Source organism: Ostrea edulis, chromosome 10 (assembly GCF_947568905.1).
Source record: "Ostrea edulis chromosome 10, xbOstEdul1.1, whole genome shotgun sequence".
Taxonomy (NCBI): domain Eukaryota; kingdom Metazoa; phylum Mollusca; class Bivalvia; order Ostreida; family Ostreidae; genus Ostrea; species Ostrea edulis.
Genome location: NC_079173.1, coordinates 4,885,033 through 4,943,727, shown reverse-complemented (window position 1 = coordinate 4,943,727; position 58,695 = coordinate 4,885,033). Strand labels below are relative to the sequence as shown.

Genomic DNA, 58,695 nt, shown 5'->3' with positions numbered 1-58,695 from the left:
CATTGATGGTACCCGTATTTACAATAGATACAGTACCGTACTAAAACGCTGTCCAAAATATTTATAATTTAAAAAAAAAACCAACAAATATATAGATCATACTTCAAAGAATGATATTAAATCAAAATCATAATCAGAATTTGTTTCACAGGCAGCATCATATATGTCAGACATTAAGCGACTTTTAACACACATCGGTGCCTGGAGTACCCAAGGTACCAAATGACACTGCATACATGCTCGCAACATCCAACAGTACGTGTTCCGCATTTCCATTGACATATTAACATGATGTGAATGCGAAACCTCACATGTTTGTGGAATAGCATTTTCTGTATGGTGCAGTATTAATGCTTTGATTTGGATTCAGATTTTATCCAACAAATGTTTTTGAACAGCACTTACAACCTACTGGTACATTGTACTAGTATACCGAATATAATAAAGGCATCGGTTCTCGCCTCTTTTGGTACAACTCTGAGGCCGGTTTTACAGTTACAGAATGCACATTTGCTGTTAGATTTCCTGTAAATACAAATGGGACAGAAACAGACACTTGATTCGCTTTTTTGTACTGTGTGTTTTAGACAGTCTGCACTGGTTGCATATTTGGCTTTTGTCATGATCTCTTCAAGTAACTTCTTAAGCATTGTTCAAATTTTTCTCTTTAACTTTCCTTTAAGTTGTCGTTTACATAAACAACATCCATACTTCATAGGAGACCCCATACTTGTTAACATTTATTCACTAACTGCATGTTGGAATCAATTAATTGTATTGCCATTAAGACTGCATGCTATGAGTAAAACTTCGCATAAAATGCCAGACAAATAATTATGGGTAGTCTAATAATTTATAAGAAAGAAAAATAGGTTGGAAAAATTGGTATTTGAACAACATATATGCAACCTGAGCCTTTCCAAAACTTCACCGAGACTGTCGCTATACCACCTCGGCTATCCATCCCATGAAGAATGTCGGAATTTCAAGCTATCTAAACTCACCCGTCGTGGAATTCGAAATTTTCTTGATAATACGACAAAAGTTATACTCAAGAAATAAGGTTTTTTTTCATAGAGTGGGTCGAGTCTCCATACTTTTATTTACAAAACATATTACACCTGAACGTGTACTAACATATTTTAATTAGTTCACAATGGAGACTTGGCCCACTCCATATGAAAATCTGCTTGGAAAAGTTAAATTTATTGTTATTTTGAACGTTTCTCGCGTATACGTGATTTTAAGTAGAATTTTTCCAATGTTCCTTTGAAATGGGCACATCGAAAAGGCATTTTTTGAAACTATGGATTGATTGTTTTAACTAGAATGCATTTTTTCCCCGGAGAGTTTAAATTTTAACTTTAAAATTTGTCCTTCTGTGGGTTATTGGCTCGATACAGGCACCCATCTTCTTTGATTAAGGTAAGGTTTGTGACGCTTTTAACATGAAGCCGACTATGTCATGTTGCATAACAGTATGTTCAGTAAGAATTTATCTAAATAAAAAAACTTTTAAAAACAATTACTCATGTCATTTTGTGACCAGATGGGCTTAATTTTATGATTTGTTTTTAACATTTTATGGATCTTTGTACAAGGTCTACGTCAGACAATTTTAACTTTTAACGTATTTGGATAAAGCAAATAAAATGACTGCCAACCAGGCATTGTTATATCCATGGTAACAGATTCAAGAGAATTCTTTCATTTATGCAATCATTAAATGGTCTCCGAAAGATGATGGAACTGAGTACTACTCCGTCACTTAAAAGTCGGTGGAAAGGTCAGTGAAAGGGCAGTTTCCCCGTCAAATATCATCATCCCTCATCACATTCATTATCACATTTATCATTTCTAACAGATTGTCTTTACATAAACAGGGGAATACTTCAAAATATGTGGTCTCCGAGTCATAAACTTTAAAATGATATCTATGTGATAATTGATATAATAAGGGATAAATTGAAAGTCTTGAAAACAAGAATTGCATGTGTGATGTAACTGATCACTTTTCACAACTATGGATCCAATCTTCCTACAGGTGCGCTACCAATCATGTATTTTACGTGTATGTCGGTAAACATTTTTCAAGTAGCAAAAGATTTAGCGAAGCGAGGGACCAAATCGAGTGGCGACAGAAAAGTTCAACAACATTCTTAGAACCTGCTTCACACGAGTAATTAAACTCTTTGCGGTTTCTGATTAACTTATAATATTCATAACCCAGCTGTACATTTAATCCTTTCATCAAATTCATCAGAATTTATCTTGATTGGTGCAATCTTATACTGCCTAATTTTGATAATTAGTACCCCTAGGGAAGCGTATCTGTGTAGCGGTCAGCCGGGTTCGATCGCCGCTGGCCAGTTAGCTCAGTTGGTAGAGCACCTGACTAGAGATTCAGGGGGCACGGGTTCGAATCCCGGCATGGTCCGTTGCATTTTCTCCCTCCCTGTTACATTTGGTACCGTAGACCAGCCTCTGGAACTGACAGGTGAAAATGCCTGCCAGGGGATAAAGATCCTGGGTTGATGTCTTCAGGTGTTAAGACATTTAAGGAGGGAGGAGTGTAGCGGTCAGCCGTGTTCGATCGCCGGTGGCCAGTTAGCTCAGAAGGTAGAGCACCTGACTAGAGATTCAGGGGGCCCGGGTTCGAATCCCGGCCTGGTCCGTTGCATTTCCTCCCTTCCTGTTACATATGTATTCAACAGGTGATGGTCTACGATGAGTAGTTTTCAAGCAATTCAAACAAAGAAGGTATTGCACGTCTCATGTTAAGTTCCCTAAAGGTGTTGCGTGAAAGATTGATAACATTAAGTTATTCAAATATATGATAAAACCAATTGGAATTCATAATGTATATCCCGTTTCAAACATTTTTGAAATTAAGTTTTAAAAAGTGTATTAACAAGAATTAGCCAAAATAATTTGAGTTTTAATCAAGCAATAAGCGACTTTATGTAATTTTTGGCGTTGAAATACCGTAGAGGGGCATCCCCGAATTTCAGAAAAACTGCCACTATGGAACAAAATAAAAGCATGAACATGTTCTTCGGGTTTTCCACTAAACAACTGTCGCTTTGAAATTTAGTTTCACGGGGGCATTATTTTGTAAAATTTAAAAAAACCAATACGTTTTCACTGATATCATTCTCAAATTCGCCTGTACGTTAATTGTTCATGGGGATTTATGGTCTATTGTGTGGTTCAGTGGATAAGGTCGGAGAATTTAATATGTGAAGAAGTTGTCTTTTTTAACAACGGAGTTCGAATCCCTCACGGACACAAGCTTTTTTTCACATTACGTTTTCCATCTATATTTTCCCCCTAATTGAAACACACGTCAAGTCTTTATGAAAGTTTCCTGTCATTGAATGGCGCAAATCATTAATCTGCTGCAAAACACCGTCTTGACCGGAAGCGGTCACCCCCCCCCCCCATTTTTTGCATTTCTGTTTAATTTGTAATAAACTTCCAAGCTGGACACTGTTTAGTTTGTGGATGGAACAAACACGCCGGATAAAGCATGCATCACCTTTTTTTTAAATAGTCAAAACTGCTAACGAGAACTTTTATGTTTTACAGAGTGAAAGGGTTTGACAAGGGCATCATGCCTTTTATGAAAATCTGTTAGGAACTTTGCAAAGCTTTGAAAGAAAGGCCAAACAGGGTTGGATAACTGTTAAACAGTTAGAACGGATAATATGATATGTATTCCAGTCGCAAATTGCAATGGTAAATCAATGTTTTCAGGTGCATGTACTTAGAATTTTGTTGAACTTTGTTAATGCGTATTCAACTTCCCATATTGTGTTTTGTGGTCAGTCATGTACAAATGAATGTAGAAAATAATACATACGCGTATAAAAGCTTTTGGACTGTAGTCGTACAAAATATTAAATAATTGATACACTCGTAACTGCATACATTGAATTGTTTCTGACACTCAGTAAAAATGAAACAATTTGATTTTAACGATTTAAAAAATCATGCTTAGACTATAATGTATTGACACTTAAAATGTTTAGGCTTGCCCTTAGTACTGGAGAACCCTACAGGAAATACGCAATAAGAGTAGACATGGGGATGAAGGTAAGTTCTACGTCACTGTTGTTTAAATACCAGAGACAATACTATCAAATGCACCATTTATTGTGCAAAAACTTCCCTAAAACCTAGTTCTAAATAGAGACAGTTTACTGACAAACAGGTTTATGTTACAGTGTTTCAACAGTCTCGCTTGAAGTCAGCATTTTGCAAATTCTATGGTCGTTATATCGATCTAGTTTGCCTATACAGCCTGTCATTGGATCAAATGCTGTCCGACGTGTTTCATATCGTTTGTTAGACCGTTCTTGGTACACTGATTTCGACTACGGATAACTCCGTTTACCAGATCAAGATAAAGAGATCACGACGGGCGTGACCGGTCGACAGGGGATGCTCAATTCGCCTAAGCACCTGGTCCCACCTCCCATAAATCGTATCATAATGTCCGGACTATGTCGTGTCCGAAATAAATGTCAAACTGAAATAACAATTGATAATAATAATGATAATTGTGTCGGTTGAGAGACATACACAGCATATGCAATGTTAACGTTGGAATATAATGATATGTAATTACTTTGCAATGTTAACGTTGGAATATAATTATGTGTACATGTGTAATTACTTTGCAATGTAATTGACCCCAATCCCAATATATTCACAGAACAAGTATTTCATTGCATCTCACGTAAACATGATCAGTGTTTGAAAAATTTCAGACACGAACATTTTCATTTATGCAAAGAGTTTCTGTTAATCGCAATCGTGCTTGGAATTTTAATGTTTTCTGTAGCCCAATTCTTTAGTTCTCCCTCTGTGTCAGTGACCGATAAACAGATATAAGTACATGTACATTCATGTATTATGCAAAATACCTTCGTGGCAGTAGTATATATACGTACACACGATAAGTATTTCTTTGCATCAATATTACTTTTAGGATGGACGGTAAGTATCTGTTCAGGATTATTTTCAAAAAATTATATATCAAAGATGGGCCGTTTACAGAACCCTTTGTAATTTTTTTTTTTTTTTTTATAATTTCATCATTTATTAGAAAGTATACATATTATTATTTGGGATAAAATATCCTTGGATACTCCTGCATAATTATCATCAATGGTGCCAGGGGCCCATTGGATTGAATGTAAAACTTATACGGTACCAATTTTGATGCACCAGATGCGCATTCCGACAAATAATGTCTCTTCAGTGATGCTCAACCGAAATGTATTTTATTATAATATTATTTTATTTAAGGCATATATATAATTTATATGAAAATACATAATATCACTATATGTATAATAACAAATATTTTTCGAAGTCAAAGAAATATCATATACAACGTTGATGTAGATATATCAACAGTAGAATAACACAGAAATTACTCAAGGAATAATATATAAACAATGTAGTCCTAAGTTGACCGCATAGTTATAATGATAGATATTTAAGGATAGTATATACTGGTCTCTTCACAGTAGTCAAGTTATATTAATTTACAAAGATGTTAAAAAAAATTATCTTCTTTTCCATTTATATACTTCAATACTGGTGTATAGAAACATAATGATTTTTTAACACGATTATACATATTAAAAGTCGTTTTAAGAATCTAATCTACATAACATTTTATGTTTGTATATTCTATAGGCTATATAAGTAAATTTAAGGATTTGGTTTTATCATTTAGTTCTAGAAAAAAATCCAACAACAATGTGTGTCCATTGAACTTTGAAGGATAGATAACTGCTCACAGTGTTCCATATATTTAAAACATTATCACACTCGTAAATCAAATGTTTTGTAGTCTCAACTTGCTTACAATGTATACATTCATTCTCTACATCTTTTTTCCATTTGCTAATATATGCATTATTACATAATATGTTATTCAATAACTTATAACTGAATTCCGCTATTTGTTTGTCTTTCAAATCTTTAGAAATCTGAAGAGACATTATATGTCGAAATGCGCATCTGTTCCATCAAAATTGGTACTGTATAAGTTTTACATTATGACCCCTGGGTCGAGGCCTCTGCTGGTGGACTGTTAGTCCCCGAGGGTCTCTACAGCCCAGTAGCTAAGTACTTCGTTACTAGCTTGAAAATACGGATGTATATTTAATTGCTGTTATAAAATTTAGAAATTCATTTCAAAATTAAGGATTATCTCCCTCATGCATAGCTGTTATCCTTGGATGAATTTGGCTCCACTTTTTTTGGCACGTTGTTTTTGGCTATATTTAGATCTAAAACTTCATAGTTATTTCGGATTTCAAACATTTCGGTTGAGCATCACTGAAGAGACATTATTTGTCGAAATGCGCATCTGGTGCATCAAAATTGGTACTGTATAAGTTTTACATTATGACCCCTGGGTCGAGGCCTCTGCTGGTGGACTGTTAGTCCCCGAGGGTCTCTACAGCCCAGTAGCTAAGTATTTCGTTACTAGCTTGAAAATACGGATGTATATTTAATTGCTGTTATAAAATTTAGAAATTCATTTCAAAATTAAGGATTATCTCCCTCATGCATAGCTCTTATCCTTGGACGAATTTGGCTCCACTTGTTTGGCACGCTGTTTTGGGCTATATTTAGATCTAAAACTTCATAGTTATTTCGGATTTCAAACATTTCGGTTGAGCATCACTGAAGAGACATTATTTGTCGAAATGCGCATCTGGTGCATCAAAATTGGTACCGTATAAGTTTTACATTTATAAATATTTATCCATTTCGAATCACCGAATATTCTGAATTTTTCAGACAGTAATGCCTGACAATTTGTAATTTTCTTACTAAATGGTACACCGTTATCGGATAGATGACAAGAACTCAATTTTCACGACACCGGAAATGACCACGCGAGTACAGTCAGCAGATGTGGACAGTATCTTCCACGACCTTGGGCCCTACGGACCTTACCAGGTGTGTCAATACCTCTACTCGCTACTGATGATGATCCCAGTCACCTACCCCGTCCTTATATACGTATTCATAGGTAAGAACCTCACTACTCCTGATGACCTCAGTCACCTACCCCGTCCTTATCTTTGTATGTATAGGTAAGAACCTCACTACTGCTGATGATCCCAGTCACCTAGTCGAATTATCCTTCAACGTATCCAAGATTCTTTACATGTACAGTCGTCAAATTATCCGTTTCGTGTCTCGTTTGATTAGATGACCCGTGCATATCAATGAGACGTGATCCAATGCAGGTAAATAAAAAGAATGCAAAGTTTCATTGATACATTTTATATGATTCTTTTTCGGAGAAAACTAGTATGCGTTCCGTCTCTAAACGTTTTGTCAAAAACTGTACCTGTAAAACATATGATATTTTGATCAACAGGAATTCATGTATTTGTAATCTCAATGGGCGAAGTTTTAATAACAGAACCTATGTAAAGTTCTAACATTATCTACCTTTTGTGGACTGATATACGCCTAAGAAACTAAGGGGTCACCAAATAAAAGAATATCGGGACATCAGTTTCAATGATATATGTAATTATCTTCTCTATAAACAAGGATCATCACGGCGGTCGTGACCGGTCAAGAGGGGATGCTTACTCCTCCTAGACACCTGATCCCACCTCTGGCATGTCCAGGTGTCACTGTTTGCCCAACTCTTTTCGTATTTCTTATAGGAGTTATGAGATTGATCACTCTTAATTATCTTCACCTTTCATTTTGTCCAGGAGGGTAAGAAATCTGGGGGGGGGGGGATACCATCATATAAGAACCTAACTCTAGCCCTATTCGTTAACTACGAGATCCCAGGATCAAGACAATGGGTATTAATTTTCCACACGGGTGCAACGACAATGTAGAACAGTGGAAAATCCTACAATTCTACATGGATTGATTGATTTTATATTCTTTAACGTCCCACTCGAGAATGTTTTGAAAATTTCACAAGTCCACATGGGACTAATGTTGATATTATGAGACGTTTCCCCGCAATACACAAAGATGTCACCAAAAAATAAAAATGTCCACCAAATATACATCAACAGACAATTTACATCTACATCCTATTGAACTTCTTTAAAGGACACCGGAGTCCTCCACATGCTCCGTACTTAGATATTTTCGTATCATGGGAAGTACGTATAAGTTGAGGTTGTAACATTTAAGGTTCATAATTACTAATTGACGTATCGGTATGAGTGGAATATTATTGTGCGGGACGTTAAACAATATACAATCAATCAATTATCATTAGAAATGTATCTTAAACGAATATAGCTTTCATTCCACATTTGCTAATCCAACTTCAAGTTCCCTATCAAAAGACGAAATTCTTCAGTTTTAAAAACATTTTATACCGATTGTTAGGCTGTTCTTTGCACACTGATTTTGACTACGGATAACTCCTTTTTCCTGATCAGGATATACGGCTCACGGCGAGTGTGACCGGTCGACAGGGGATGCTTACTCCTCCTACGCACCTGATCCCAGCTCTGGGGGGTGTCCAGGGGTCCGTGTTTGCCCAACTATCTACTTTGTATTACTTATAGGAGTTATGAGATTGGTCACTGTTCTTTATCTTCACCTTTGATATCCACACCAATGGGACGAATAAATATGAGTCACCATAATTGTACTGGATTCTAAAACATCAAAAACATTTTTTTACAGAGATACATTGCAAGATCAGGTAGATGTTCTACCAAATCCATATCTTTACTCCTCGCGTCTATATCAACATATCACACTTTTAATTTCCACATGCATTGAATATATTTCACATACTGGTTTTTATTATAGTATTAAACATTATATATGAAAAATGTATCGATATGTATACTCTGGACATTTTACTCACAAACTGAATAAAAGTGTGAATTCTTATAATTCCAATTCGGGGAGTTAGGGTTGCTCTCTAACTTGTTTCATACCGATTGTTAGGCCGTTCTTGGCACACTGATTTTGACTACGGATAACTCAGTTTACCTAATCAAGATATAAGGCTCATGGCGGGTGTGACCAGTGGACAGGGGATGCTTATTCCTCCTAGGCACCTGATCCCACCTCTGGTGTGTCCAAGGGTCCGTGTTTGCCCAATTATCTATTTTGTATTGCTTATAAGAGTTATGAGATTGATCATTTTTCTTTTATTGTAGACAGGTCTATGAACCTCTTCGCTTATTTGTTATATTATTTTCAAAATAATAAAGATCTACATTTTTTTCCAAAGATATACGAATTCCTAACGGATCACAATGAATAGGTCTCCTGATATATGTTTACCAATGTCGTTTGCAGGATATCCCCCGAACTTCCAGTGTCAGAATTTTACCGAGCCGTCCTCGAATCATTCCATCATAACAAATACTACGATAATCACAGAACCGCAGAGCTGTGACGTCACGTTTAGATCTACTTCACTATTGAATGAATCTGAGTCTACAGCTGCCCCCTGTCCATATGGGTACATGTACGAGGGCCCACAAACAGTTGTTACTGAGGTAATTATTTCATACGCATTCAATTCCAAGTAAATTGAACACATTCTTTATTAATTTAAAGGTAATTCTTTTTATTATTAGAAAGAAGATGCATGAATAACAAAAAGTGTAAGTAAGTGTACTTAGGTATATGTTGATGGTTGATTGATTTAGCAATGGATTAGGAATTTACGATGTAGGAAATCATCAGTACCTGAACTTCCTTGCGATTTTCGTTCAATTATCCCACACCTATTATGTATCATAAATGCTTGGTTTCAGAAACTAAAACATGCATTCAACCTGACCAGAGTAAGACATGTTAATCTTCGGTATTTTGATCCCTCCACAAGCAAATTATGACATTGCTTTCTTTGTTTAATTCCCTTCGAAATTTTTCATTTATATTGAGACGTCACCAGTTGTATTTGACGGACAATAAATCTAGATTTACACATGGCGCCCCGGGCCTTAGCAGTTAGGGTGTTTGATAGTATGAAAGCTTGCCACAACCTCCTTTAAAATGACATCAATGAACGCCTGCATTGACACGGGGGGTCGTAATTCTAGCTTCTAAATTCCGCGCAATCACTACTTATACTTACGTCGGTGTAGATTTGACGCGGCCTTGGCACGGGTGCGACTTGATCTCATGATTTCCCGATTAGGAAACGAAAGCTATTAACTACTGAGCCATTGTAACCAGTTACTAAGAATGTTATGTGTTTCTCAATCTTGACCCCAAATGAAACTCGTTTGTGACCTACTATCACAATTTCTCGTCAAAAAACTGCCTGGAAAGTTGACATATTTGACAACTTTCATAGGGAAAAAACACGCAAGTCCCAATTCCATATAGGAACCAGCTATTGGTTGTCTGTAATTGGTGGGGTGGGGTTATATCATTGTGGTTTGAACTATTACAATCTGGAAAGTTGAATACCATTGTAAAGCTAAACACTTTCACATTTGAATAAAAGATTTTAAAAATCCAACTTAACAATGAAGACAATTCCTTAAACCTTAAAGTTTAGTGCGTACAGATATACAGCAGACGGTATTTAAATGCCATTTTCAATCAATGTTTTCCATTGATATTTTTCAATAATGAACACAATTGATATCTTCAGTTATATACATATTTGGATATTTTCTTGAACATAGACATCAACGGCAAACTAACAACCAAAATATCTTCAGTTTCTCCATTGACAACTCTTCATAATCACCTGCATGTGGTGTTTTCTCTTTCAACTGATTCGATACAGGAGGGCACGGTCTGCGTATGATCAATTTTCAAAGCAAGGCAAGCTGTTGACAAAGAAATTAATAGTATGTACAGAGATCTCAACAGTCTGGTAAAGACAACATTTCGCAAATTCTATAGACATTTTAACGATCTAATTTGCAAATGCAAACTTCCACTGAGTTTAAAGCTATCTGATGTGTTTCATACTAATTGTTAGGCCTTCTTAACATGCTGATTTTGTCTACGGATTTTCTCGCTTCCCAGTTTCCCGTTTTTTCTGATACTTTCAAATAGTTATATTTCTTTTTGAAAATTCATTGCGCACTGATTTTCACTACGGATAACTCCGTTTACCTCATCAGGATATAGGGCTCACGGCGGGTGTAACCGGTCGACAGGAGATGCTTACTCCTCCTCGGCACCTGATCCCACCTCTGGTGTGTCCAGGGGTCCGTGTTTGCCCAACTATCTATTTTGTATTGCTTGTACAGTGTAGGAGTTGTGAGATCGATTACCGTTCGTTATCTTCACCTTTCATAATATTGTAATAGCGAACAATATGAAACATCGATTTAAAAAATAGCATTTCATTATGAACTCCAAATATATGCTTAATTCGTAGTTATTGTGTTTTTAAACAGATAATAAAAGTTTAATGGAATAACAAAACATGGCTACCCATGGTTACACGAGATTACTTTCATCTTGTTGTTGTAGTGGGACCTGGTTTGTGACCGCGAAACTTTGGGACAGATGTCCACTGCCATGGTAATGGTGGGTCAAATGTTGGGAGCCGTAGCGTTCTCTATAATGGTGGACAGATATGGTAGACATGGTGTCACGTGTGTCTGTTTCATAGCAATGACTGCCTGTTCTATAGGCCTTTCCGTCACCACTCATTTTGTGTTGTTTGTTATTCTTCGATTGATGATTGGTGCATTTCAGCAGGTAAATTTAATCCAGTAGTAGTTATCGTGGATTTTATTAATTGTAGCTGTTATACGAAAAGAAACATAACTCTCGTAACGACATTGTAGATGTACTTTTAAAAATCGATGATATTCTTCCAATTTTGTTTTAATTTTTAGGGAATCCAAATGGCACAAGGTTCTCTCGTCATTGAAATGTTTCCAACAGAATTCAGAGCCACGTGCACTTTGATAGGTGCACTGATGTGGTCTTTCAGTGTAGCTACACTCTCCCTGTTTGCGTGGCTCTTTCAGAACCATTCTTGGAGGTACCTACAGCTATTAGCGGGTCTTTTAGGGATACATTGTCTTGGTACACACTGGTGAGTGTCAGCTAGATTTCAGAAATTCTTACTCCAAAGAAATGTCTCTTACAAAAAACATACTTCATGCAATTATTTCAGATGAAAAGTCCAATTTTAAAAGCGAATCTTGATGAAATATTACGTGAAGTATTATTTATCATTCTATGAATCACTGTTCCTTATGCAAGGTGAAGATAACGAACAGTGATCAATCTCATAATTCCCACACCTTTTCATGAAAGTTCATTGCGAAACATAGAATGTAGGGTATGATGGTTGAGGGCAAACTCGAAATATGCACACAGTTATCATTGCCTGCCCAGCTGAAGCAGATCCATGATAACCGCTTACTCCTAGACATCTGATCCCACCGCTTGTGTTTCCAGGGATCTGTGTTTGCCCTCGTTTCGATTTGTATTGTTAATATGGTTTATTAGAGTGTTCATCCTTTTCATTCCCATCCTTTTCATTATTACTCTCCGTAACAACATGATATCTATTTTTGTTGCGATAATATTCTGTATGGATTAATTCTGAAACACAAATGATCCTGGAGTTCTATTTAAGAAAGGTATGTCATGACATTGACCAAACAACTTGAGTATAAATACGAATTACCTGTCTCGTTGCAATAGGCATGACGAAAGCTGGCCTCTATATGGTACATGTGTCACCCCAGTATCAAATTAAAGATATGAAAATATTGTTTTGTAAGCTCAGACAGACAAACGCTTTTGATTTGCGATATAAACGGTAAAAAACCCTTCATAGTAACTGTTTACATTCAGGATACAGCACGAATCGTTACGGTGGTTGGTGGCAAACGGGAAAATGGACGAAATAAAAGTATGGATACACAGAGCAGCGAGATGGAATAAAAAGGATCCCGAGAAAATACTCAGCCGCTTTTATTTACCTGAGAGTGAACAACTAATTGTGGGATCGGAACAGACGCCAGATTGTTCCCACGTTCCTGGTGAAGAGAAATACAATATCTTGGATATTGTTCGAAGGAAAAGAATTTTCTTAATTTCTCTTGTCATCTGGTCAGCTTGGTAAGTATTTTAACATCCAAAATAACATGCAATTAGAAATTCATTTCAAAATTAAGGATTACCTTCCTCACGCATAGCTCTTATCCTTAGACGAATTTGAGTCCACTTTTTTTTTTGGGCACACTGCTTTTCCCTATAATAGCTCTAAAACTTCATTGTTATTACGGATTTCCAATATTTCGGTTGAGCATCACTGAAGAGACATTATTCGTTGAAATGCGCATCTGGTGCATCAAAATTGGTACCATATAAGTTTTACATGCAATACATATACTTACTCAATATCAAAATAATGTTCAGATGTACAACAAACATCTAACCAATTCGTACATTAGGCAAAAAAGTTAGAAATCAAGACTGCAATATTTGCAAATGTATATTTCATGGTAGTACATGTGTATATGAATTTATGGGAAAAGTTTTAAATGCCTGTTTTATGAATCAAGTTATAATAGTGTTTGTTAAATTGGTTTCATTTGAATCATGATGTAACGAATATATTTTATACATCCCGATAAATAAAGTGATACTATAGGTGATAAGAAAAAAAAGTTCACTTCCAAGAAAAATGCTAATCACGGCGGGTGTGATCGATCAACAGGGGATGCTTACTCCTCCTAGGCACCTGATCCCACCTCTGGTGTGTTCAGGGGTCCATGTTTGCCCAACTATCTATTTTGTATTGCTTATAGGAGTTATTAGATTGATCACTGTTCGTTATTGTCGCCTTTCATATGCTGAAAAGTATCAAATAGTGTTTCACTTTCGGCAAACGTTACCTGTTTTGCAATACATTTCATAGGTTCACAGTCAGTCTATCTTACTACGGTCTTTACCTGATGTCTAGCAGTCTATCGGGAAACATATATCTGAATTTCTTCCTCATTGCCCTAGCAGAGTCTCCAAGTCAATTCATCGCCTGGTATCTTTTCAGAAGGTAAGTTGATTTGAAAACTTTGGGGTACGGGAAAATATCCAGATATTCTGGAGTATTTGGAAATAGGTTGATTATTTGCCTGATTTTATTTCATCTATTTTTGTTGTTGCTTTTGTGTTTGTTATTCTTTTTTATTTTTTCTGTCTTCTTTTTAGGATAGGACGGAGATATACAACCATTAGCTTCCTCACCGTCTCTGGATTGTCGCTTATTGCCTCCGCCCTGAGTTTGAAATATGCTGGTATAAATTTCGGCAAAACTTTCATGGATTAGTTTCTTTTACTTTGACATTTTCATCAATTTACACATTGCATCCATGTTGTGTGTATGAAGAAGTTTAAATCGTGGGTTGCTTATTTATAAACATTTTGGAAAACTAAGTATACTAGTAATTCCATAGCGTTTTCAATAGAACATATGGAAAATTGTTATCAAAATTTGAAGTATTTCAGAGCAATATACAAGCATACATTCTCTATATAGTCACTTTAGATGGCATGCCTAATGGTTCACATTGTTTTATTTTCTAATAAACGTAGAAAGACGAAAAGGAATATTGTAACGCCACAAAATAGCATTATTCATTTTGAATCCCATGGCAGAAATGTTAGAGTGTCATTTTTACAAGTGTTTAATGGTAGATGGGGATTGTCATTTGACTAACCCCTGTATACTTTTAAAACTAACAAATTCCCTTCGTTTCCAGCCAATGCAGACACACTGTCGCTGATTTTTAGCCTCTTCGGAATGTTTAGTGTTGCCGGTGCATTCTCGTGCCTGGTTCTTTTCACACCAGAGTTATATCCAACCAATCTAAGGTAAATCGATTGTGTGTCTGTCAGAGAACCTCACTTTAATTTGATTTCATGAATATTTCTTCATCCGTATTTTCCTCTGTTATCTGTAGAAGTACAGGGCTCGGTCTTGCATCAACAGCCGCCAGGATTGGATCTGTTTTGTCACCATTTGCATCTTCCTTAGTAAGTATATATTACACATGCCAGCGGAATATTCGAATTCTCCTTTGTAAGTATTACACATGCTAGCGGAATATTCGAATTCTCCTTTGTAAGTATTACACATGCCAGCGGAATATTCGAATTCTCCTTTGTAAGTATTACACATGCCAGCGGAATATTCGAATTCTCCTTTGTAAGTATTACACATGCTAGCGGAATATTCGAATTCTCCTTTGTAAGTATTACACATGCTAGCGGAATATTCGAATTCTCCTTTGTAAGTATTACACATGCCAGCGGAATATTCGAATTCTCCTTTGTAAGTATTACACATGCTAGCGGAATATTCGAGTTCTCCTTTGTAAGTATTACACATGCCAGCGGAATATTCGAGTTCTCCTTTGTAAGTATTACACATGCTAGCGGAATATTCGAGTTCTCCTTTGTAAGTATTACACATGCCAGCGGAATATTCGAATTCTCCTTTGTAAGTATTACACATGCTAGCGGAATATTCGAATTCTCCTTTGTAAGTATTACACATGCCAGCGGAATATTCGAATTCTCCTTTGTAAGTATTACACATGCTAGCGGAATATTCGAGTTCTCCTTTGTAAGTATTACACATGCCAGCGGAATATTCGAATTCTCCTTTGTAAGTATTACACATGCTAGCGGAATATTCGAATTCTCCTTTGTAAGTATTACACATGCCAGCGGAATATTCGAATTCTCCTTTGTAAGTATTACACATGCTAGCGGAATATTCGAATTCTCCTTTGTAAGTATTACACATGCCAGCGGAATATTCGAATTCTCCTTTGTAAGTATTACACATGCCAGCGGAATATTCGAATTCTCCTTTGTAAGTATTACACATGCCAGCGGAATATTCGAATTCTCCTTTGTAAGTATTACACATGCCAGCGGAATATTCGAATTCTCCTTTGTAAGTATTACACATGCCAGCGGAATATTCGAATTCTCCTTTGTAAGTATTACACATGCTAGCGGAATATTCGAGTTCTCCTTTGTAAGTATTACACATGCCAGCGGAATATTCGAGTTCTCCTTTGTAAGTATTACACATGCTAGCGGAATATTCGAGTTCTCCTTTGTAAGTATTACACATGCCAGCGGAATATTCGAATTCTCCTTTGTAAGTATTACACATGCTAGCGGAATATTCGAGTTCTCCTTTGTAAGTATTACACATGCCAGCGGAATATTCGAGTTCTCCTTTGTAAGTATTACACATGCTAGCGGAATATTCGAGTTCTCCTTTGTAAGTATTACACATGCCAGCGGAATATTCGAGTTCTCCTTTGTAAGTATTACACATGCTAGCGGAATATTCGAGTTCTCCTTTGTAAGTATTACACATGCCAGCGGAATATTCGAATTCTCCTTTGTAAGTATTACACATGCTAGCGGAATATTCGAGTTCTCCTTTGTAAGTATTACACATGCCAGCGGAATATTCGAATTCTCCTTTGTAAGTCATACATCTGATATATCACAACAAATAGAATTTCGAATACGTTTTCAATTCAAATTTTCGATATAATTTTTCAAAATTAAGAAGAAGAAAAAAGTAAGTGCCCTTAATACTCCCTGTTTTATCCGTTAAAATTATCCCACCAACATGATGTCTTGATAGGGCCATTTGCACATTCACTGGCAGGACCGGGTCACAAACATTGAATGTTTTAACATTGACACCAAATTCTTGAAGTAAAAGCTATGTTAGATTGGACATGTCATCCGAATGAACGATCACAGACCGCCCAAAGAGCTCGTGATACCAGAGTGACGGGTATTAGACTTCTCGTGAATAGAGACCTGCGGAATCTAGGCAGACCACACAAGAGTTTCAAAGACTGTATGACGTTTAATACCCGACACCCCGGTATCCCATCCAAGCAACTAGAATGGTGCCGAAAAAAGATGCAGAGAGAGCGGATGTAAGGAAAAGAAGTCCTCGACCCTAAACAGTTTCCTTATCTCCACTGCTACCGTTTCTGTCACCCCCAAGATCGGAGTACACAGTTATGTTTGAGTCCACATCAGTAAAGGACTACAAGCAAGAGGATAAACTAGTCATTATCGGACCGACGGACAACAGAACACCATAATATCGTATCTCGGGTCCTTGTTGTATGATTTTGATACAGTTATATATCGGTTTGCATGTTCATTATGTGTTGTGATTTCATATAGATACAATGACATAATCGGTTTGTTTGTTTTTCCAGGCAATCTATGTGCCATGGGGACCAGGAGTTACGTTTGGAGCGCTGTGCTTGTCGATCACATTTTTATTCCTATGTCTGCCAGAAACAAAAGACATAGAACTACCTACCACTGTGGAGGATCTAGACAAGTCGTCCAAGAATTAAAGATATCACCTACAAAATAACCTATACATTCATATCTATTAAATTCACCTCGTTTCTGTACCCTCTGTAGTAAGTTAGTTCTTTGATTTAAGCCCTCACCTACTAGTATCAGTATTTTGATAAGACATGGTTCATTACTTTTGAAATCTCTAATAATTCAGTGTTATTAATTATTCTATTTACTATCAGTTATTTGATAAGATATAAATATCAATTTTGAAATCTTTAGTAAATATAATCCGGTACTATTAATTAATTTGGTGGGATATGAATAATCAATTTTGAAATGTCTAGTAATTCAGTGCTATTAATTGATTTATTTACTATATCAGTATTTTGATTAGATGTGAATACTAGTATTCAATTTTGAAATATCTTGTAAATCAGTGCTATTAATTGATCTAATAGTATTTTAATTAGATGTGAATACTAGTAGTCAAGTTTGAAATCTCTAGTAAACCATTGCTGTTGATTGATTTATTTACTATCAGTATGTTGGGATGATCTGAAAAAGGTTTCTGTAACCTAGATAATGTATGGAGTTTGCATTTTTTTTCCTGTCGCATATATTAATGCACATTACAAAGAAACTACGCTGGGAGTTCTTTGATCTTACTTTTTTAAGAGAGGGTATCTGTTGTAAACTATCGAGTGTGGGGCTAATGGTAAATGTTTTGTCGTTATCAGAAATATGTATACATTCATTGAATTAAATGTCAGCTTTTTGGGGAAGAGTACTTTTGATTTCTATATTGAAGGAGAATTAGGAATAAAAAAGAAAACCTGGGGTAACAATTTTTTAAAATTATTGCCGAAAATACTGAATTTGTATACAAAATGTCGAGTAAATTAATTTAAACTGTTTTAAGAATCTGTGTTCTGTTTGGGAAATATATATCAACCAAATTGATAAATTACAACAATGGAACTAGTTCATTATTGTACATTTCAATTCTTCACATTGTATTAAGGATGAAAATATACTGTGGAATCTCATTATTCGTGGGGGGTTGATATTCGTGGGTCACTCTTATTCACGAATCTACGTCCCCTCGAACATTTGTTAAACCAAGTAGAGTTATCTCTCCTTGTGACATCTTATCGCTTACTCATGAAATTACGTCCCTACGAACCAGGGAAATTTTTCTTACCCACGAACATTGGCCCCCACGAATTAAAATTATTCCACAGTACCCCTTAATGTTCTCAGTAGTAGCGGTCCACTCATCGTTAGTCTGTTGTTTTGAACATATTTTATTTTCTTCCCGTCTGTCTATCTGAAACTTTTACAAATACATATTTTGCTACTTTTTCCCCTTTCCTTTCCTCCGGTTTTATCTTTCTTTTCAGAAATTCTGTCCAGCTTCTTTATAAAGATCATGCCACCCCATCGTGTAATCAGAGTAGGCTAAAGTTTTACAATTTTAAAATGTCAGAATAATTACTCCCCGGTTCCTCTTCACAGCGCGCCCCTGTATCAATAACGTATAACAGACAGTGGTCCGAAATCGAAAACTGCGAGACATTTGGAAAAAAAAAAAAAAAAAAAACAAGAAAAAAGGGGGAAAAAAAACCCCCCAAACCCCCAAACTGTTTAGAAATAAAAATGATGATAATAAAATTATTACACCTTACATATAGAGGTAAAAATTGTAAACAGAACGAAAATATTAAATGCGGTAATGCTAAAACAAAAATATAGAATGAAATAAAAAAAAAAAGTCCGAAATAGAAAACTGCGAGAAATTAAAAAAAAAAAAAAACAAGAAAAAGGGGGAAAAACCCACCCACCCCCCAACTGTTTAAAAATAAAAATGATGATAATACAGAACGAAAATATTAAATGCGGTAATGTTAAAACGAAAATATAGAATGAAATAAAAAAGAAGAAGTCCGAAATCGAAAACTGCGAGAAATTTAAAAAAAAAAAACAAAAAAAAAACAAGAAAAAAGGGACCCCCCTACCCCCCAAAAAACCCAAACTGTTTGAAAATAAAAATGATGATAATAAAATTATTACACCTTACATATAGAGGTAAAAATTGTAAACAGAACGAAAATATTAAATGCAGTAATGCTAAAACAAAAATTATAGAATGAAATAAAAAAAGGGAGGGGGCAAAAATGCTTGAATATGATCGTGGCACTGGATATAAACAATGTTGAACACAATGAATGAACAAAACAGAAAAGCAATTTCATATGAATATGGAGATTACTATTTTGATGAATTTGACAAGGCCTATCAGCACAGCACACTTGATTTGTCCACACCGACCACGAAGTGTACACGTGCACCTTTCTGTCATCAAGTGCAAAAGTGTACACCTTGTACAGGGTATGTGTTGATAAATGTACCGAAATATTGTGATGGTTGACCCCCCCTCCCCGTTCCGTGGGTGATGGTTGACGCCCGCCCGTTCCGTGGGTGATGGTTGACGCCCGCCCGTTCTTCTGTGGGTGATGGTTGACGCCCGCCCGTTCTTCCGTGGGTGATGGTTGACGCCCGCCCGTTCTGTGGGTGATGGTTGACGCCCGCCCGTTCTTCTGTGGGTGATGGTTGACGCCCGTCCGTTCTGTGGGTGATGGTTGACGCCCGCCCGTTCTGTGGGTGATGGTTGACGCCCTCCCGTTCTGTGGGTGATGGTTGACGCCCGTCCGTTCTGTGGGTGATGGTTGACGCCCGTCCGTTCTGTGGGTGATGGTTGACGCCCGTCCGTTCTGTGGGTGATGGTTGACGCCCGTCCGTTCCGTGGGTGATGGTTGACGCTGCCCGTTCCGTGGGTGATGGTTGACGCTGCCCGTTCCGTGGGTGATGGTTGACGCCCGCCCGTTCTTCTGTGGGTGATGGTTGACGCCCGCCCGTTCTGTGGGTGATGGTTGACGCCCTCCCGTTCCGTGGGTGATGGTTGACGCCCGTCCGTTCTGTGGGTGATGGTTGACGCCCGCCCGTTCTGTGGATGGTTGACGCCCTCCCGTTCCGTGGGTGATGGTTGACGCCCGTCCGTTCTGTGGGTGATGGTTGACGCCCGTCCGTTCCGTGGGTGATGGTTGACGCCCGTCCGTTCCGTGGGTGATGGTTGACGCTGCCCTTTCTTCTGTGGGTGATGGTTGACGCCCGTCCGTTCTGTGGGTGATGGTTGACGCCCGTCCGTTCCGTGGGTGATGGTTGAGGCTGCCCGTTCCGTGGGTGATGGTTGACGCTGCCCGTTCTGTGGGTGATGGTTGACGCTGTCCGTTCTGTGGGTGATGGTTGACGCCCGTCCGTTCTGTGGGTGATGGTTGACGCCCGTCCGTTCCGTGGGTGATGGTTGAGGCTGCCCGTTACATGTAGTTGTAAAGTATAATGTGTACATGTTTATGATAAACAGTTTAAAATTTTTAAAGAATAAAATTTAATACAAACGATTGAGATCTTACAATCATGAAAAACAAGATCGGCGCCAAACAATCAGCAAATATGTGGAGCATTCATGACCTGGTATTTATTTCAGACATGCTGTTATTTGTAAATACACATTGATATACATTTAAAAATCTTAAATTCTAGTTTTTATTTATCTCGTAATTTATTTGCATTAGAATCATTAACTCGATTCTCTAATGAGGATCTCCTGGGCTGCTGTACGTCCATATTGAACAAACATGTACTACACTACACCAAATATTGCACTTCAGTTGATTATAAAGTTTACAAGGTCTTCCTACACCGGGTAAACATATACATATACCACGGTGGAGACAAACGTACGGCAAAATCTGCGAGTTACCGTTCTTAGTTCGTTAATTGTTTATGTTTACATGTTGCCATGCTGCGCGTGTGTATCGGCTTTCGCGGTAATGAAAGACGGTTGACCCGTGATCTTTTTTCCTGATTTCCGTTCGACTAATTTCTAAGTGTACTGTTTCTAAAAAAGAGAGAGCGGGGGAATACTGTGCGCAGAGTACCAGGATTTTGTATACGTTGGACGTACTACAGGTAATTTATACTACAGAAAGGGAGAAAGGGGGGCCGGGGTATTTACAAATAACGTGTAGCTGTTTATGCGTGCAGATAGGAGTTCGGTGTTTGGTCTATTATATAGTTTAGTAATAGAGCATGGATTCATTACTAGTTATGTACAATGTGATGAATACGGGTTGTTGTTATCACTTATAATTAACACAGTAACCTATTTAACAGAAATATTACGTGTTGTAAATTAACAGGATTATATTATCGTACAGACTAACAGCTAGCAGCTTTGAGACCACCCAGATTACTTACTGGCAATCTCTTCTCCAATCATTTTTGCCAAATTAAAACAATTAGAGCAGGTTGCGAAATGTATGTGTACATGTACATATTGACGTTTATAATTTATTTTTTCTTCACACTCACTGTACGTCACTCAAGCCCCAAGAGAGAGAGAGAGAGAGAGAGAGAGAGAGAGAGAGAGAGAGAGAGACTGCTCAAAATAAAATTTATAAGACAGGCATTGTTGGAACCTATATCCGAAAATGATGAGTTTATTTTTCAAAACTTCCTACAACACGTTGACCAGTATGTGGTTTATCTGTCACATTTGTACGTTTTACACCGAGAGTCTAATTAGATCTGTACAGATTTAATCAATGACAAGGGTGACTTCATAAGGACAACCATCGTCCGATACCCACGGCTGATCCCATAGTGATGAGTAGAAGTCGAAATCATCTGTGGGTATCCGACGATGAGGGAAAATTCACTGCATGCAATTACGCACTGCACATTCTTCAAATAATTTCTCTTTTAAAAAAAATTTCTATGTTTTTCATTTTTTTTAATACAGAAATTTTAAATAGCCTTAAAGCTTCTACCTCTCAAAACTTTATCGGAATTGGTTCTACATGTTATTATCTCGTGGGAGTTTTAAGCTGCTGATATATAACTAAATTCGGGCAAATATGTTGTTTTAAAAAAGCATTAGTCTCGGAAAAAATTTATCACCCGATAAACATAAGTCCCTGTGCCTATCATAAAAATCAGCACCAAAAATCAGCACCAAAAGGCATAAGATACGTTGTGTCTGAATTGTGTTTCTATTAAAGGGTAGATTTTCTAAACGCTTTCAAGTTCAGTAGATTTCTAATTGAGAGTTTGTATATTTATTGATCGACTTCGTTCTTCTTCTTTTTTTTTTTTCAAATCCCTGACACGTGATCGATTGCACTGAACACGACAGCTAGCACTGCATTAATTACTGTTAGTTTGCCAAGTGCATTATATAACATGAATAAAATCGCTGGCGCTTCCAATAGAAACTTTATGACCCAAACTATGTCAATACGCTGGGTACAATATACGAAAAAAAGTTCGGTTTTATAAGCAGGTCTACAAAAAGCAAACCAAAAATGAAAAAAGAAGCGTGGGTTTGTCCTGTTTCCTGGGGGTTGAATTTAGTTTGATTCTTGTACCATTACCAAAATAACATTTGTGAATTGATTTATCGATCTTCTGAAATCGATAACATATTTACTGTAATATATGAAGCGCAGTCAATCGTTAAGAGAGCGACGTGTTTGACAGTTTTATGATTTTTCTACCGTGAAACATGTTTTCTCTAAAGATCAAATTCATTTTTTTTTTTTATAGATACTGTGTGTATTGTCGAGTTGAGAGGAATTTTAAATACGACAAGAGTATGACTATATGTATATTGTCGATATAGGGGTATTGCCTCTTTTGAAGTAACAAAGTCTTCGTATGAACTGTGACAGATTTTATGGTTTTGACCTGCTTAATTAAATCAATTTATAAACTGTCTAGTTTGCGTAAACAAGGGATATGAAAACAAGGAACTCAGGAAGGGGGTGTTAATTTCTGTATGAATGGGTTCTCCGATATACTAATCATTATTATATACTTTCAATTTCATCTCTTCTTTTTTCTTTAAAAGTTTGCGGGCATATATCACACGATATATGCCCGGAAACATTCCGGCCCGCAAACATTACGTCACAATCAAATTTCTACGCCGTTAATTTTCAAATTTTTCATCTTTTACTCAGTTAAACCGATAAAGTTATTGTTAAAAATAAAATTATTGTTAGTTTCTAAATGAAATTGAAAGTATATAATAAAAAGGTTATAGACTTTGTATGGAAAATATGACGACCGAGTTTTTTGGCGCGTAGACGGACCGAGCTTGCGAGGTCCGTTCGCGACAAAAAACGAGGTCGTCATATTTCCCATACAAAGTCTATAACCTTTTTATTATATACTTTCAATTTCATTTAGAAACTAACAATAACTTATTTTTTACAATTTCTTTATTGGTTTAACTGAGTAAAAGATGAAAAACACGAAAAATTTGAAAATTAACGATGTAGTAATTTGCTTGTTTATTGATTGTGACGTAATGTTTGCGGGCTGGAATGTTTCTGGGCATATATCGTGTGATATATGCCCGCAAACTTTTAAAGAAAAAAGAAGAGATGAAATTGAAAGTATATAATAACCTATAATTATTTCCCTTTGTAGCTGTGTTAGTCCTCACATAACAGTCAAAGAACCTGCTTTCCCATGAAATAGGAATATCTTTATGTTACAATCACAATTTAGTTAATTTGTTTTTACCACGATGCGTAAATTTGACCTAAAGACATCAGGGAATATAGTGATATTATTGTAAATAATATGTTTTATGCATTTATATGTAACATTACACCGGTGCATTATTTTGCTGGCTTGTGACGTAACAATGCACTAGTACATATGTGACGTTAGATTATCTCTTGACGTCATAAATTACTGGATGACGTTATCAGTATATTGTTATTGTCGTTAGACGTTCGACTTGTTTTCAGCGAATCATAAGAAAAGATACCCACCGCCACCCCTTCTACCATCCTGCTGTATATATAGTCATTTGACTATAGTTGTGGCCTATTGTTTGTTGCCACCTTATTTTTCATCATAGTGATTATAATTTTCACACTATATCTTAACATGTAACTTTGGGAGATCCTAAACCAAGTCTATGTACAATTTGATAAGAAAGTAGGATCTCCCTAATTGTTTATCTTGATATCTTCTTGTCATTAATAAATGACAATTTTACAACTACAATAATTACTTGTTTGTTGAGATGAAAAATAACTAGCTGCGGGAAACATGTTTTAACTTCTAGATTTATCATATAGAGGGCATAAATAATATTAATGGCTGCAAAAGCATATTTTCTGTTTACATTTTTCAGAATTTTTTTCTTCTTTCCTACAATGGCGTAACTTCGTTTGCCATAAGGATTATGTTTTCTGTTGAACGAGAAATTATAAGACATCTGAGAATTTTTTTTAAAGTAGTATGCTGATTAGAAATAGGCCTATAGTCATTCAGCTAACTCATTGTATGGGATATAATTTTGATTATTTTTTTTTCGAATGATCAAACAAACACATGCATCAACCGAAAAAAGGGACAGAAATTTTCTTGTTAGGGATGGACGATTATTATAAAGCGATTCTGGACTGGTTGAAATATTTTTATAGTAACAAATGAAAATGCTTCACGATTTGATGTGTTTTTCCGTCCAGTTTTATATATTTATTCATAATAATAATAATAATATATAATAATAATAATTATTATTATTGCTATCATCATCATTATTATTACTATTATTTCTATTATTGGTTAAAACCTCAATCATTTAAATAAAAGTTTAGCAGTTTATGCATTATACATTCTTCCTTAATATCATATCGTATGCACAAAATATGAATTAAAATTAAACTTGTACTTCCACTGTGTACATAGATTTCTATAATGCAAACCGCCTATGTATTTATTCCTCATATAGATCTTAAGGAGGTACTCTACGTCGTCATAATGGCTCACTTCCTTTTAAAACATGGATGAAAATATAAATATCAGCAATATTCGTCTATTCATTTCAAAATTCATCGCCTAGCTGAGTAGCTCAGTAAGTTAGCACGTCGACTGCTGAACTGCAGCTCGACGTGGGTTCGACTCTAGCAGGGTTTTTTTTTTTTCCAGATTATTTTGTACTAAAACTGCATATTTTTTTTTTTACTAAATAAAGTAAATTTTAATAAGTTTTCAAAATATTGTTGTACATATCCTCCACTTTTCATCCATATCAAATTTCTCTGGTGTAGCATACATGTACCGCCTTAAAAGATAATATGAAAAACTACGTACATAACATCTACCTGAAGGATTTACGTGTAATAATTTTCTTTCTATTGTTTTAGGCAATTCATAATATGCAAAATGTAATTTCTTGTTTTCATTTTGTTTTAATGCAAAGAAAAAGCATATCCTCTCAAACAATAAAATGCCCTTATTCTTGGTGTTATTTACTGTTTTTAATTTGTGTGTGTCATCACCATTATGACATAGCAAAGATATAATATGGTATTGAACATGATATTGTAAATGAGCTGTCCGAGGAAAAATCAAATCGCGTGTTTAAATTCAAGTTTAGTATCTACCTACTTAAACGGCCCACGTGAATTCTATAATGAAATAAAATCGAGACTTGAACACGGCATATTGTTTTCAACAGTCAATATGGAGTCATGCAATTTAAGCAGGGAGAAATGGCTCAGGTTTCAGAAGCCTGGAAACTGCGTCTGTTTAAAGAAAAATCAGGAAATTGTACTTTGTCTATCATTCTCTATTATTACACATGCGCACTGCGTTACACACAGGGTGTCATTTTCAGTCTCCTGAGGTTGTATTGGATGATGGCATTTCCCACCAAAAAAATATCATTGCACTAGGCCTACGTGGGAGGGGAAGGGATGAATAATCATGCATTCTATAGGCTGATATTTTCATAATTAATATTTGATGATGTTGGTATCATATGAACATTTGTACTGAAAAAAGCAACACAAATTACTGAAAAAATGTGTCCGTTTGAATTATTGAAAGGGGCATGTAGATCTACACAATTTTAGATGAAAATTTTCAAATTTTTTCTCTCCATTTTTATTGTTTACAATGCTTAACTAAAGTATTTCTAATGGTCAACCAAAATTTGAATATCAGTTGTTGAGTTACAAGTGAGATACAGCACTCATAATTTTTTGTTATGTAAACAAGGTTTCTGCCATGCTTTTGTTTACATATAGATTGCTTGATAGAAAATAGCATGTTCAAAACAAAATTAGATGTGCCAAACATTAAAAACTGTTTAATTGTAATCAGAATTGACTTGTAAATTGAAAAAGAAAACATACTTTAAGCGAATCTTTACCAGTATATTTAACCCATGTTAACAGAAATATGGCACGGGCCTTGTTTACATAACAAAGAATTGTGAGATCTGTATCTCCCATGTATATCGACAATATTGATATTCAAATGTTTGCTGACCATTAGAAATACCCTAGTTTCTAAAAATTAAAAATGGAAAAATAAAATTTGAAAATTTTCATCTCAAATCGTGCCCATGCCCCTCTAAAGCCCATAGATTGCTTCTCTTCTTCAGACCTACAACCATGGGTTGTGCCACGTCCTCGGAGCCCAAACGGACGGGTGCGGAATACGGCCAGTACAGCATGCTGGGTAATTACCACCAAAAACACGAAGACAAGAAACCACAGCAACAGCAGCAGAAGAATGGCGGACCACCGCTAGCGCCGACAGATGAGGACTTGTATCACACCGACACTGAGGACGAGGCAAGGGCACAATCTATAAATAGAAATATATCCATTACTTTTAACGGACATCCAACTATAATGTCGTATTTACTTTTGACTATAAACAGACTTTCTCTCTGCTTGTCTGAAACTACACGTAGTACATGTACTTAGTGTAACTTTAGACCAATATATTACATGTACGTCTATTGATACACTGGCCCACAAAAATAATGTTGACCGGGGGGGGGGGGGTTGGGTTGGGGGGGGGGGAGTTCTCACATCCACCATTAACCCCCCCCCCCCTCCTCCCCCCCCCCCCCCCCCCTATTTTCAGATATTTCTAAATCAACATAGGAAATATATCAACTGCATAATGAAAGGGACATACATCTCAAATCAATAACACACTATTCGGGCTCGGTGAATATTGTACTTCGAAGGTGGCTAAATCATCGCATTGACCTCAAAAACAGCAATAATTGTTTTATTATATGATTAAATGATTAAAAAACCCTTCAAGATTGTTCTTTGCTTTAATTGTATATCTTAGTCGAATCCAGTGAGAAACGCGGAATTTCATTGGACGGCAAAAATAATTCCTTATGTTCACCTGGAAGGTCACGTGCAGGTAAACATAACGTAGTATGATTTCTACATTGTTAGATCTCAGCCAATTAGAGAGCTAGGAATTATTCAATCATATAATAATAAGACTTGTCCTGTTCTAGACATTAAGACCTGTCCTGTTCTAGACATTAAGACTTGTCCTGTTCTAGACATTAAGACTTGTCCTGTTATGTACATTAAGACTTGTCTTGTTCTACTCATTAAGACCTGTCCTGTTCTAGACATTAAGACTTGTCTTGTTCTAGACATTAAGAGATGTACTGTTCTAGACATTAAGACTTGTCCTGTTCTAGACATTAAGACTTGTTCTGTTATATACATTAAGACTTGTCCTGTTCTACTCATTAAGACCTGTCCTGTTCTAGACATTAGGACTTGTCCTGTTCTAGACATTAAGAGTTGTCCTGTTCTAGACATCAAGAGAGGTCTGTTCTAGACATTAAGACTTGTCCTATTCTAGACATTAAGAGTTGTCCCGTTCAAGACATTAAGAAATGTCCAGTTCTAGACATTAAGAGATGCTCTGTTCTAGACATTAAGAGATATCCTGTTCTAGACATTTAGAGATGTCCAGTTATAGACATTAAGATTTGTCATGTCTAGACATTTAGAACTGCCCTGTTCTAGACATTAAGACTCGTTCTGTTCTAGACATTAAGCCTTGTCCTGTTCTAGACATTAAGACCTGTCCTGTTCTAGACATTATGATATATCCTGTTCTAGACATTAAGAGATGTCTTGTTCTAGACATTAAGAGATGTACTCTTCTGGGCATTAAGAGATGTCTTGTTCTAGACATTAAGAGATGTTCTGTTCTGGACATTAAGACTTATCCTGTTCTAGACATTAAGACTTGTTCTGTTCTAGACATTAAGACTTGTCCTGTTCTAAACATTAAGACTTGTCATGTTCCATATATTAAGACTTGTCCTGTTCTAGACATTAAGAGATGCCCTGTTCTAGACATTAAGAGATGTCTGTTCTAAACATTAATAGATGTCCTGTTCTATACATTAAGACTTGTCCTGTTCTAAACATTAAGACTTGTTCTGTTCTAAATATCAAGACTTGTCCTGTTCTAGACATTAAGATTTGTTCTGTTCTAGACATTAAGACTTGTCCTGTTCTAGACATTAAGACTTGTCCTGTTCTGGACATTAAGAGATGTACTGTTCTAGACATTAAGAGATGTCATGTTCTATACATTAAGACTTGTACTGTTCTAGACATTAAGACTTGTCCTGTTCTAGACATTAATATTTGTTCTGTTCTAGACATTAAGACTTGTCCTGTTCTAGACATTAAGACTTGTCCTGTTCTGGACATTAAGAGATGTACTGTTCTAGACATTAAGATATGTCCTATTCTATACATTAAGATTTGTCCTGTTCTAGACATTAAGACTTGTCCTGTTCTAGACATTAAGACTTGTCCTGTTCTAGACATTAAGATTTGTTCTGTTCTAGACATTAAGACTTGTCCTGTTCTGGACATTAAGAGATGTCCTGTTCTATACATTAAGACTTGTACTGTTGTAGACATTAAGACTTGTCCTGTTCTAAACATTAAGATTTGTTCTGTTCTAGACATTAAGACTTGTCCTGTTCTAGACATTAAGACTTGTCCTGTTCTGGACATTAAGAGATGTACTGTTCTAGACATTAAGAGATGTACTGTTCTGGGCATTAAGATATGTACTGTTTTATACATTAAGACTTGTCATGTTTTAGACATTAAGAACTGTTCTGTTCTAGACATTAAGACTTTTCCTGTTCTAGATATTAAGAGAGATCCAGTTCTAGACATTAAGACTTGTCCTGTTCTAGACATTAAGAAATGGACTGTTCTAGACATTAAGAGATGTACTGTTCTAGACATTAAGAGATGTCCTGTTCTAGACATTAAGCGATGTCCTGTTCTAGACATTAAGACTTGTCCCGTTCTAGACATTAAGACTTGTCCTGTTCTAGACATTAAGAGTTGTCCTCTTCTAGACATTAAGACTTGTCCTGTTCTAGACATTAAGAATTGTCCTGTTCTAAACATTAAGAGAGGTCTGTTCTAGACATTAAGACTTGTCCTGTTATAAACATTAAGAGATGTCCTGTTCTATACATATAGAACTTTCCTGTTCTAGACATTAAGACCTGTCCTGTTCTAGACACTAAGACTTGTTATGTTCTAGATATTAAGACTTGTTCTGTTCTAGATATTAAGACTTGTCCTGATCTAGATATTAGGACTTGTCCTGTTCTAGACATTAAGACTTGTCCTGTTCTAGACATTAAGAGATATACTGTTCTAGACATTATAAGATGTCCTGTTCTAGACATTAAGAAATGTCTTGTTCTAGACATTAAGAGATGTACTGTTCTGGGCATTAAGCTATGTACTGTTTTAGACATTAAGACTTGTCATGTTCTAGACATTAAGAACTGCCCTGTTCTAGACATTAAGACTTTTCCTGTTCTAGATATTAAGAGAGATCCAGTTCTAGACATTAAGAGTTGTCCTGTTCTAGACATTAAGAAATGGACTGTTCTAGACATTAAGAGATGTACTGTTCTAGACATTAAGAGATGTCCTGTTCTAGACATTAAGCGACGTCCTGTTCTAGACATTAAGACTTGTCCCGTTCTAGACATTAAGACTTGTCCTGTTCTAGACATTAAGAGTTGTCCTGTTCTAGACATTAAGACTTGTCCTGTTCTGGACATTAAGAGATGTCCTGTTCTAGACATTAAGACTTGTCCTGTTCTAGACATTAAGACTTGTTCTGTTCTAAATATTAAGACTTGTCCTGTTCTAGACATTAAGATTTGTTCTGTTCTAGACATTAAAACTTGTCCTGTTCTAGACATTAAGACTTGTCCTATTCTGGACATTAAGAGATGTCCTGTTCTATACATTAAGACTTGTCCTGTTCTAGACATTAAGACTTGTCCTGTTCTAGACATTAAGACTTGTCCTGTTCTGGACATTAAGAGATGTACTGTTCTAGACATTAAGAGATGTCATGTTCTATACATTAAGACTTGTCCTGTTCTAGACATTAAGACTTGTCCTGTTCTAGACATTAAGACTTGTCCTGTTCTAGACATTAAGACTTGTCCTGTTCTAGACATTAAGATTTGTTCTGTTCTAGACATTAAGACTTGTCCTGTTCTAGACATTAAGAGTTGTCCTGTTCTGGACATTAAGAGATGTACTGTTCTAGACATTAAGAGATGTCCTGTTCTATACATTAAGAGATGTACTGTTCTAGACATTAAGAGATGTCCTGTTCTATACATTAAGATTTGTCCTGTTCTAGACATTAAGACTTGTCCTGTTCTAGACATTAAGATTTGTCCTGTTCTAGACATTAAGACTTGTCCTGTTCTAGACATTAAGATTTGTTCTGTTCTAGACATTAAGACTTGTCCTGTTCTGGACATTAAGAGATGTCCTGTTCTATACATTAAGATTTGTCCTGTTCTAGACATTAAGACTTGTCCTGTTCTAGACATTAAGATTTGTCCTGTTCTAGACATTAAGACTTGTCCTGTTCTAGACATTAAGATTTGTTCTGTTCTAGACATTAAGACTTGTCCTGTTCTAGACATTAAGATTTGTTCTGTTCTAGACATTAAGACTTGTCCTGATCTAGATATTAGGACCTGTCCTGTTCTAGACATTAAGAGATATACTGTTCTAGACATTATAAGATGTCCTGTTCTAGACATTAAGAGATGTCTTGTTCTAGACATTAAGAGATATACTGTTCTGGGCATTAAGATATGTACTGTTTTAGACATTAAGACTTGTCATGTTCTAGACATTAAGAACTGCCCTGTTCTAGACATTAAGACTTTTCTTGCTCTAGATATTAAGAGAGATCCAGTTCTAGACATTAAGACTTGTCCTGTTCTAGACATTAAGAAATGGACTGTTCTAGACATTAAGAGATGTACTGTTCTAGACATTAAGAGATGTCCTGTTCTAGACATTAAGCGATGTCCTGTTCTAGACATTAAGACTTGTCCCGTTCTAGACATTAAGACTTGTCCTGTTCTAGACATTAAGAGTTGTCCTGTTCTAGACATTAAGACTTGTCCTGTTCTAGACATTAAGATTTGTCCTGTTCTAGACATTAAGACTTGTCCTGTTCTAGACATTAAGATTTATTCTGTTCTAGACATTAAGACTTGTCCTGTTCTAGACATTAAGAGATGTCCTGTTCTATACATTAAGATTTGTCCTGTTCTAGACATTAAGACTTGTCCTGTTCTAGACATTAAGATTTGTCCTGTTCTAGACATTAAGACTTGTCCTGTTCTATACATTAAGATTTGTCCTGTTCTAGACATTAAGACTTGTCCTGTTCTAGACATTAAGATTTGTTCTGTTCTAGACATTAAGACTTGTCCTGTTCTAGACATTAAGACTTGTCCTGTTCTGGACATTAAGAGATGTACTGTTCTAGACATTAAGACTTCTCCTGTTCTAGACATCAAGAGTTGTCCTGTTCTATACATTAAGAGATGCCCTAATCTAGACATTAAGAGATGTCCTGTTCTAGACATTAAGCGATGTCCTGTTCTAGACATTAAGACTTGTCCCGTTCTAGACATTAAGACTTGTCCTGTTCTAGACATTAAGAGTTGTCCTCTTCTAGACATTAAGACTTGTCCTGTTCTAGACATTAAGAATTGTCCTGTTCTAAACATTAAGAGAGGTCTGTTCTAGACATTAAGACTTGTCCTGTTATAAACATTAAGAGATGTCCTGTTCTATACATATAGAACTTTCCTGTTCTAGACATTAAGACCTGTTCTGTTCTAGACACTAAGACTTGTTATGTTCTAGATATTAAGACTTGTTCTGTTCTAGATATTAAGACTTGTCCTGATCTAGATATTAGGACCTGTCCTGTTCTAGACATTAAGAGATATACTGTTCTAGACATTATAAGATGTCCTGTTCTAGACATTAAGAGATGTCTTGTTCTAGACATTAAGAGATGTACTGTTCTGGGCATTAAGATATGTACTGTTTTAGACATTAAGACTTGTCATGTTCTAGACATTAAGAACTGCCCTGTTCTAGACATTAAGACTTTTCCTGCTCTAGATATTAAGAGAGATCCAGTTCTAGACATTAAGACTTGTCCTGTTCTAGACATTAAGAAATGGACTGTTCTAGACATTAAGAGATGTACTGTTCTAGACATTAAGAGATGCCCTGTTCTAGACATTAAGCGATGTCCTGTTCTAGACATTAAGACTTGTCCCGTTCTAGACATTAAGACTTGTCCTGTTCTAGACATTAAGAGTTGTCCTGTTCTAGACATTAAGACTTGTCCTGTTCTGGACATTAAGAGATGTCCTGTTCTATACATTAAGACTTCTCCTGTTCTGGACATTAAGAGATGTACTGTTCTAGACATTAAGAGATGTACTGTTCTAGACATTAAGAGATGTCCTGTTCTATACATTAAGATTTGTCCTGTTCTAGACATTAAGACTTGTCCTGTTCTAGACATTAAGATTTGTTCTGTTCTAGACATTAAGACTTGTCCTGTTCTAGACATTAAGACTTGTCCTGTTCTGGACATTAAGAGATGTACTGTTCTAGACATTAAGACTTCTCCTGTTCTAGACATCAAGAGTTGTCCTGTTCTAGACATCAAGAGTTGTCCTGTTCTATACATTAAGAGATGCCCTAATCTAGACATTAAGAGATGTCCTGTTCTAAACATTAAGACCTGCCCTGTTCTAGACATTAAGACTTGCTATGTTCTAGATATTAAGACTTGTTCTGTTCTAGATATTAAGACTTGTCCTGATCTAGATATTAGGACCTGTCCTGTTCTAGACATTAAGACTTGTCCTGTTCTAGACATTAAGAGATATACTATTCTAGACATTATGAGATGTCCTGTTCTAGACATTAAGAGATGTCTTGTTCTAGATATTAAGAGATGTACTGTTCTGGGCATTAAGATATGTACTGTTTTAGACATTAAGACTTGTCATGTTCTAGACATTAAGAACTGCACTGTTCTAGACATTAAGACTTTTCCTGTTCTAGATATTAAGAGAGATCCAGTTCTAGACATTAAGACTTGTCCTGTTCTAGACATTAAGAAATGGACTGTTCTAGACATTAAGAGATGTACTGTTCTAGACATTAAGAGATGTCCTGTTCTAGACATTAAGCGATGTCCTGTTCTAGACATTAAGACTTGTCCCGCTCTAGACATTAAGACTTGTCCTGTTCTAGACATTAAGAGTTGTCCTCTTCTAGACATTAAGACTTGTCCTGTTCTAGACATTAAGAATTGTCCTGTTCTAAACATTAAGAGAGGTCTGTTCTAGACATTAAGACTTGTTCTGTTATAAGCATTAAGAGATGTCCTGTTCTATACATATAGAACTTTCCTGTTCTAGACATTAAGACCTGTCCTGTTCTAGACACTAAGAGGTGTGTGATTCTTGGCGTAAAGCACTAAAATACCAATAAACTCTATAATAAACACAAATGCCCAATTGAAGAAATATTTAATATAAAGCACAGAAAAATTCACTTTATCTTATTTGGATACCAACTTCCGCCCCTACCTGCTTTATATAAAACATTTTAAATACAATGTCTAACTGGTGTGATTCACGTTAAATAACTGTATCCCATTTTCATTCTCAATGACCGTGTAGCGTTTGAAAGCGTGGCGAGAATTCCATCGTCATCGAAAACAAGTTTTTGAACTTGTTTAGATCAGTCGAGCGGTCAATAGCTCGCGGGTGACATGCTGCTAGGAGATTTGGTTCCATGAGTTAAACCCCGGGTGGGGGCGGAAGTGGGTATCAAAATAAGATAAAGTGATCTTTCTGTGATTTAATACATATATGGAGAGAGATTTGTTTCTCACTTCATTTTCATTTGTATTTTAACAGGATGCTAATCGTCTGACACCACCACCACCCATAGCTAATCCCAATAATTCTAAACAAGAAGAGCAAACTCAAAAGAAGGAAGACACCCAGCCACCACCTGTTGTTCTGCCGCCTGAAAAGAAAGAGGAAGAGGTCATTCCACCCCCGCCGCCAGCAGAACAGAAAGAAGAGGAAATCATCCCCCCTCCGCCGCCAGCAGAACAGAAAGAGGAGGAAGTCATCCCCCCTCCGCCGCCAGCAGAGCAGAAAGAGGAGGAAGTCACCCCCCCTCCGCCGCCAGCAGAGCAGAAAGAAGTTATTCCCCCTCCCAGTGGTGGTTCCACAACTGATCTGGCGGGGGCTGTGGAGAGTGAGGAAAATGAACCGGAAGAGCGCGGCCGGAGGACAGGGGTGGACTTAGTGGTGGTCAGTCAGGAAATGGTACCTGAAAGGTACCACAGCCCAGGTAAGTGTCCTAACTATCTACAGCTATGCCTGAAAATCCAATGAGGAATTGAATAACGTTCATGCAAAATCAACTTTGCTGTAATTTGTCATTTTGGGGGCCACCATGAGGCAGTGTCATTGGTCTAAAAATAGCCATGCGCATGTAACAGTTATTTACAATAATCAAGATCGATTATCAAACGAACAAAACTTTAAAGTTTGATGTCTGGCAAATGAAGTTTTCGCAGAGCACTATGATAATATCACATGATATTTCACTATGCTGTATATTCTTCATTTTCTTTTCATGATAGGGGATAACGGTAAGTGATTGAAATGCATAGTTAAACAGTCTATACTTCGTCTTTCTTCTGATATTCTAACATATTGTTGTAATGCATGGTTATTTTGGTCAGACCTACCTTCTTTTCTGTCTGGTACTGGAAACATACACGATCTGTATGCATGGTTACCACGTTCATTATCGTTATAATCTCTACTGTTTGATTATTTACAAGGATTGGGATCCGGTGTGCATGTATTTACATGTAAGTGTGAACAAGACACCGCTAGCAGGCCCGAGGATTTGTAGCACGTCTAGGTCGAGTGGTTAAGCTAGTAGAATACCAACGTGCCCACAGTGGCTAACCGAGAGGAAGTGGCTAGTTTGCTTTTTAAAATGGAGTGGCGGTAGCGTTTTGTTTTTTTTCATAGCAAATGTGAGACGACATTTTGTGAGTGGAAAAATCACAGGACGAGTTACCTACATAGACCCAAAAGGAAATTGAATTGTAACTAAGCAATACAAGTATAGGCTTTTAACAAGAGCTTGTCGTCGTTAGGAACATCCTACTCAGTAAACTGATATAAATGTATCATGTGCTTTAAGTATTTATATCTTTTTTATCAAATGACAAAATAAAACTTCTCTAAAATGGTAAATTTCATATAACAAAAAGTTTTTAAAAACACATTTAAATCGAGGCAAAATACTGACAAACAAGTTGATGGTACAGGGGTTTCAACAGTCTCGATTGAAGTCAGCATTTCGCAAATTCTATGGTAGTTATAACGATCTAGTTTGTCAATACAACGTATCATTGGGTCAAATGCTGTCTGCCGTGTTTCATACCAATTGTTAGGCCATTCTTGGCACAATGATTTTGATTACGGATAACTCCGTTTACCTGATCGGGATATAGGGCTCACGCGGGTGTGACCGGTCGACAGGGGGTGCTTACTCCTCCTAGGCACCTGATCCCACCCCTGGTGTGTCCAGGGGTCCGTGTTTGCCCAACTATCTATTTTGTATTGCTTGTAGGAGTTATGAGATTGATCACTGTTCGTTATCTTTCATTCTAGAAACTACTGTATAATGATTTTTCTAATATGACCTTGAAGTAGACATTATGATATTCGTACTAAAAATAGAAAGCATTACTTCTTCTCAACCTCAAGAAAAAACAGTGAATAGCAGATGATAAAATTATATTTATTTTTTACACAGCAAAAAATACTACATAGCTAAGAATTGCACAATCTTTTTTATCGTGAAGAATTTTAAGGTTTGATTGCAAAAATGACAATTTCTGTTATTTGTTGAATTATAGAAACGTTTTTGCTAGTTGCTATGAATAATATTAAAATGTCAGTTTCATTACATAGCAAATTTTCTTCTCTTCGTTTTCTCAATTTTTTAAAGATTGAAAATCTTGTAAAATTGTTAAGTCGTACCTAAATTAGATCATCAGCAAAGTATCTCCCCTGCATTGAACAGAGGTTAAACCAATAAAATGAATAGGAATTTTCACTTCATCCAAAATTTTCTACCAATAATAAAGGAGAAAAGGTGCATTATCCGAAGACTGTAAAATACTTTCACTTCGTATAATTAGAATTATACATTTTTCCAAAATATCAAATTAATTTTTAAGGTAATCTTTATTACACACATTAGTGCGGTTTTCGCCTATAAAGAACGGGTATATCTCAAATCTATTTAGTTTGTGAAACATCTTTAATATTATTTAAATTCTTCAACTGCATTCAAATGATCTTACGCGCATGTTGCATGTATTTAATGCGCGCGCATCTCGTTAATGTTGACGGTATATATTAGACGTGGTAATGTCAAACTTCCACCAGAGTTCGTTTGCTCACAAACCAAACTCTTCCACTTATGCATTATGGGATAACGATTTCTTAGGCCGCGTATACTGTGACGTCACTGTAGAATGACGAAAAAACATAACGTCAAACGTAAACAACTTTCAAAACAAGAACGTAAACATCAAGTTCATTACTTTACACAATAATTTGAACAGAGTCTCCATACTTTATAATGATCTTTTGATCATTTTATGTTTAAAATAAAATCCATACTTTTATATTTATGCTCTTAATATCAATATCTTCAAACTTTTAACTGCGAACTACTTCTTTAGTGTTATTTGCCTGTGTGATAATCGCGGACTCACAATATACAAATCTGTATATTGTGCTGCGTCACATAGGAGAGGTCTATTCGTAGGTGACGTAATGAGGCCTCGACGTGTAGTTTGGTGGTAATGTGTCTACTATTTTATGGCGTATTTAGTTTTTTCTTTTTACTTTTTTCTTCTTCTTCAAATATAAAAGTTATCTCATCTAGACAGTGATAATGCTTGCAAAACATAATTTACCTACTATAAAATCCTTGAAAACATATGGCATCAGATGATTTCATAATAGAACCAGGAGGTCGTAGAAATTTGAAAGTTGAAGAAGCATGCCAAATTATCATGTTCTTTGCGTTTAATATTACGGTTACATGTGTGGAATGTTTGATTAGCTATATTGTTGGATTTTTTAAAATTATTATTATCAAAATAAAAATGCTTTGACGTCAAATTTAATGATATTAACATTAATTTTTTTTACTATTAATTTTGATATATTTGGAGTGATATATTTTTAAATCAACATTCCAAACGAAGGACTTGATAATGTGTTGTGATTCATTTCATCTAATTCTATTTTTTCATATGTTTAGGGATTGCATAAAAAATGCTATCAAAAATACATATTTCAAAGAGAACCTGACAATGTAAAGTGTTAGTGTTAATTAGTTTGTAATTGAATAGTCAAGTAAGCAAATAATTAGAACATGTATTGTCAACGTCATACTTCATACCCGGGAAACACCATGTAGCTCTCTCTCTCTCTCTCTCTCTCTCTCTCTCTCTCTCTCTCTCTCTCTCTCTCTCTCCTTTAATCGCTGACTGAATTAGCTACAATATATCGCATGTACAAGAATTTTTAAAGTATGCTAAGACAGCTCGTAACGTAGAATGGTATGTTATGTACTTATTATTTGTTTGGCGTTTTGCGCTAAGGGTTTCATAACGAATAGAGGTGTTTCGCTACGAATTCCATATATAGGCAATGTGTATATATATAACGATATATTAATTACAACCGTGCAAATTATTTTTGATAAATACATGCATCACCATGTGTGTTTCCTTGCAGAGCCTCCTAAGTTTGGGGAAAATTACGTTCAAAATGATCTTGGCCAGTTTGAAATACATCAGGACTTCCGTAAAAATCCGGAGGACTACGATTACGAGGCTCGGCCCCAGGTCGCTCCTGGACAACTCTTCATAGATTCGGAATTTTCACTCAATGCGGCCATGGGAAGTGAATATAGCAAAAAACAGCTAGAGTGGAAACGCCCACCCGTAAGTTAAATATGCAAGGGAGATAAGTCGAAAGTTGTTTCTGTCTTAAAATGTCTCGCAAGCATTTGCTGAATATACATTTAGCTGATAAATAAAATAGAACACTTTCTGGACTAGTTGGTTTTGTACTGTTTAACGTCCCTCTCGATACGTTTTCACTCATATGAAGACGTAACTATTGCCGATGAAGGGCTGCAAAATTTAAGCCTATGCTCGGCGCTTACGGCCTTTGAGAAGGAAGGGATCTTTATCGTACCACACCTGCTGTGACACGGGACCTCATCCGAAGGACCGCCCCATTTAGTCGCCTATTAAGACAAGCAATGCTTACTGAGGACTTATTCTAACCCGAAAACCCATGGATTACGTTTAAGAACAGAATTTTATAGTACTATGGGTGTATCCATGGTTCTTATATTTTGTATCCATTGAATTTGAATACAGAGTAATGTACCCTTTATTTAATGATAAACGATGCAATGTAGGACATTATTTTACCTGCGCAATGACCATATAAAAACAGTTTTAAAAAAAAAAATGAATACACGTACAAGACATTTAAGCCTTTGGGAACTAAATATCAAACTAGTATTCATTTGTAGCGTTTTCGTCATTGACTCGCTCTCTTTGTATAAATGCTAGTATAAATGATGGAGTGTTTTTTCAGGAATTTGTCAACAGCCCGTGTCTGTTTTCTGAGGGCACCACACGCTATGACATAGGTCAAGGATCCATTGGGACGTGTTGGTTCCTGTCATCTGTGGCTAATGTTGCTGATAAACCTAGTCTCCTTAGAAGGGTGAGTCTACGTGCTGAATGATCGTTTTATCTTTAAAAGAAATCTAAATAATCACTTATTCATACGTTAAAATAATCTGAAAAAATCGGGAGTGTAACCTAATGATTATATTGAGGATGAAATATTTTCAATTTTTCTTCGAGCTGGAATGCTATAGGGCTAACTACATGATTCCAAATTCCGATTGATTACTTTCTTTTCTCACCCAGAGTACTGTATATTCCGACTTCTAAGATTTCTCGATAAAATCTTAAACTTAAGTTTGAGTTTTCTCTTATTTGAGCAGTCAAAATTTGAGTAAAATCTCAGACTTAAGTCCAAGTTTCAACTTAAGTTTCTTTCGAGAAATCTAGGTTAACAAATTTGATTTATTTTTAGATTATCCCTAGAGATTCCTACCCCGTGGGAACTCCCCAATATGACGGCATATTCCACTGCCGATTCTGGAGATTTGGCATTTGGGATGACGTTTTTATCGACGATTATCTGCCAATAATCTATGGAAATAAAATTTACTCCGCCCACTCTAACACCGACCCGAACGAAATGTGGGTGGCATTGCTGGAAAAGGCTTTCGCAAGGTGATTGAAAATTGACATTCAATGGATACTTCTTAAAATTGTTGAATTCTAAATTGTCTGTTAAAATGTATAATTTCGTTGCTTAGAGATATTCTCTTCTCAAACGAATATGATTTTTTTTTTTGAAGAATCAAGTAAATATCAATCTAATGAAAATTAGATCTTAAGATATGCTCACAAACGCAGAGTATCCGGCTCGGATCTAAGAAGTCTGATTTTGATTAGACTGAATAAATATAAAACTAAATGTGAAATAAGAAATTCAAATAAATGATGTTATATATCAGTATAGACTATTTTTGTTATGAGAGAATTCCAGATGCAGTGCTAGTAGTTGATTTTTGTTTGATTAAACAAATACAGGATGTACGGCAGCTACACGGATGTGTCGGGTGGAATGGCGGCCGATTCCTATATGGCTTTGACAGGGGGCGTATCCGAGGACATCGACCTCAGAAAGATGACCATGGAACCCCCACAGCTTCACACACGTGTCAGGAACGCCCTCTTCTCCGGGGCTGCAGTCACGTGCAGTGTTCCGGTAAGTGAATGCAAAGATAATGTACGTGAAAGTGAAAGTAGCGACGAATAGGAACCACGTGATCAACGAGAATTCCTTACTGTCGGCGTTCAAAAAAAAAGGCCTTTGCTGGAAATGAGTTCAGCAGAAAGCTATACAACATTAAAATTTAAAGAAAACAATGCTAGTAAAACACTCACTACCTCAAACCTTACTAAGTGTCAACTATTAAAAACACTTAATACTTCAAACATTACTAAGTGTCAATTATTAAAAACACTCACTACCTCAAACCTTACTAAGTGTCAACTAGTAAAACACTCACTACCTCAAACCTTACTAAGCGCCAACTAGTAAAACACTCACTACCGCAAACCTTACTAAGCGCCAACTAGTAAAAACACTCACTACCTCAAACCTTATTAAGTGTCAACTAGTAAAACACTCACTACCTCAAACCTTACTAAGTGTCAACTATTAAAAACACTCACCACCTCAAACCTAACTAAGTGTCAACTAGTAAAACACTCACTACCTCAAACCTTACTAAGTGTCAACTATTAAAAACACTCACTACCTCAAACCTTACTAAGCGCCAACTAGTAAAACACTCACTACCTCAAACCTTACTAAGTGTCAACTAGTAAAACACTCACTACCTCAAACCTTACTAAGTGTCAACTATTAAAAACACTCACTACCTCAAACCTTACTAAGCGCCAACTAGTAAAACACTCACTACCTCAAACCTTACTAAGTGTCAACTATTAAAAACACTCACCACCTCAAACCTTACTAAGCGCCAACTAGTAAAACACTCACTACCGCAAACCTTACTAAGCGCCAACTAGTAAAAACACTCACTACCTCAAACCTTATTAAGTGTCAACTAGTAAAACACTCACTACCTCAAACCTAACTAAGTGTCAACTAGTAAAACACTCACTACCTCAAACCTTATTAAGTGTCAACTATTAAAAACACTCACTACCTCAAACCTTACTAAGTGTCAACTAGTAAAACACTCACTACCTCAAACCTTACTAAGTGTCAACTAGTAAAACACTCACTACCTCAAACCTTACTAAGTGTCAACTATTAAAAACACTCACTACCTCAAACCTTACTAAGCGCCAACTAGTAAAACACTCACTACCTCAAACCTTACTAAGTGTCAACTATTAAAAACACTCACCACCTCAAACCTAACTAAGTGTCAACTAGTAAAACACTCACTACTTCAAAGCTTACTAAGCGCCAACTAGTAAAACACTCACTACCTCAAACCTTACTAAGCGCCAACTAGTAAAACACTCACTACCTCAAACCTAACTAAGTGCCAACTAGTAAAACACTCACTACCTCAAACCTTACTAAGTGTCAACTATTAAAACACTCACTACCTCAAACCTTACTAAGCGCCAACTAGTAAAACACTCACTACCTCAAACCTTACTAAGCGCCAACTAGTAAAACACTCACTACCTCAAACCTAACTAAGTGCCAACTAGTAAAACACTCACTACCTCAAACCTAACTAAGTGCCAACTAGTAAAACACTCACTACCTCAAACCTTACTAAGTGCCAACTAGTAAAACACTCACTACCTCAAACCTTACTAAGTGTCAACTAGTAAAACACTCACTACCACAAACCTTACTAAGTGTCAACTATTAAAAACACTTAATACTTCAAACCTTACTAAGTGTCAACTATTAAAAACACTCACTACCTCAAACCTTACTAAGTGTCAACTAGTAAAACACTCACTACCTCAAACCTTACTAAGTGTCAACTAGTAAAACACTCACTACCTCAAACCTTACTAAGCGCCAACTAGTAAAACACTCACTACCGCAAACCTTACTAAGCGCCAACTAGTAAAAACACTCACTACCTCAAACCTTATTAAATGTCAACTAGTAAAACACTCACTACCTCAAACCTTACTAAGTGTCAACTATTAAAATACTCACCACCTCAAACCTTACTAAGTGTCAACTAGTAAAACACTCACTACCTCAAACCTTACTAAGTGTCAACTAGTAAAACACTCACTACCTCAAACCTTACTAAGTGTCAACTAGTAAAACACTCACTACCTCAAACCTTACTAAGTGTCAACTATCAAAAACACTCACTACCTCAAACCTTACTAAGCGCCAACTAGTAAAACACTCACTACCTCAAACCTTACTAAGTGTCAACTATTAAAAACACTCACCACCTCAAACCTTACTAAGCGCCAACTAGTAAAACACTCACTACCGCAAACCTTACTAAGCGCCAACTAGTAAAACACTCACTACCTCAAACCTTACTAAGTGTCAACTATTAAAACACTCACTACCTCAAACCTTACTAAGCGCCAACTAGTAAAACACTCACTACCTCAAACCTTACTAAGCGCCAACTAGTAAAACACTCACTACCTCAAACCTAACTAAGTGCCAACTAGTAAAACACTCACTACCTCAAACCTTACTAAGTGTCAACTAGTAAAACACTCACTACCTCAAACCTTACTAAGCGCCAACCAGTAAAACACTCACTACCTCAAACCTTACTAAGTGCCAACTAGTAAAACACTCACTACCTCAAACTGTACTAAGTGTCAACTAGTAAAACACTCACTACCTCAAACCTTACTAAGTGTCAACTAGTAAAACACTCACTACCACAAACCTTACTAAGTGTCAACTATTAAAAACACTCACTATCTCAAACATTACTAAGTTTCAACTAGTAAAACACTCACTACCTCAAACCTTACTAAGCGCCAACTATTAAAACACTCACTACCTCAAACCTTACTAAGTATCAACTAGTAAAACACTCACTACCTCAAACCTTACTAAGTGTCAACTATTAAAAACACTTACTACCTCAAACCTTACTAAGTGTCAACTATTAAAACACTCACTACCTCAAACCTTACTAAGCGCCAACTAGTAAAACACTCACTATCTCAAACATTACTAAGTTTCAACTAGTAAAACACTCACTACCGCAAACCTTACTAAGCGCCAACTATTAAAACACTCACTACCTCAAATCTTACTAAGTATCAACTAGAAAAACACTCACTACCTCAAACCTTACTAAGTGTCAACTATTAAAAACACTTACTACTTCAAACCTTACTAAGTATCAACTAGTGAAACACTCACTACCTCAAACCTTACTAAGTGTCAACTATTAAAAACACTCACTACCTCAAACCTTACTAAGTGTCAACTAGTAAAACACTCACTACCTCAAACCTTACTAAGTGCCAACTAGTAAAACACTCACTACTTCAAACCTTACTAAGTGTCAACTAGTAAAATCACTCACTACCTCAAACCTTACTAAGTGTCAACAAGTAAAAACACCCACTACCTCAAACCTTACTAAGTATCAACTAGTAAAAACACTCACTACCTCAAACCTTACTAAGTGTCAACTAGTAAAACACTTACTACCTCAAACCTTACTAAGTGTCAACTAGTAAAACACTCACTACTTCAAACCTAACTAAGTGTCAACTATTAAAAACACTTACTACCTCAAACCTTACTAAGTGTCAACTAGTAAAACACTCACTACCTCAAACCTTACTAAGTGCCAACTAGTAAAACACTCACTACCGCAGACCTTACTAAGCGCCAACTAGTAAAAACACTCACTACCTCAAACCTTACTAAGCGTCAACTAGTAAAAACACTCACTACCTCAAACCTTATTAAGTGTCAACTATTAAAAACACTCACTACCTCAAACCTTACTAAGCGCCAACTAGTAAAACACTCACTACCTCAAACCTTACTAAGTGTCAACTATTAAAAACACTCACTACCTCAAACCTTACTAAGTGTCAACTAGTAAAAACACTCACTACCTCAAACCTTATTAAGTGTCAACTATTAAAAACACTCACTACCTCAAACCTTACTAAGCGTCAACTAGTAAAAACACTCACTACCTCAAACCTTACTAAGTGTCAACTAGTAAAACACTCACTACCTCAAACCTTACTAAGTGTCAACTAGTAAAACACTCACTACTTCAAACCTAACTAAGTGTCAACTATTAAAAACACTTACTACCTCAAACCTTACTAAGTGTCAACTAGTAAAACACTCACTACCTCAAACCTTACTAAGCGCCAACTAGTAAAACACTCACTACCGCAAACCTTACTAAGTGCCAACTAGTAAAACACTCACTACCTCAAACCTTACTAAGTGTCAACTAGTAAAACACTCACTACCTCAAACCTTACTAAGTGTCAACTAGTAAAATACTCACTACCTCAAACCTTACTAAGTGTCAACTAGTAAAACACTCACTACCTCAAATCTTACTAAGTGCCAACTATTAAAACACTCACTACCTCAAACCTTACTAAGTGTCAACTATTAAAACACTCACTACCTCAAACCTTACTAAGCGCCAACTAGTAAAACACTCACTATCTCAAACATTACTAAGTTTCAACTAGTAAAACACTCACTACCTCAAACCTTACTAAGCGCCAACTAGTAAAACACTCACTACCTCAAACCTTACTAAGTGTCAACTAGTAAAACACTCACTACCTCAAACCTAACTAAGTGTCAACTAGTAAAACACTCACTACCTCAAACCTTACTAAGTGTCAACTAGTAAAATACTCACTACCTCAAACCTTACTAAGTGTCAACTAGTAAAACACTCACTACCTCAAATCTTACTAAGCGCCAACTATTAAAACACTCACTACCTCAAACCTTACTAAGTGCCAACTAGTAAAACACTCACTACCTCAAACCTTATTAAGCGCCAACTAGTAAAACACTCACTACCTCAAACCTTACTAAGTGCCAACTAGTAAAACACTCACTACCGCAAACCTTACTAAGTGTCAACTATTAAAACACTCACTACCTCAAATCTTACTAAGTGTCAACTAGTGAAACACTCACTACCTTAAACCTTACTAAGTGTCAACTAGTAAAATACTCACTACCTCAAACCTTACTAAGTGTCAACTAGTAAAACACTCACTACCTCAAACCTTACTAAGTGTCAACTAGTAAAACACTCACTACCTCAAACCTTACTAAGTGCCAACTATTAAAACACTCACTACCTCAAACCTTACTAAGTGTCAACTAGTAAAATACTCACTACCTCAAACCTTACTAAGCGTCAACTAGTAAAACACTCACTACCTCAAACCTTACTAAGTGTCAACTATTAAAACAATCACTACCTCATCAAACAATACTAAGTGTCAACTATTAAAACACTCACTACCTCATCAAACCTTACTAAGTTTCAACTAGTAAAACACTCACTACCTCATCAAACCTTACTAAGTGTCAACTAGTAAAAACACTCACTACCTCAAACCTTACTAAACACCAACTAGTAAAATGCTCACTACCTCAAACCTTACTAAACACCAACTAGTAAAACACTCACTACCTCAAACCTTACTAAGTGTCAACTAGTAAAACACTCACTACCTCAAACCTTACTAAGCGCCAACTAGTAAAACACTCACTACCTCAAACCTTACTAAGTGTCAACTATTAAAATACTCACTACCTCAAACCTTACTAAGTATCAACTAGTGAAACACTCACTACCTCAAACCTTACTAAGTGTCAACTATTGAAACACTCACTACCTCATCAAACCTTACTAAGTGTCAACTATTAAAACACTCACTACCTCAAACCTTACTAAGTGTCAACTACTTAAACACTCACTACCGCAAACCTTACTAAGCGCCAACTAGTAAAACACTCACTACCGCAAACCTTACTAAGCGCCAACTAGTAAAACACTCACTACCTCAAACCTTACTAAGTGTCAACTAGTAAAAACACACCTACATGTACCTCGAACCCCAACTCTTCTGGTCATTCAGTGTACTCTGGATTATGTAATTTTTATACCCATCCCATTAAACTATTTGCCAAAAACGTATTTAGTGAATGTTCATAAAATGTTTCATTTTAACTAGCTTGATGATAAATATACTTAACAGGCGGAATTTGATCAGCAGCATGGATTGGTGGGAGGACACGAGTACACGTTAACGGGTGCTGTAATGGTAAGTTAGCAGACCATTATGAAAGGTGAAGATAATGAACAGTGATCAATCTCATAACTCCTATAAGCAATACAAAATAGATAGTTGGCAAACACGGACCCCTGGACACACCAGAGGTGGGATCAGCTGCCTAGGAGGAGAAAACACCCCATGTCGACTGGTCACATATACATTATGTATTCCGCTGGTTCCTGTACATAGCATGATTATATCAGATAGAGAGATGACGTTTAGTTATCCCGCTGGTTCCTGTACATAACATGGTTATATTAGATAGAGAGATTTCCTTTAGTTAATGGTGTATTATGATGTCATTTTAAATTCCTGTATGTGTAAAAATATATGCATTTAAACGTAATATATGCATATATAATGATAATTGAATAAAGGATTAAGTTAACACCGGGTTAGTGTATATCGTAGCGATTTTTGACACGTTAGTGGGGTGGAGGTGGTAGGGGTGTTCAAATGACACATACCATGTATGAATTACAGTTAAAAGCAACAAACTCGGGAATATCTATGTACACAATGATTATGAATGATTTGTGAAACGTATAGATTAATGAAAACATTGATTATAGAGTACATGTGTATGTAAATTGTATAGTATATCGATTTGGGGAATTTTAATACAATTCTGAGTACGAGCTGAACAAGAGAATATATCGATATATGGAAGGTGACTACAACGTACGACTTGTGTAATAATCTCTTTATCTCAAATTTAATTTGCTATCAACCAATTTTAAGATATGTTATGATTTATCTGACAACAACTCAAAATGACATTACATGTACAATGCGCCATTCAAACGTTTGGGTTTTATACTGACGACAGAAATATTCCTATTCAAATTTCCAATCATTTTTTCCCCTAGGCAAACGGGGTTCGCTTATTCCGTGTAAGGAATCCCTGGGGTAACACTGAGTGGACAGGCCCATACAGTGATGGGTATGTATACACATGTAAAATAACGTATATGGGTGTATAAAAGAGTTAACAAGAATGGGATTTTTCTACATGTATTTTAATGTTCCGAATAGTTTCTGGAATGACTTAATTATAAAAAATAAGAACTACGAAAAAAAATCCCTCATTTGCAGGAGTCCCGAATGGCAAAGCCTACCAAAAGACACGATTGAGGCCCCGAACAAGGACGATGGAGAGTTTTACATTTCACTCGAACATTTCCTCCATTTCTTTAGCACTCTGACAATCTGCAACATCACACCAGACTTTGATAGAGACGGATCTTCGGATTCCCTCAGTAAGTGAGGATATGATACACCTTTTTACTGGCTATCAGGACAATAGCAAGTTTATTGTCCCCCAAGACAGCAATTATTGCGCCTCGGGAAATAGTTGCCGTCGAGGGGGACAATAAACGTGCTATTGTCCGCATAGTCAGTAAATAGGTGTTTTATTATACCAAAGTAGACTTTACTCGTGTCAGACATACCAAAGTGAAGTAAACTAACATTCGGCATTAACCTAGATGGAATCGACCGAGATGATCCGAGTGGTAAACTAATTAGAGTTATCAGACTTTGACGTCACAGAAAAGAAAACGCGGGAAAATATAGCATCCGGTAAATACTTTCAAGACTATTTCCCTAGAGCAGATAGTTCAGAAACTATTTCACGGCTAGTGTTATCTAGAAGAAATAGCAAATTTATTCACCTAACATTTATACAGCAAAAACATTCTGAGGTATAATAGCGTCGCGAAGCGACTCGACGAGCTCGCTCCAATGATTACGCAATTGAGTCACGTGATTTGCTCTTCATCAGCTGAAAAATGATGGGGACTACCCATAATGCTTCCGGAAAAATGTCGCCGTCACTGCGGAATACTTCAATGACAACCCCGTAGATAAAAAAAATAAATAGTTTGGAAAGTACCACAATGATTTTAAATTCCAGATATTAAGCTTTCCAATATCTTCGTTCATTTTGTTGTGGATAATTGCTTGATTTGAAAGAAAAGCAATCGCAGCTAATGATGACGTCACAATGCACTGTTTACATCAGCCGCGTTATATTTCCCGCGTTAAAGCCTCGTGTTGTAAGATGTTATGGGTCTTCGCTCGTCTCAACGGTCACACCGTAAACATATTAATCATGAATGTACAGTTAACTCGCACAGTTATATATTCCATTCTCTACCCAGAGTTCCATGCGCTCCTCTGGTGAGAGAATGTTATATGTTCGTGAATGTACAGTTAACTCGCACAGTTATATATTCGTGAATGTACAGTTAACTCGCACAGTTATATATTCGCGTGTATGCAGGTAACAATAACCACAACATCAATTCAACGAAATTGAATTACAGTGGCATTCAAAAATAATTATTTCGCAGTAGAGGCAAATTCATAAGTTATTGTGATGTGTATGTTACAACAATTCATTCACAGAATACTGCACGTGCTTATACGGTAAATGGGAGGGAGAGGAAGCCGCTGGATTTAACGACAAGATAAGCAACCCAAAGTTCCATTTTGAAATCACCGAGCAAAGTAAGTATATCATGTAAAATTAATGTTCAAAATATCATTCATTTATTATAACTAATTTGGATTATTGAAATATTTAAACAGTTGATAAATACCCCGTATATCGCAAGTTGTATTCCACGATAGCGTCGTGTTCAATTTATCATTTTGTATTGGAGTGGTATCTCTCAATGGTTGAACAAAGTGTTTTAATCACCTTACTGTTTGAGGTGTATTAAGTAGTTGATCAGTTTATTATGTAATTGGTTACTTTTATTTAAGATAACAAAAATTTAATACGTATTGATGACAGAAATGATCCCACTAAAGCGAGAGGACAGGGTATAGTTTCTCACATGTCATGCAATTTGTCGCACAGTCTCAGCCTACATCATAGATTATTTAAAATCATTCTTTGATTTTTCCATTCGTAAATTTTGTGTTTGAATTCCATGAATTACATGCAACATGAACAGAATGACATTTGCGGCATAATGTAAATAAACCAAAGTTTGGTGATATGATTTTGATGCAGAACTAGATGGTATCATTTTTTGTATCTAGATTTTTAGTTTTTATCTTTTTTTTTTGATTTACGATTTCTTGCTGACGATATTCATTGTATTAACACAGCCACAAAGTCTATTTAAATTTCTGATTTTGGTGGCAGTGCGGATAGACGAGATTTATTTATGACATACAGTTTTCATTTGATTCAGGTGTCGGTGTGGATAGACGGGATTTGTTTATGACACACAGTTTACATTTAATTCAGGTGTCGGTACAGATAGATGAGATTTGTGTATGACATACAGTTTACATTTAATTCAGGTGTCGGTGCAGATGGGAGTGTACCTTTTGTTGTACAGATCATACAGCGTACCAAACAGAGAAAGGCCAAGAAAGTCAGCATCCGGGCCGACCTCTACAGGGTAAGTCAGCATCCGGGCCGACCTTTTTAGAGTAAGTCAGCATCCCAATCTAATTAAATTTAGATGTTAGATAGAGTAAGTCAGCTTCCGGGCCGACCTTTATACAGTAAGTCAGCATCCGAACCGACCTCTATAGAGTAATTCAGCATCCGGGCCGAACTTTATACAGTAAGTCAGCTTCCGGGCGGACCTCTTCAGAGTTAGGCTCCAGTTTTAGTCAATCCTCGAATTTAGAATATCGTTAAACTAGTAATAGGTGTATGCAATGCTATTTGGTAATATTATTCCTTTACCTCGTCTGTTAGAGGAAAATCCTGTATAGTATTTGAAAATCATTGTCTACTTCGTACAACTTATGACGTGCATATATATCTTAAGGTTTGTTGGGGTTTTTAATAGTACTAAGTCTTATGATTATGATTTCATTTTCAAACTGGGGCGTGATTACTAAGACCATCATCGTTATATTGAAGAAAACACGTAGGTGGATAATACATGTAGCAGGGCATGGATTTTGTGAAATTCTTATAAGTGTAGTGTACGACCAAGGTCCACATGTTTCAATTGACATCGTAATTTGGCACACATTATTGAGAGCTGAACATCAGTGCTGGAATATCACACAAAAATACCTAATTCAGAACGAAAAAAGTTTCAACATTATATCTTAGCTATACACGAGGGGTCCGTGTTTGCCCTAATCTTAATTTTGTATTCTTTGTAGGAAATATAAGATCGATCACTGTTCGTTATCTTACTTTGTTGTAGAATCTACCTATAATGCTTGCATACCAGAGTATTGCTCCGCGATTCCCGGGATCAGTCCTGTTATTTCCATTGTAGGGGGAGGATAATCACGTGATATTATTAGCCAATTGGCAATCTTCGTTGCTCAACATTGCGATTTAATCAAAATAGTTGTAGCAGTAAATAACAATGTCCTAGTACATGTATTTATGGCACTATTGTATGTTATATGACACTATAGTATGTTATATGACACTATAGTATGATATATGACACTATAGTATGATATATGACACGCCAATATGCGGTAACATTAAAAGGTATCGAAGATTTAGATTTCAAGGCTAACAATGGGTCAAAGTTTCACGCATGTGTTATTTCTTTCACGGACGGTTTCATTGATGAGGAAGTTATTGGGATTTACAAACCAGCCATTTCTTTTCATAGTTTTCATGTCCAATTAGCCCAGTGGTTAGCAATATTTTTCTGAATTAAACGGATTTTTAATGTGTCTTTTTATTGGCGGTTTGGTTTCTATTTAATACATAATAACATATGTCAATCGTAAAGCAAATGGTGGGCTGATTCAGAGGGTAGGCGGAGTGTAAATATAAATGGAGGCTCTGGTATATAAGAATTCTTAATGTATGGTATACATGTGAATTTAACATCCATTGTCTATGATCTTAGGTCGTGGAGAGTGGAGCTAACGATTTACTTGTTTTACAAGAAGAGGGAATCCCCAGTAAAAATAACAACTACAGAGGAGATGCCCAGGCCTGCTTCCGGTTCTCACTGAAACCCGGAAAATATATCTGTATACCCTCCACCATGCAGGCGGGCCAGGAACGGGAGTTTATGGTTCGAATGTTCAGCGCAGGTCCACTGGGTGATATTAAGTATGCAAGGCTTTATAATGTAGTCCTGTTCGTAAAACTAACAATTACTAGTATTATCAGTACTTTGTAATATATAAATTATCCATCGATATCATGAGAGAGAGAGAGAGAGAGAGAGAGAGAGAGGGAGAGAGAGAGGGGGGGGAGAGGGAGAGAGAGAGATTTCTATACTTATTCTTCGATTTTATATAATTACTTAATTTTCAGAAAAGTGGATTCGAATGAGACGACCGTTATGAACTGTAGCGGAGAGGGAGCTGAGCAATATAGTAAGTGTCAACTAGTACGGGATTAGATTATCAATATACAGTGTACACAGGGGTCCGTGTTTGTCCATCTATTTTGTATTGCTTATTGGAGTTATGAGATTGATCACTGTTCGTTATCTTCACCTTTCATGTAGGTGGTTGAAATTGTGATGGTTCTGATAATTAGATTTTATTTTTAAGTAAAATATAATTTTTGTACATTTCATTATTGTGTCTATTATTAGAGCATGTGAAATGTGTCACGGGTCAATGGACGGCCGGGTCGAATGCCGGAGGACAAGTTTCAAACAACACTTTCCACATCAACCCTCAAATCAAGATCGACATTCCCAGTAAGAAGAGCCATTATCTATTGGAATTTATGTTATTTAGACAGCATTGTGATGTAATACATGGAGTTTGAATAACCTGAGGGGGCAGGGTAAAATTAGAATATTGGAATTGAAATGCGTTATATGCAAAAAAAAACCATGATATTAATAAATCCCTCAGACTTATGTATAATCTGGTTTGTGACGTATCGCAACCAATGATTTTGAGAAATCGTACGGCAACTGAAATCTATTTTAAGAGACTGTAAATTTATCGTTGCACAGGTGCTCAACAAGTGAAATTCCAGTTATTGGCAGCTTCCGGTGAATCTCGGTATCCTATTGGTTTCAAACTTTTCCAGGTGAGAGAATTGTCTGAAGACTAGAATCTTATTTTTAAGATATAAATGCAATTCATGCGTGTGATTCAGTGTTCCTCACTCAACTTTCTATTATTTTTTAAAGCAAAAAAGGTCAATATATATAGTTTAGTACTAAATTAATGATGAGCGATAGTTGTAAGTTAATGATGAACGATAGTTGTATTTGCAATGCACTGGACACTAATTACATTAGATAATGTAAAATTTACATACGTTTCTAACCCCCCACCCCGACCCCCGACTAACGGAGATCTTTACAATAGTTTTAAAAATTCACATGGTTTCTATCGCCTTAGGCTAACGAAGATCATTACAATAGTTAAAACTGACATCGTTTATATCACCCTAGGCTAATGGAGAACCGGTTCCCGCGAGCTTGGATTGGCTGTACGAGAACTACAGCAACGCCGTCAAGACAACAGAGGGAGATGACGGACAGTTCATCATGGGTGGCTCCGCCCCCGCAGAGTATTCCCTGGGACCCGGATGCTACAACTGTTTACTCCACATGGACCAGCCCGACACAGAGAAGCGATTTGCCTTGGTTATTCGATCCATTACTCCACTGGATAATATCGAGTATGTACATCTTCCTTAAGAGAACATAAACCCAATATGTTTGGTATATATATATATATATATATATATATATATATATATATATATATTTATTATATACTTTCAATTTCATCTCTTCTTTTTTCTTTAAAAGTTTGCGGGCATATATCACACGATATATGCCCGGAAACATTCCGGCCCGCAAACATTACGTCACAATAAAAATTTTACGCCGTTAATTTTCAAATTTTTCGTGTTTTTCATCTTTTACTCAGTTAAACCGATAAAGTTATTGTTAAAAATAAAATTATTGTTAGTTTCTAAATGATATTGAAAGTATATAATAAAAAGGTTATAGACTTTGTATGGGAAATATGACGCAAGCTCGGTCCCTCTACCCGCCAAAAAACTCGGTCGTCATATTTTCCCATACAAAGTCTATAACCTATAAATATTGCAAATCATATTTTCCTCTATGAACCAACCAATTTCAGCGCGCGACACAATCCGTTCACATTGACTATGAACGGATTATGAACTAGCTTAAAGCACGCTACTGAGAAAGTGTAATGGTTTGGAAAAAAAATGGAACATCTGTTACAAAGATCTCGCAAGTCACACCTTTGGATTAAGATTGTAAACTTACGTGGATTATCATCCCATTCTGTATAGCATTTGACCCAATGATAGGTTGTATTGGCAAACTAGACTGGGAAATTTTAGTTCCTTTTTATTGGAAACTAATAATTTGTTATGGGATTCTTCACTTCTGTACTATTTTGTACATGTACAAATCTTTCACATATTGTTTTTCAGGTGTATAAGTTGCTAAATCGTGATAATTTTAAGAAGTCGCTTTCTGGTATAACGCGCTTGTTCTCGTATCTGAAAACGTCAGACAACACCACACCAGACTGAAATGAATGTATATATATTTTCCATTTCTTTCCAGAACATTCCAAATGGAATAATAACCAAGAAAATCTACACGAACCTACTCACGTGATCATACTCACGAGATCATACTCACGTGATCGGAACAGCCTGTATTGAGATTGTCAGCTTCCCTGGGATATTGTGATTTTCTTAAATTTATTTTTTGCATGGGTTCAGAAACCAATTGAATACGACATTCATCTAAAGTATAAGTTATAGACTATGTGAATTTTGTTCTCATCTGTTCAATACTTATTCAAGAGATTGTACATTATGTATATATATATCCGTAGAAATGATGTTTACAAATAGTGTAATTCTGTAGCTATTTGTTTACGGAACTAAGAAATATATAAAATAAATTACGAAGAGCAGACTTTTAAATTACTTTTGCACAAATGAAAAAAAAAAAATAAAAAAAAATAATGTTATAATGATTGATTTTTTAAGGTATGTTCTAACAATGCGTTGAGTTGTACATGTATACAGTATTTTCCTAATTTTACAGGACTGCTACTCTTTATGCCGGAACTTTTTGTTTTATTTTGTTTGGTTTGATTTTTATGGATGCAAACTTTTCGCACGTTTTAAACGTTGTCGACTCATCGAAAGCGAATCTGTGATATTATTTGGCTTTTGACAGAACTAGATTAGATAGTTTTATTAATTTCAGTTAGAGTTTTTCCATGTTCTTTTCTGCGATCCGTCCAAGGTTTTTACTCATCGATTTCTTATGTTACATTTCATTTTGTTGTACATATATATGTTTACTATTTATTGATATTATCATGATAGGAAATAGAAATTTTTTTTTTGAATGACACAAGGAGAAAACACTTGCACATTGACGATATTATGTACATGTAGGACCCCTTACGTACCTAATTAAAAATGTTCATAAATTCTAAGTTTATATTCTCATAACAGCACCTGAAGCGTAAAAGTTTAGCTGTGCATTACATTGTTGTAGAAATATACAATGTATGTGTATCATATTAAGATTTATCACTTCCTCATCCCTAATGAATAAAAACATTGTGGGTTTTTTTTTTCGGGGATGGGGTGGTTTCAAATGAGACGGTCAAATAATTCAATAAAAATTAAACTTCGCTATTTTTCAAAATTTAGTTTGACTTGTTTCGTGAACAATTTTAGTTAAATTCTTTTATTCGTATCAAGTGGAATAAGATTTGTACAGAATTGTACCGAATTATTCCGGAGTTATTATAAGCGACAGGTCACAGTACTTTGGATGATATTAACAGGGGGGGGGGGGGGGGAGGGGGGGGCGGCAACCTTAACGGAGGTCAATGGTTTCTGATCGTATATATATATATAATTTCATTTGTCATATATCTTCAAAATCGTTGTCCATCATGCTATTCCCATAACTGTATATTTATGAGCTTTGAATTCGACTTTATATTTCACCGTATTTTCCACATTTTTGAATTGATATACATAATGTATGTCTTTGTTAAAAGGAAAATATGACTATTGTCAGTTTATCATGTCTGTGTGACAATCTAAAATTTATTGTCCGTTTTGTTTCTATCGTAGCCAAACATTGATATTGTAAACGTACCTGTTTTAAAATTTGTTTTATTTTTATTCTTATTTGCATATTTTATGTGTGTTCCCAAATCGCCGCTTCTGTAAATTGAATTCCATCGTTTTCAGGACACAATTGTTCATATTGATATCTGTCTCAGCTGTACACTGACCACCATCTTATTTATACTTGTGACGTAATCCATCTGTACAGAAGAATCATACCATTACAGTTTATACTCTCCTATAGTGGTTTATCCATATTTTAAAATCCAATTTGTCTGTTCATAAAATTTTATGTTTTAAAAAGATATATATATTTTATTTATCTGTTTTTGAAATAATGTATGTATTTTCTATTCTGTTCTTACTTGTTGGTTCTCTTTACAGGTCATTAAATTTGCAAAGTTTAGTTCTCTTTTGTTAGTTTTTTTTTTTGTTTATTTGGTGAACTGGTTGGTTGTTTTACGCCCCATCAATAATTTTTTCACTCAAATTAGAGCTCAGGGTCCTGGGCCGTAGCTGTGAGGGTTCTTTAGCGTGCCTACGCCTGTCGCGACACGGGACCTTTGTCTTTAAGGTCATATAAAAAAACACACACGTGATTCTCGCTTCTAAATGCCGAGAGTTTGGCGAAAGAGCGTCATGGGTTTGACGCGACCATGGCACGAGCGGAACTTGTTACAAGAAATATTCTCGCTGAAATTATCTAATTTTAAACTGAAAATCTATAACAGGATACATAAAAAATCCATAGAGGTAATAAAATAGCCTATATCGTTTATTGGTATATTTTGATACGCCATGATTAACTATATCGCTTATTGGTATATTTTGAAACGCCATAATTAACTATATCGCTTATTGGTATATTTTGAAACGCCATAATTAACTATATCGCTTATTGGTATATTTTGATACGCCATAATTAACTGTATCGCTTATTGGTATATTTTGATACGCCATAATTAACTATATCGCTTATTGGTATATTTTGATACGCCATAATTAACTATATCGCTTATTGGTATATTGTGATACGCCATAATTAACTATATCGCTTATTGGTATATTTTGATACGGCAAAATTAACTATATCGCTTATTGGTATATTTTGATACGCCATAATTAACTATATCGCTTATTGGTATATTTTGATACGCCATAATTAACTATATCGCTTATTGGTATATTTTGATATGCTACACTAAATACTGATACCTAGATACCGCAATTATCAATAAAATGTTTTGTAATTTGAGTTTCTACAGATTGATAAATTGTATATTGTTTAACGTCCCTTTTGGAAATTTTTCACTCTTATGGAGACGTCTATATAACTGTAGGAGAAAACAATACCCGCTAAAACCGTATCTTCATTGTGTGATCATTTTTTTTTTTTTTTTTGGTCGTTATCATTACTAACAACACATGATTTCAACTTGCTTATGGTGTTTATATCTCTCAACTGATTCGATACGCAAGACCTTGTTCTGTGTATGGTCAGTTTTTCAATCTAGACAGGGTACTGTTAAATAAGTTGAAGTTAAGAGGTTTTAGGAGTCTCGTTTAAAGTCAACATTTCGCAAATTCTATGGCCGTTATAATGATATAGTTTTGCCAATACAACCTATCATTGGGTCAAATGCTGTCTAACATGTTTCATATCGATTGTTAGGCCGTTTTTGGCACAATGATTTTAACTACGGATTACTTCGTTTACCTGATCAAATATAGGGCTTACGGCGGGTGTGACCGGTCGACAGGGAGTGTTTACTCCTCCTAGGTACCTGCTCCCACCTCTGGTATGTCCAGGTGTCTGTATTTGCCTAATTCTCTATTTTGTATTGCTTGTAGGAGTTATGGGATCGATCACTGTTATTAAATCATCTTCACCTTTTCATTTTTAATGGAGAAAGTATCATTAAGAGATTCCATTTGCCTTAGAGCTGAGAACTGGACTCTTGCTGAATCCCTCAAGAATATCAAACATAAAACTAGAACAAAAGAAATCAATCTGTCATTATGTAGCAACATTCCATTATCACCTGCATATGGTAATTTATTTCATTCACCTTTCAACTGGACATGAAAGTTTATACTACATCAAAAATAATAATATAAAGCAAACTGAAGCGTAAAATGTCAATACACATTTGAATTGTATTGTGGGGTATAAAAACAAAAGGATCCAGTTGCACAAGTTATTAAAGTAGCGGTATATCACGAGATATTCCATTTGAAATTAATCTGTCATTATGTAGCAATAATTCACTATCACCTGCATGTGGTTATCTTGCTAGTAGCCTGCCTCGATCTTAAAACTGATCATACGCAGAACAAGCTCTTGTGTATCGAATCAGTTGAAAGACATAAACACAATATGCAGGTGATTTGGTTGTTTGTCTAAGGTTTGACGCGGCCATGGTACGAGCGGCGCTTGAACTCACGACCCTCTAGTTACAATCGTTAAATAAGTACTGAGCTGGTTCGATATGCAGGTGATAATGGAATATTGCAACAAGCAATTACATTGAATGTGCAATATTTGATATAAGTTTTAAGTTGAATTACTGATCTCAATTCATAAACTGAAATCCGTAATAGCTCCATGTGACCGAAAATTGTAAAACTCTCTGCACTTTCACTTATCACTGCCATTTTGACCGGTGCTCCTAATTATCCAGAATGACTGTAGACATTATAAGAGCTGTGTATCGTTATAGACACCTGTTACTAGATAATATTGTACTGTATTGAATTATCATTAATCAAAATTAGTAGCCGAGTCTCTAAATAGTTTTGGGTCCTCTCATGCTGTCATGGTATATAAAGGAACGGTCAAAACTGCCCCATTAGTGTAATTGCAGACAGTTTTACAATTTTCAGAT

At 36.0% G+C, this 58,695-nt stretch overlaps 2 protein-coding genes across 3 annotated transcripts; both read left to right on the top strand.

Annotated features, from left to right (window-relative positions):
- Positions 1-6,668: 6,668 nt before the first annotated feature.
- LOC125666592 (solute carrier family 22 member 21-like) lies at positions 6,669-17,859 on the top strand. Of its 2 annotated transcripts, XM_056151731.1 has the most exons (11): positions 9,409-9,536; positions 9,618-9,644; positions 10,680-10,847; positions 11,482-11,712; positions 11,853-12,055; positions 12,826-13,092; positions 13,895-14,029; positions 14,185-14,270; positions 14,736-14,847; positions 14,937-15,009; positions 17,244-17,859. In XM_056151731.1, the coding sequence occupies exons 3-11, from the start codon at positions 10,749-10,751 to the stop codon at positions 17,385-17,387; spliced, it is 1,350 nt and encodes a 449-aa protein (XP_056007706.1). In that variant the 5' UTR covers positions 9,409-9,536; positions 9,618-9,644; positions 10,680-10,748; the 3' UTR covers positions 17,388-17,859. The 2 variants fall into 2 exon arrangements, with proteins under 2 accessions (XP_048755744.2, XP_056007706.1); XM_048899787.2 differs by lacking the exons at positions 9,618-9,644; positions 10,680-10,847 and adding an exon at positions 6,669-7,060 and having other exon boundaries at positions 9,334-9,536.
- A 3,306-nt stretch (positions 17,860-21,165) lies between these two features.
- On the top strand, positions 21,166-56,216 carry LOC125666590 (calpain-9-like). Its single transcript, XM_048899782.2, has 18 exons — positions 21,166-21,366; positions 26,870-27,062; positions 34,589-35,033; positions 38,525-38,733; positions 39,401-39,532; positions 39,911-40,113; positions 40,477-40,654; positions 46,654-46,719; positions 47,601-47,674; positions 47,827-47,990; positions 49,141-49,242; positions 50,050-50,150; positions 51,588-51,796; positions 52,004-52,065; positions 52,290-52,397; positions 52,662-52,738; positions 53,109-53,338; positions 54,270-56,216. Exons 2-18 carry the CDS (start codon positions 26,880-26,882, stop codon positions 54,286-54,288), a joined length of 2,562 nt encoding a protein of 853 aa, XP_048755739.2. The 5' UTR covers positions 21,166-21,366; positions 26,870-26,879; the 3' UTR covers positions 54,289-56,216.
- The last annotated feature ends 2,479 nt before the right edge of the window (positions 56,217-58,695 follow it).

Coding starts and splice junctions, on each gene's coding strand:
- LOC125666590 (XM_048899782.2), top strand. CDS start 26,880: ATGGGTTGTGCCACGTCCTCGGAGCCCAAACGGACGGGTGCGGAATAC. Junction 35,034..38,524: donor TGAAAGGTACCACAGCCCAG/GTAAGTGTCCTA, acceptor GTTTCCTTGCAG/AGCCTCCTAAGTTTGGGGAA. Junction 40,114..40,476: donor CTGGAAAAGGCTTTCGCAAG/GTGATTGAAAAT, acceptor AAACAAATACAG/GATGTACGGCAGCTACACGG.
- LOC125666592 (XM_048899787.2), top strand. CDS start 6,862: ATGGTACACCGTTATCGGATAGATGACAAGAACTCAATTTTCACGACA. Junction 13,093..13,894: donor CTTGTCATCTGGTCAGCTTG/GTAAGTATTTTA, acceptor TACATTTCATAG/GTTCACAGTCAGTCTATCTT. Junction 14,848..14,936: donor TTATATCCAACCAATCTAAG/GTAAATCGATTG, acceptor TGTTATCTGTAG/AAGTACAGGGCTCGGTCTTG.